This window comes from Mesoplodon mirus (genome assembly GCF_964341445.2).
Source record: "Mesoplodon mirus genome assembly, contig: HAP1_SCAFFOLD_1354, whole genome shotgun sequence".
NCBI lineage: Eukaryota > Metazoa > Chordata > Mammalia > Artiodactyla > Ziphiidae > Mesoplodon > Mesoplodon mirus.
The window spans coordinates 625-72,713 of NW_028294756.1; the positions used below are offsets into that span (position 1 = coordinate 625).

Here is a 72,089-nt window from a genome sequence, read left to right on the forward strand (position 1 = left end):
TGGCTGCTCTGTCTGCTACCGCGGCTACTGCCCGTCTTGCTCTTTCACAGAGTATTAATCATGCTCACTTTGCTAATCAATTATCTCAAAATACCAGTCTTGCTTAATCTTTACAAAGTCACATAGATTTACAGATTAATAACAAGTTAGATGAATTTAAAAACGCAATTTTGAGGATTGGAGATCAGATGGCAGCATTAAAATTGAGGATGCGTTTAGCTTGTCATGCAAAGTATACGTGGATTTGTGTTATTTCTTACAAGTACAATGACTGTGTTTGGGAATGGGAAGAAGTAAAAATGCATCTGCTGAGTGTTTGGTCAGATAATATTAGTCTTGATCTTAAGAAATTAAATGCTGAAATTCAGGATATACAAAATGCACATCTTGATGATATTTCACCAGAAGATGTAATTCAAACTTTACTGGATCATTTAAAGTGGTTAAACCCTTAGTCGTGGATTACTAGAGGGTTGTCAGGATTTATTACCCTGGCCATAATTTGCCTATTATTGATAATAATCTTCTCATGTCTGTTTCGTATCCTCATGCAACAGTATACTACTCTCGGCACTAAGGTTCATGGAATTATTTTGCAGCAAAACTTCAAAAATAAAAAAGGGGGACCTGTGGGAAGCAGTCAGCCTTGAGAGCAGGCTACAGACATGCCAGGCATGCCGCCGCTGCTCGAAGGGACTGTCCCTACTTGTTCCCCTCCTTGTTCCATTCCATGGGAGATAAATCACCAGGGCCCAGAAATCAGAAAGAATGGAAAATGAGACAAGCAAATCTGTCTCCACCCTGCACGTGCAGGTTATTTTGGATGATTCTGGGTTTATGGGTTTTCTCCCAGGGAAGTTAACCTTGAGCCGAGACAGTCATTAGATAATATAAACCACCGTCTGGCAACCTTCCCTTTTCTAGTCTATATAATCTGCAACTGTAGCATAATAAAACTTGCCTTGCAACCATCAGTTGTCTTGGTCCTTCTGACCCCATTCGTCGGTGCTACTTCAGTTCCTTACCCCGTCCCTTCTGACCCTGGGCGGTGAAATCCTCTTTCTGAGGCTGGTCCGCGGCACATATGAATATGTTTCTGTCTTGCTGTCCTGCACACATGCTGTCTAGTAACAGATATTTTGTCTGCTATTAGTGTTTTAGATTATGTCTTTCCAAAGCGCTGAGGCAGTGCACCTATTTTGAAGTTGCAGCTGATGCCTGAACGTATCCTAGCTGACAAATTATTGATTAATAAAAACATGAATTTCTGAAAGATTTGTACTGTTAACCAAAATCTGGGCAAGGAGTCTCAAATGTAATTCTTAGCCAGAATTACATGTTAATGAACCATTTAACAGTGTAAATCAAGGAACATCAATGTAGGGATTTCTTTTCATTTATTTCTTACCTGCTTGAAATAGCAGTTAAAGGTTGCCAGCTTGGTTGCAGATGAACGGACGTTTGAAGTTCCCTGAACTACTTAATGTGGAATAGGATACTAGACTTCCAACGCTCTCAAGGCTGTGACCTTGCAGCCATTTTACATAGCACATCATCCTCCTATAGGGATGAACCTTTCCCTGGCCTGAAAAGTAGCCACTCTGTTGAAGCTTTGCTTATTGTAACAGGCTTTTGTTTCCAGGTTACATGTCTGTGGAAGACTTAATTCTGAATAGAGATATAGATATTACTGGAAACTAATTGTTTTTGCTATTATACTCTGCTTATACTCTGTTTTACTCTGTAAAACATTTAAATTGTGCTACAAAAATTCAGATGTTGTCTTGCAATCTTTAAACAATAAATGAATGAATTGCCCTTAAAAAAAAAGAATTAAGCAGTTAGTTAAGCTGTTGGTCCCACATCAGACAAATTATCCTTATACCTCCTGTCAATATTGTTAACAGAGACTGTTATTTTATTAATCCTTATGATCCCGTGATTCTTTCTTTCATGTTTCGGGGCACAGGTGAGAGAGTGGGTTTGTTAAGCTGGGTGGGTTTATCCTTCTTTTATGCGTTCATTCAATTTTCTGTTCATTTACTTATTGTATACATATGGCAATAGAAGCTGCTAAGGCAATCATTGCTATTCTGCAAAACAACAAGGCACAGAAGCAGATGTCTTATTTCCGAGATTTCTCCCCCCAGGATTATTATGATTAAAGATCCTTTCCCCCCACTCCCTGGAGAGGACAAGGGGCTGCTCGCTGGAGGATTTTTAATGACTTGGGGAAAGGCTCAAATATCCCCCCATTAGGGTAATCCACCCCAGGGGCAAACCACACAAGAATATTATGAATTTATTTTATTTTTCTATCCTTGCAAAGGTAATACTCAGCTCATTAGAATATGAAAACTATACTGTCAAATTTCAGAATTACATGGATGAAGAAAACCACCAAAGTGGCATCATATCATGTGTGTTATAGTTGCATTTACTATATTGACTATATTAAATATGTTGTGTTAACAATGTATTGTATAACTATATATTGAAAAGGCAAAATGCTGTAACGTATTTCAGAGAAAATAATGTTGGCCAACCCCAAATTGTACATTGTAGACGGGTCCTAGGAAAAGAAGATTTAATTCATAGTGAACAAGAGGTTAGCTTCTGTTTTCAGCCATGTGCTATTTCAAGAATTAAACATCATGAATAATACAGGATATAAGAGGAATAGTCTAAAGATGGAAAAGCACATTTTGATTAGGAAAGAGAATTTAAGGCTTAAGTCTTTTTTTTTTAAGGAAAACTGCCTTATTACTATGAGATAAGAAAATTGTTTCCTTCTTTTCTTCCTTGCTTTCTTCTTCTTTTTTTTTTAACCTTTTTAATTTTGGATATTTGACCTCTAAGCTGAGATGACTGAAAATGCCTCCTCTGGGCATCAACCTTTTTGAAAGACTTTTTCCCCCTCCCTGAGGGCTATTTGTCTCTTGGAGGCTTTGTCTACATTACTCCTCAAGAGGCAAGCATTTGTCCTTGCACTAAATGCTGACATCTCCTGATAAGAGGGAAGCTGCAAAGTAGAAGAATTGAAGGTCAGTATGTTGATATTGGTCTCAAGCGCATTGATGCACATTTGTGTATTGGGGAACGGGAGTGAAGCTTGAGAGTGGGCCAGTGGGGAGGGGTAAATATTTTGTGATGCTGTCTACCTATGGGCTTATAAAGTTTACAGCTGCATTAGGAGGACAAGCATTACCATTAGCATGAAACCTCAGTTGCAAAAGCTTCTAGCCATACACATAGGGCAATACGTAAATGATACACCTTATTGCATTCACCCATTCACCCTCCCCTGTTCACGCTAATTGGAAATTTCCATCCATTTCAGAGAAGTAACACAACTATCAATCATTTTCCCTGGCACGAATCTTCCAGGAGGAAGAAAATGGAATACACCTAGCAACAGAGCTCACGCACTAGTAGTCCATGTGTCTTAGATTTAATATCTGATGACTAGCTGCATTGAAGCCAAGAGGTGGTTCACAAAGTTGCTGCACATTAGAATCACCTGGGGAACTCTGAGACCTCCCCGTGCCCAGGCTCCTCCCTAGACCTACTGAATCAAAATCTCTGGGGCTGGGACCCAGACACCAATGTTTTTCTTCCAAGCTCTTTAGGTAATTCAAACGAGCAGCAAAGCTTGAGAACCAGCCCAATAATGGGAACAAACTTATTTCACACAGATAAAGTGGGGCAATTCATATGTTAAAAGAACGTGAATATATGTATATATTTCTTTTTTTCGCTTTGTTCTGTTTGTATTTCAAATAGGCTTTTTTTTCCTTCTGCAAAAAACGTTACTGTTTCCATTTGGTCCAAGGCTTGGGAGAGGGCTCCAGGGCGGTTACAAAGCTGCCTAGTGGCTGCAGAGCGGGGCTTCAGGCAGAAGCTCTGACGCCAGAGGGTCTCCTCAGACGCGGCTGGACTTCAGAGACTCCTGTTTGGCTCAAGGGTGAGCCTTTCAAAGAGATACTCGCCCAGCACAGCCTGCGGACCAGCCAGCCTGCGGAGGTTGGTCAGGTGGTCGCCCATCTTCTGGATGAGTTTCACCTGCTCCTCCAGGAAGCGGCTCTCCAGGAAGTCACAGAGCTGGGAGTCTGCACGGGCAGGACCCAGGGCGCACAGATCCGATAGTGCCTGGTTCAGATTCTTCTCCCTAAGAACGGCGGCTTCCACAGCATCCTGGGTTTTACCCCACTCATCCTGAGAAGGCTTCTGCGCCTCCTGGAAGAGGGCGCGGCCGCAGCACTGGTTTTGCATTTTCAAGAGGCGCTGGGCGCCCTCACACTTCTCCTCAGCCAGTTGGCGAAAAATGTGGCCCATACTGTCCAGAGTCCCATTGTTGCTGTCGAAATAGATGCTCAGAGAGAGGTAAGTGTCCACAGATGCATGTTGAACAGGCAGTGGGCGGCGGCCTCCACCTCGGTGGAATAACTCTGACGAACCTGGGAACTCGTGGTTGATCAGTGATAAGGAGCTAAGCTCAAAAACTGGTGTTGGCCTGTCCTGGAGGCTGAGGATAGCTGAGTGTCTGATTCCAAAGGTTGCAAAAGGAAGAAAGGTTGGAGGGTGGTCGGGGGCTGGAGCAAGGAGCGTCCCTGGGTCTGTTCATTCCAAACACTGTTGAAGCAAAAGACAGATCTGCAGGACTGCCGAGTGCACTGCCTCAAATAGGCTTCGATATAAATGAACAAGAAGTCCAAGCAAGGACAAAACTTACCCTTCCTCCCACCAAAATAGCTGGTGATACTAGAATCTAGATCTGGGAAGGGATTCTTCCATTACTTTCTTAACATTCCAAGCCACTAGAGCAGTGGTTCTCAAAGTATGGTCACCTTGTAACCAAGCAGTACCCTATGGGGCCTTCCTAGGACAGACCCATCCCCCATATCCTCTATTGTAGTTTCTCTCTGAAGTACTCAGATAATAGTATCTCAGGCATATTTCTTGAGTTTTCAGATGCTAAAAACCACCACCCAATGGAAGAAATGAACTCTTTGATGATCATGAGCATGTAGCCCCCAGACCTTCTGGCACCTAAGGATGGATAATGTTACCTGCCTTGTGGCCTCAACATCAGCCAGTCAGAGGATTGTGCACGAGCTGATCACATGCCCTGGGATGTCCCTCCCTCACCTGGCCTTTAAAAATGCTTTGCTGAAATCCTTTGGAGATTTCAGGGGTTTTGGAACACGGACCACCCCTCTCCTTGCTCAATCCTGCAATAAACCTTTCTCTTCTCCAGACTCCAACCTTTAGGTTTGTTTGGCCTCACTGTGCTTCAGACACATGAACCTGCATTCGGTAACAACCTGACCAGCTTTACCAGCGTCCCCTGATAATGTGTCAGATATTCAAGTTTTAGGGCCCTATCCCAGCCCTATGGAATCAGCAACTCTAGTGGGGCTCAGTGATCTCTGTTATAACAGGCCCTCCATATGATTTTTATTCACCTTAAAGTTTGAAAATATCTGCATTGTCAGCTGGCCAAAGCGTCCACCAGCAGGTGAAGGGGAGTGGCGCCTGGAAAAGATAGGGAGTAGCCAAGGCAAGTACAGCAGCATTTGCCGTGGTAGTAATGGAGAATGCCTTTTCTCCACTGGTTGGCACAGACTAGTATCTGGGAGCAGTGGCAGGGTTATTTAGGATGCTTTACAATTCAATGTAGAGTGACCGCTGTCCTGGTTTGCCAGGGACTTCCCCTGTGTGAACACTTAAAATCTCATCCTGGCAAACCCCTTAGCCCTGGATTTGAAAAACTTAGGGAATAACATGAAATTTAGGGGAAACATGATCTAGGATTTGGACAAGTCACAAGTGCTAATTAAAGCGAAGCAAGTATGGACAACATCTAGCCTTCTTTACCCCTTTGTGGGAAGGTAAATCTGATTGGGTGAAAGGACTTATTGTTAAGAAATCTTTGTAGAAACATCCCCTTCTGCTTAGTCCACTGGTTCTCAGTTCTGGCTAGACACTGGCATCGTCTGAGCAGATTTAAAGTTATTTTATTGGTCTAGGATGACCAACAGTCAGTGTGAGGGTTTTTAAAAAGTGCTTCAGATGATTCTAATATGCAGCCAAATTTAGGTGCCACTGCTTAAGCTTTTGAACCACTGCTACATATTTTCACCTCATCTTCCTATGAGAATATCCAACTGTAGTTGAGGTTTGTTTTTTTTTCTTTTTCTTTTTTTAACTGTCTTATTATAAGATTTACTGTCTTAAATAAGATTGAATGTACAGAAAATCCTGCTAGTCCATCTGGTATAACTAGATACTTAGAATAATATCGTTAAGATATATACCATTTAAGTACTGTGACTGGCCTTTTAAAAATTAACATATGCATTGAATTAGTACAATCTCTTTTGAAGTTGTCATGTTGGGGAGCTATACCTGTAATCTGCTGCCATTGCTAAATATCTGGACAATTCTTATTAGGAATTGTTTTTAAACATCTTTAGGGATTAAAACCAAGAGTGCTGTATTATTTGTACTGGGACCACAAAAACCTCACAAAGTTTCCCCACTGTACCTTCTACCCCCATCTCTAACCCTTGGCAACTTCTAATCTGTTCTCCATCTCCACAGTTTTGTTATTTTAAGAATAATATGTAAACATAATCATGAATTACTTAATCTTCGGAGATTGGCTTTTAAAAATTTTTTCTTCAGCATCATTCCCTTGAAGTTCATTTTAATTTTTGCATATATTAATAATTTGTTCCTTTTCGTTGCTCCGTAGTATTCTATCATAAGATTTTATCACAATTTGTTTCAACATTCATCCATTGAAAGACATTTGGGTAGTTGCCAGTTTTGGGCTATTATAAATAAAACTGCTCTGAACATTTATGTGTAAGTTTCTGTGGGAACTTAATTAAGTTTTTGTTTCTTTTGGATAAATGCTCAAGAGTACAAGTACTGCGTTGTAGGGTGAATCTACTTTTAGGATTAAAAGAGACTGTCAAGCTGTTTCTCAGAGTGGCTAAACCATTTTATTTTTCCACCAGTGACGTGATATAACTTTTCTACGTACTCGCCGGCATTTGATGTTGTCACTATAATTTTAGTTATTCTCTGATATCTCATTATGGTCTTAATTTGCATTTCCCTAATGCTAATGATGTTGAGCATCTTTTCATGTGCTTCTTTGCCATGTGTATATTCTCTTCCATGAAATGTCTGTTCCTGTCTTCTGCCTATTTTCTAGTTGGATTTTTTTAAGTTGTTTGGAGAGTTCTTTGTATATTATAGATACAAGTCATCTGTCTCATATGGGATTTTCCAATATGTTTTCCCACTGTGTAATTTGAGTTTTCATCCACTTAAAAGGATCTTCTATGAAGCATTTTTAACTCATTTTGATGAGATCCAATTTATCAGTTTTTGCTTTTATTGATCATACTTTCGGTGTCAAGTCTAAGAATTATTCACCTAGTTCTAGATGCCAAAGATTTTCTCCTATTTCTTTTTCTAAAAATGTCCTGCTTTTACATTTAAGATTATGATCCACTTTGATTTAATTTTTGTGTAAGGTGTGGAGGTTTAGGTTAAGGTTCATTTTTTGTTTGTTTTTGTCGAGGGATGTCCAACTGTTTCAGTACCATGTTTTGAAATGTCTACTCTTCCTTGATAGCTTTTGCACTGCTGTCAAAAACAGGTTAAATGTATTTATGTCAGTCTATTTCTGGGTTCTCTCTTCCATTCCATTGATCTATGTATCTACCCTCCAAAATTACTGCGAAGTCTTGAAATTGGGTGGATTAATTCCTCCCATTTTAATCTTCCTTTACAAATTGTTTTAGCTATTCTTCAGCCTCTTCTTACCATACAAATCTTAGAAAAAGCTTGTCTATATCCGCAAAAACCTTGAGGGCATTTTAAGAGTAATTGTGTTAAGCCTCTTAACTTGGGGAGAATTGACATCTTTATTATGTTGTGTTTTCTAATCCATGAACAAGGTATGTCTCCCTATTTGTTTGGGACTTTAAAATTTTTCTTCATCAGCATTTTGTAATTTTCAGTATAGAGGTCCTATAAATGTCTTATTGGGCTTGTATTTAAGTATTTATTTAGGTCAGTTGTAAATGGCATCACATATTTTAATTTAAGCTTCTACACATTTGTTATTAATATATAATGTGATAAAATTGTGTTGATCTTGTACTCTAAAACATTTACAAACTAATATTATTTCTCAAGCTTTTTGTGGATTCCTTGGTATTTTCTCCATTTAGATTATCATCTCCTCTTCAGACACAGACAGTTTTACTTTTCCTTAGGCAATATAATAGGATATATTACTCTTCAACATTCAGTAGGATATATTCCTTCCTATTCAACATAGTAGGAATAGTCCTTTTATCTTTTAAATGAACTTTTTAAAACTTTAACATTTAAATTTATGTATTTATTTATTTTTGCTTATTTTCTTACTAGAACCTCCAGTAATATATTTAATAAAAGTGGTGAGAGCAGATATCCGTGCCTTGTTTCTGATCTTACAGAGAAAGCATTCAGTCTTTCACAGTTAAATATAATGTCGGTATAGGTTGTTTGTAGATCATCTTTATGAGTTTCAGTATGTTCCTTTTCTATTCCTAGTTTGCTTGGAGTTCTTTTTTCTTCTTTTCTTACAATCATGAATGGGATTGGATTTTGTCAAGTGCTTTCTCTGCCTTATTGGATAGGATCACATGACTTTTCCCTTTAATCTATTGGATATGGTGGATAACATTGTTTGATTTTCAAATATTTAACCAACTTCGCATAACTAGAATAAATACCACTTGGTCATGGTATATTATTCTTTTTATATATTTCTGGATTTAATTTTCTAATATTTGGCAGAGGATTTTTACAGCCAATTTCATAAAAAAATATTGGTCTGTAGTTTTCTTCTTTCTATCCTATCCCTGTCCGGTTTTGGTATCAAGGTAATACTGGCTTCATAAATTTAATTAGGAACTGTTCCTTCTACTTCTCTTTCTTATCAAATCATGTAAAATTGGTGTTAATTCTTTATGTCTTGGGTAAAAGTGAAACATCTAAGCCTGAATATTCCTTTTGGGAGTTTTTAAATGAAAAATCAGTGTTTCTAATGGTTACAGGAAAATTGAGATTATCTATTTCATCTTGGCTGAGTTTTGGTAGTTTTGAGTGTAGAAGCATTGGCCCATTTCATCTACATTTTTGAATTTATAGTGTAGACTTGTTCAAAGCAACTTGTCCCTTATTAACCTGCAGGATATGTCATGGTATCCCTGGTTGCATTTCTGATATCTGTGATTTGTGCCATCCATCTTTTTATCTTTATCAGTCTTGCTAGATCTTTATTGATTAGATTGTTTATTTCCAAGAACCAGCCTTTTGTTTCATTGATTTTTCCCCCCTATTTTCCTGTTTTCAGTTTCATGGATTTCTATTTCATCTTTATTATTTCCTTCTTTCTGCTTGTTTAGTGTTTTTTCCTCTTCCTTTTTTACTGTTGTAATATAGAAAATTAGATTATTGCTTTGAAATACTTTCTTTCCCAATTTAGTGCTATAAACTTCCCTTTCAGCATTGCTTTCACTTCATTCTGCAAACTTTGATCTGTTATATCTCCATTTTCTTTTATTCTATGCATTAAAAAATATTTCCTTGCTGCTGTCTTTTTTACCCATGAGTTATTTGGAATTGTGATGTTTAGTTTCCACGTGATTGAAGATTTTCCTGTTGTCTTTCTGTTATTGATTTCTAGTCTGATTCCATTATGGCTAGAGAACATACTCTATGATTTTAATTCTTTTAAATCTGCTAATTTTTTTATGAATATATAAATGAAAGAAATAAGAAAACCTCTGAGTCTTAGCATCCAACACTTAGGCACATTACAATTTAAATCTGCTAAGGTTCTTTTTATTGCCCAGTATATAGTATATGAGTGAATATTCCATGGACACTTGAATATGTATTCTGCTGTTACTGAGTGTGTTCTTTAAATGTCAGTTATATCCTATTGATTGATGATGTTTTCATTTCTTCCATATTCTTGCTGATTTTTCTCTCTGGTAGTTCTATAAATTGCTGTGCTGAAGTCTCAAATAATAATTGTGGATTTAAAATTTTCTCCTTTTACTACTTTTTCAGTGTTTGCTTCATGTATTTTGAAGTTCTGTTGTTTGGTGCACACACATTTAGTATCATTAGGTCATCTAGGTGGATTATTCCTGTTATCTTTATGTAATGACCCTCTTTGCCCCTAATAATTTCCTTTGCTCTGAAGTCTACTTTATCTGATATTAATATAGCCATTCCTACTTTTTCTGATTAACGTTCACATGATATATCATTATCTTCCTTTTACTTTGAACTACCTATATCATGATGTTTAAAGTAAACTTCTTATAGACAGTATATAGTTGGATCATGCTTGTGAATTTTTAATCTACTCTTCCAATCTCTGTCTTTGACTTGGTTATTTAGATCATGTACAGTTAAGGTAATTATTGCTATGTTAAAGATTAGGTCTACCATTTTATTTTTTGTTTTGTCTTTTACCTTAGTTTCTCAATCCTGTGTTTCTCTTATTTTGCCTGGTGGGTTACTTAAACATTTTTTAATAAGTCCATTTTAATTTAATTTATTTATAATCATTTGTGTATACTGTTTGTATAGTTTTCTTAGTGGTTGCTTTTGGCATCACAGTATACATATGTAACTTACCATAGCCTACGGGAATCAGTGTTTTATTACTTCAAGTGAAGTTTCAAAATTTTACTTCCATTTAGTCTCTTACTTTCCCCAGTTTTAAAGTATGATTTTCTGTAGTATTTCCTTTCTCTACATTGAGAACCACATCAGATGGTGTCATAATATTTGCTTTGACCATCAGATAGTATTTAAGAAACTCATGAGGCTAATGATAGTCTCTTATATATACCCCATTTGTTTTCACCCATTCCATTGTTCCCCTTTTCTTTCTGAAGTTCCCAGTCTTCTGTTATTGTTTTTTTTTTATGTTTTCATAACATTAGGTGATATCTGGGCTTTCCAGTGCCATTGGATATGAGTTTCAGGAAACACTGAGTCTGGCTCACTTAATGCTGCTGAGTTGGAGGGTTTGTATATGTTGGGTCTGTTGGTGCAGCAGGTGCTAGCAGATTAGACTAATGTTGATGGGACTAGTGCCACAGGAGGATGGGTTCCCATTCAGGCTATGCTGCTGCTACAGTAGATCGAGTCCCCCTCTACCCCAAGTGTGGGGCAGTGACCTGCTGCTGTCACTGCTTTGTATTAGGCTGCTTTTGCCTCAGGTGTGTGGTGGGATCCCTTGGAAGCTGCTGTCAATCACAAGGTTAAATTCATTTCAGAAATACTTAAGTATAAATATATAGCCTGATTCCTGTAGGACCCCTGTAATAGTTTTTTATTGCTTTCATACAAATGACCACAAATATAGTGACTCAAAACAATGTAGATTTATTACCTTACAAGTCTGACATTGGTCTCAATTGAGTAAAGTAAAAGTGTTGGCAGGATCTACAGATGAATGGATAAAGATGTGGCAGATATATACAATGGAATATTACTTAGCCATAAAAAGAAATGAAATTGATTTATTTGTAGTGAGGTGGATTGACCTAGAGACTGTCATACAGAGTGAAGTAAGTCAGAAAGAGAAAAACAAATACGGTATGCTAACACATATATATGGAATCTAAAAAAAAGAAAAAATGGTTATGAAGAACCTAGGGGGCAGGGCAGGAATAAAGACGCAGCCATAGAGAGTGGACTTGTGGACACAGGGAGGGGAAAGGGTAATCTGGGATGAAGTGAGAGAGTGTCATGGACATATATACACTACCAAATGTAAAATAGATAGCTAGTGGGAAGCAGCCGCAAAGCACAGGGAGATCAGCTCTGTGCTTTGTGTCCACCTACAGGGGTGCGATCGGGAATGGAGGGTGGTAGGGAGATGCAAGAGGGAGGAGATATGGGGATATATGTATACGTATAGCTGATTCACTTTGTTATGAAGCAGAAACTAACACACCATTGTAAATCAGTTATACTCCAATATAGATGGTTAAAAAGAAAAAAAAAGTGTTGGCAGAGCTACATTCTTTTCTGGAGGCTCTTAGGGGTGTTTCTGTTCCCTGTACTTTATCCGCTTCCAGTGGTCACTTGTAGTCCTTGACTCAGAGTCCCCTTTCTCCACCCAGAAAACCCAAAATGTTGAATCGCTCTGATTCTGCTTCTATTAGGACATGTCTCTCTTTCTCTTTCTACAGTTGGGAATGGTTTTCTACTTTTAAGGACTCATGCAATTAGATTTGTTCCATGAGGTAATCCAGGATAATCTTTCTATCTCAAGGTCTATAACTTCAGTCATATCTGCAAAGTCCTCTTCACCATGTAAGGGAACATATTAATAGGTTCTAGGGATTAGGGTGAGGGCATTTTTCGGAGCCATTATGCTCCCTACCACACCCTTAACAAGTGACCTTGAGAAAATTACTGAGATTTTTAAAGCCTTACTTTCCTCAAACATAAAATGGAAAGAAAGCTAACTAGTTAACATCATGAAAGTGAAACAGTATATATGAAATCAACTAATTCAAAAAATAAGATTTCTTCTTTTTCTTTATGATTTACATGATTCTCAGAGTTCAGTTACTTGAAGAGTTACTTTTTTTTTAAACAGAACTAAGGAATTTCAGGGTTCAGGTGCTGTAAGATTGTCTGAATTATCTGAGTAACAATTAGCTAAGCACAGGTGTAAAGCATTTGATTTACTCCCTGGTTTTCTTTATCTTCTCATCCCAGTAAATGCATATCCCTTTTCTAGCTCCAGCCAGTAGAGTCAGAGCTCGTTTTACTGTTTAACTAAAGTTGAATTTAAATTCTCTCTACGTCTCCAGATTCTCGGCCCTGGTTGCATATTATAATCACCTGGGGAGATTTCAAGGACTACTGATGCCAAATTTCTACCTATCATGGATATTTGAGGAGGGACCTGGAATGAAATGCTCTAGCTTATGGTTTTTGGAACCAAATCATAGTCTACACTGAGCCAAATTATTTGCAAGATCACCTCTAAAAAGGAATTTATCTGTGGTGACTAATGCTCTTCCTTTGTCAGTATGCTTGATTTGTCCCTCTTTGGGGGAAAAAAAGAGGGGGAAATAAACCCCAGCAGTTGTGCTCCCTGAATTATAACCTGATGCTGTGGAATTAGTGTTGGCTTAGAGCGCACATCTTCGGATACCCATTCTCTCTCCTGCTTCCTTGCATGAACTTATATCCTTGGGCAGTGTTTCATCCACCACCCTCTTTTGCTTCTAATCTTAGCAAGTAAAGTCTCCCCTTCATGAAATAGCATTTCATGAGGCTTACTGGGAGCATAGGTCTGTTCCAGACCTATCCTATGTTAGCTAAAGCAGATATAAGTGATGTATTTTTGGCATTCATCCTTGTGGGTTGGAAAGAGAAGACAGAATTTTATCTTTAGGTGTCATCTGACTGGACAAATGGGCTCTTTCCCTCTGCTGCCTACCATGTAAAAACCTGAGGGTGTTACCTCTAGAAGGTATCTTCTAGTTATCAAAATAGTTCAGATAAGTCAAATTTCTCAGTAAAAGATGACAAAACTATGGCTTAGGTGGTTAATTTTCTATGTCAATTTGTCTGGGCCACCATGCCCAGTTATTTGGTCAGATATTATTCTGGATATTTCTGTGATGGTGTTTTCGTGTTTTTTACAATTTCATTTATTTATTTATATTTTTGGCTGTGTTGGGTCTTCATTGTCACACGTGGGCTTTCTCTATTTGCAGCAAGTGAGGGCTACTCTTTGTTGTGGTGTGCAGGCTTCTCATTGCGGTGGCTTCTCTTGTTGCAGAGCATGGGCTCTAGGTGCACGGGCTCAGTAGCTGTGGTCCACGGGCTTATTTGCTCCACGGCACATGGGATCTTCCCAGACCAGGGCTCAAACCTGTGTCCCCTGCATTTGCAGGCGGATTCTTAACCACTGCGCCACCAGGGTAGTCTCTGTGATGGTGTTTTTGGATGAAATTCATATTTAAATTGGTGTTGGACTTTGAGTACAGCAGATTATCCTCCATAGTATGGGTGCGCCTCATCCAATCAGTTGAAGCTCTTAATAAAACAAAGACTGACCTCCCTGTCGCAAAAAGGAATTCTGCCAGAAGATTTACAGAAATTGAACTGCAACTCTTCCTAGAGTCTCTAGACAGCCTAACCTGCAGATTTTGAATTGACCAAGCCTCTATTATTGTGTGAACCAATTGTTTAAAATCTCTCTCTCTCTTTCTCTATCTTTATATAGATATGGATATAGATCTAGGTATCAATATTGATATCTAGATCTAGATCTATCAATATATATGGGCACATTGTATACACATGCTGTTGGTTCTGTTTTCCTGGAGAAGCTTGACTAATATAGTGGCCCATATAAATAAAAGGATGAACCCAAGTTCACCCAGGTAGAAAGTAGTACAATGAGAACTGGAACTTAAGGCCTCATGACTCATTCAGCTGTGAACACTGACCCAGAGCTGGGGTCTGCAAACTCTGGCCCACTGATCAGATCTCGCTTGACTCCTGGTTTTGTACATAACATTTTGCTTGAACACAGCCACACCCATTCATTAACGTATGGTGCATGGCTGTTTCTGTGCTACAGCAGCAGATAGGCAGTTGCAACGGAGAGGTATGGTACACAAAATCCAAAATATTTACTATCTGACCCTTTACAGAAAAGATCTGCTGACCCTTGCTCTAGGATGCCATCTGATTTCTGATAACACAGAGGAGAATAATTCATGCACATTGGGGTTGATTGTTAATCTCCTGTCCTCCTTATGTCAAAGATCTCTTAAATGCTCACCCTTGCAATAGCCAGCTTGGGGAGCATTGTCTGAGGATGCAGAAATATTTCTTGCCAGGTCTTTCCAATCCACACTGCTCCCTGACTATGGTTCTTAAAACCTATTTTTAAAAAATTTTTTATTGGAATATAGTTGATTTACAGTGTTGTGTTAATTTCACGTGTACAGCAAAGTGAATCCGTTATACATATACATATATCCACTTTTATTTTTTTTTAGAGTCACTTCCAAATAGCCCGTTACAGAGTATTGAGTGGAGTTCCCTGTGCTAATAAGAAGAGCAGGTTCTTATTAGTTATCTATTTTATGTATAGCAGTGTGTATATTTCAGCCCCAATCTCCCAATTTAGCCTCCCCACCACAATCCCCTGGTAACCCTAAGTTTGTTTTCTACATCCCTGCCTCTACTTCTAAAACCTGTCTATTTTAACCAACTACCACTCATTGCTTACTGTCTCTGGCTTCATGTACTTCATAATAAATCTACCTCTTGTTCAATCCTGGATGACATGTTCCAAGGACTGAGACAATATCTTATTCTACATAACTTGTCCTTGATATTGTCTAACTTGGGGTCTTTATCTATGTCCCAAAGAAGACAGTCACACTCTGTCTTCTAGTACTACTAATAATACCACATTTTAGGGCATGAATTTGACCCAATGCACTGAACTATCCCTTTAGAAACTGTATGCAACCTGTCACTGGGTTTTAGCATCGGGATAGAGCTCAAATTAGTGTTCATATTTAAACAAACCTACTTGACCAGAAGCTTTTTGTCTCACCATTTATTTTATTACACAAGTAACTTATCTCTTTGCATCTATGATGTAAATATTTTTAATTTCCTAAATTATCTGAAAAATTATTTAGAGCTTCCATTTCAGTAGGCATTGGAATTGCTGTGTTATGACTATTTCATTATTTTATTTCCAAATGTTAAATTAGGCTTCAAGCTTTGGCCAAGAGTAGACAGGAAAGGGTTTTAAAAGAAATGAAGAATGGGAAAGACTTCTGATGCAACGGAGACTTAATAAAGACTTGCTTTTGAATCAAGAATTTATAATAAAGGTTTGATTTTGAATCAATAAGTTATGTCATTGCAAAATAGCTCCCTGGTAAAATTCCATTCTTTTGTAATCATTAAGTACAGAAATTAACCATCAAAATATGCAGTGATCTTTTTCATTTTCTAAAAACAAACCTATATCTAGATGAGAGGAGAATTCATTTCATAACTCAGGCTCTGGACTTACGACTCCAAGTCCTGTTTTCTTTCAACCATGCCTGCTAAGTTTCTGTCTAACTTCTTGAGCATGAGGTAATGGCTTCAGCTTTCATCTCCTTACTCAGTATATAGCTTGGTGACTAAGAGTAAGGGATCTAAACCTTGAGAACTTGGGTTCCAATCTTGACTCTAAAATTTACTTGTTGAGTACTCTTGAGCATGTTATCTGTTTCTGCCTCAGTTTTCTCATCTATAATATAGAGATAACATTACTTCTCTCAGCGAGTTGCTATGAGGGTTAAAAGAGAAAATTCATACAATGCAAGAATTTATCAGTTCTTGGAACACAATAAATACTGAAAAGAAATGTTAGCCATTATCAAGGGCCCCTCATTTTATGGATAATATAGATTAGTTTATATAGGTCTAATATTTACATATACATAACTATTTTGTACCTATATGTGTGTATACGTTCTTCTTAGAAATTGAGCAGTCAACATTCACATCTAAAAGTATGTGCTCCAGGGAGATCAGCTTGGTGCTTTGTGACCGCCTGGAGGGGTGGGATGGGGGGGAGGGAGGGAGACGCAAAAGGGAGGGGATATGGGAAAATATGTATATGTATAACTGATTAAATTTGTTTTAAAGCAAATAAATAAATAAATAAATAAAAGTATGTGCTCTGTGAAATGTAGATCTCCTGTGTACAGACACAGTGCTGTAGTTATCTATTGCTACATAATAAAGAAGTCCAAACTTAGTGATGAAATAAACAAAAATTTTAATATGTGCCCAGATTCTGTGGGTCAGCAATTCAAACAGTACGCAGAGGAGATGGCTTGTCTCTACTCTGTGACTGATGTCTGAAACCTCAGCTCATGAGGATTCAAATGGCTGGGGCTGCAATCATCTAGATAATTTTAATTCACATGTCTGGCCCTTGAGATGGGATGACTTGAACACTGCGCCCAACAAGCACTGTTGCCTGGAGTGCCTATAGATGGCTGCCCATGTGGCTTGGACTTCTCATAACGTGGTAGTTAGGATTCAAGATAGAGTATCCCAAGAATGAGCGTTCAGGGTTGAAGCATTCCAGGAGAATCATGCAAAAGCTGCATGACCTTTTATGACCTAGTCTTAGATGTTACATAGCATCACTTTATACTATTGCAGGCATTGGAGACCTTTTTCCATAAAGTGTCAGGCGGTCAATATTTTAGGCTTTACACGCCATACAGTCTCTTTTGCAACTACTTAGCTCCGCTGCTGTGATGTGAAAACAGACACAAACAATACATATACTAAGGAACATGGCTGTGTTCCAATCAAGCTTCATTTATAAAAGCCGGTAGAGGCCTAGATTTGGCCCACCAGCCATAATTTACTGACCCCTGCTCTACTGTTTGAAGCCATGGAAAGCCTGCCCAAATTCAAGGGGAAAGGCCCACGTCTGGATGTGAAGAATGGCAACGAATCTGAGACCCTGTATTAAAACCACTACATATGGGATACTTAGAAGAAGATCTGTCTGCATACCTTGTTTCTCCCATGTATGGTGGATATGAGGTATTGGCACATGTTACATCTCTGTAAGCCTGGGTCAAGGTCAAAGTTGAAATCTGAACTCAATGACCTTGATTTCTGGAAGAATTGGTAACTCTACTTATGATATCCTTACACTCCTTACCCATATAAATACACCACAAAAGATAGATTTCAAGTAAACAGTTGCTTTATGGCAGATTTTTATTATGTCTCCATTGACTGAATTATTCCATTTTGGTTAGAAACATGAGTTTTGTTTCTTTCCTAAAGAGATCTGCAACTTTTCAGATGCGGCATTTCATTCTAATGAGAGGATGATGTAGGTTTTTATAAACGGAAAAAGCAGGGCAGGCTGAGTTCACTCAGATCATACCAATGCTTACAGGAATAACCGAAACTGGAACACAGGCTTCCAGGTTTTCCCGTCCTGTGCTCTTTCCGGTAGGTGCCATTGTCTGCTGGGCCTGGCAGTAATAAGTTTTGACCTTTACCTCTCTACACTCTTGTGAAGTAGTTTTGGGCTTTGTTAGCTTTCTTGTGAGTTTGTACTAAATTGTGTCCATAAAGTAGGCTGAATTCCTCAGGGAAGGATGATAGCTGTTACTGTGTTATTACTGCAAATGTTGTGTTGGTTACTTTTTTTTCTTTTCTTTTGTCCAGTTGTATCCTGAACTTAAAAGTTATATTATCTGAAATGAACGATGTGCCTCTGGTGGAAAACACTAATTTAAGGGATGAAAATTCCTGATGATTGCTTCAGTCAACCCTTAATACACACTGAGCTTCATTAGTAAATAGACAACTCTCAGACCTTTCCCTTGGAAGAGGTCGCATAATCAGGCTTTGTGTTGATTTCGCATTCTGTTCGTTAGAGACAGAACAAAGTAGAATAATTGGCTGGTACAGGGAAAGCAGAAAGAACTTTCTTCTATTTTGGTGATGCATCCCGTAATAAGGGTTGAAAATGAGACTGGAGGTAAAAATGTGAAACTCAGAAGAGCAAAGGAGAGAGGATATTGTTTCTTTGAAAATATTCTTTCAGTGTTGGCCCAGATGAAATATGAAGCTGGGGAAATTTTTTTTTAAATGATGATTTTTGTGTTAACAATGTGAGTGTGGAATTAGTAAGAATCAGAAAGCAAGCATCCTTTTCCACCAAGGACTTGGGAGCAAGTGAAACCATAAATACTCCCGGTTCTTGGAAACCCTTTTGGCGCAGTAATCAGAGAAGGGTAAAGGCAAAGCCTCAGAGCAGAGGTGTTCAGAGCAAAGGGATAGGAGGAGAACAAAAGGAGAGTGGATATTTTTAGAGCTGTCATTTTGAAATGTACCTGCTTCTGATTCAGTGCTGCTTTGCTACTGTGTTGATCCCGTGGAAATCCTCAAAGCAGGAGCAGCCCTATTTTAAAATAATAAGGTTAGAGCAAGTGACTTGAATCCAGGTCTCTTTAGCTCAAGAGCACAGAGGAGAGTGTGAGGAAAGAGTGAGGCCACAAGGAATTGTTCACTGGGTACATTTTCCCCAAACCTCACTAACTGGGAGAAACTGACCACTGGATTATGTGGCTTGAAGGAAAGCAAAAATGTTGGAAGCAAAGAGTGTGGAGCTTGTTTAGAAAGCAAGCTCTATCATTTGGTCACCTGCTGATGATAATAGCATTGGCTGAGTCCTGACTATTTACAATGAAGGCACTTCTGTAGGTCATAAGTTCCAGGAGGGCCAGAACTGAGTATGTCTGTTTCAGCATTTAGCATGGTTTAGCATCTTAGAGCCCGGTACATTATTGGCATATAGTAGACTTAAAAATGAATATTTGTGGATTGTCTGAATGAGTGGATGGATGTGTGTGATTCATATCCTATTTGCAGGTCCTATGCCCTACAGTGGATTTTCAGTGTCAGATTGGGAACGTATTTATGATGGGGATTGGCATTGTTCCCTATCTAATGGATAAAGATTACACATCAAAGGACTTTACATTGACATCCCAAAAACCTCATAGGAATTACTTAACAAAAAAATAAACTTGGATTCTGTATAATTTCTAATTTATAAGCTGGCCAGACCACTGGTATTTCTGCCAGTCCTCTGGTAGTTCCGATGATGTCCCCATGATGACCCAGGCATAATCAGAATGGCTTTAGGATTTGGGAGCCAAAATGTTCCTCCAAAATGTGGACAGTGTACTAGTCTACCTAGGTTCAAATTCTGGCTTTACCCTATGACTTCCCTGTGGCTTCCTCTGCTCACCTATTTAAAAGGAGTATAATAAGACTGCTGTGGTGAGTTATATACTAAGTGCTATTTAAGCATTTGCTATAATGATTATGTATACTCGAAGGCAAGGAACTTGCCCCTTGATTGTCTCTGTATTCCTAGTGCTTAAGAATTCCTAGTGCTTTCCTAGTGCATTGTCTTAGGATAGAGATAGCTCAGTATAGTTCTTCTCACTATAAAGTACTGTTACGTTGAAAGTCTTTGCTTGTGTACTAATAATCTATGACACATCTGCTGAGGACAAGGAAAGGAATAGTTTTAAAACTGCAATGGATAACAAAAGATTGTATGATGTAATGCCTTTATTATGTAATTATAAAACTAACAAATGATCATGGTAGAAAATTTGAAAAACTCCTAGACAAAATAGAGATCAATAAAATTTGAAGTAGCGTTCAGAGCGTAGAGTTGTCCATGAATATTAGTGCTTTCACATTTTCCAGGACTTTAAGTAGACTCTGCTTCTTAAGAGGCTATTCATGATATTTTATTTTAATGATGTTTTCATCATGGGGACACACACACACACACACACACACACAGAAATCTGTTAAAAAAAAGAAAGACATGTCAATCACTGATGTTTCAGATAGCCACATGAAATAAAGTGAGAAAGGTCAACAAGCTGAAAGAATGTGGAGTAGCATCTCCTTAATTGCTTACATAATTCTGATAATTACCTCTCTGTGGATAATGTAATTAATGGGGAATCTAATTCAAGAAAAATGTATGAACTTCAAACCTTCTCGAAGCCAAGTATTTCTTTCCACAAAAGTTTAATTTCCACGGCCGTGCTTCCTTAGTACCTGACAGGGTAAGTGTATTGTATGGCAAAGGATCTTCCCAAAGGAAGGTGCTTCCCACACTGATCGTCATAAATGACTTCGGAATTATTGTTGCTATATTACCAAAATCTTAAACTAGGGTATTTTTGACAAATGCGGTCCTTAGTTAATTTTTAGAGCTACAAACTGTCAGATGGCTCTGCAATAACAATTGTCTGGCTGTTCTTCAGGGTGATCACAATATGGTAATGACCTTGAGGTACCACTAAAAAGCAGGAAGGTGTGAGTCTTCCTTTGGTTCCAGAGTGAAATGCGGGTTGGAGTTGGAGTTGGAAAAGAGGCCGACAACCAAGTGATAGAGAAGGAAATGTGAGGTCATTAATGAAAAACCAGGTTTAAGTTAAGGTGAAGAGGCATGAGGAAATGGTCAGCTGTTACAGTATTACAAAGATCATGAAGAAGCATATCCATGAATGTGGTTTGTATTGCAATCTGCTGAAAAAGAGACAAATATCCTGGCCTGGCCTTCATGGAGATTATTTTTATTGATTCTGATAATAGATTATTGTTGAAAAGGGCCTCCTATAAATTATAACCATGCAAAGGCAGCAAGATAACTTGTTTTTTCTTTATGTATGTGTTTCTCATTCCTACTCACTTCTCTCTTAGGGGAAGAGAAAATCACAAAAAACAAAAATGTCAAATCTCAGCTATTCATTTTCAAAATAATTTTTTTTCCAAATTCCAAAGGAGGCAATAGGTTAACTGTTAAGATTTGTCAGGCTCAAAAAACTAGATTTTTACAAAGTGTAGCCAAATTTTGTTTCATAAATAGTAGCTTTGGAAAGAACATGTGATGATGCAAAGTTGGAAAAAGCTGGTTTTTCTTCCGTAAATGACTTCACCGTGTGAGAGAAGAGGCAGAGAAGAAATCAAAGTAATTAAACATGCGGTGAGTTTTTCTGATAGGGGACTCTAGTGCTTTAAAATAGACTAGATAATCCTCGGGATAATCTGAGGGTAGAACAGACCAGTGCCTCATTTCCAATCTGGTACGCTGGAAGAAAACAGTGTATTTCCTTTGAGGTCTTGAGAGGTTTTTCTTCTTCTTTGTTTTGTTTTTGGTTCATTTTGTAATCAACTTTATTAAGGTATCATTTACACACAATAAAATGCAGACATTTTTAGTCAACGGTTCAATGACTTTTAATTAATGTACACATTTGTATAACTACCACCCCCATAAGATCGATAACAATTCTAAAACCCTAGAAAGTTTCCTCCTAGGCTTTTGCAAAAGTATCCCCATCTCCCACCCCAAGGCAACCACGGATCTGATTTTTATCTTTAGAGATGAATTTTGCCCAGTTTAGAATTTCATGTAAGTTGAATAATACAGTAGGTGCCCTTTTGATCTGGCTTCACTTGCTCAGCATATGGTTTTTGAGATTCATTCATGTTGGGATGTTTTAAACCAGGACTTTAGCCTGGGTGGCTGATGTTGTCTGAAGGCACCTTATAGGTACATCTGAGTCTCTGGCATTGTCACTGTCTGTTCTTGGCTCAGTATTTTCAACTTTACTAAGAAGCACAAGGTTGAAGTAAGGAAGATCATTGTCAGTATAATGGAGGTGAAGTGGGGTCTGTTATATAATATTCTCAGCATAAATTGACCTGCTTGGAATCATTGTGTTGATAATCGACAAGGATACTCTTCCTCCAAAAACCTTGATACTATAAAACTTCTAAAGGACGCTGTCCTAGGACTCTTTTAGTTTTCATTTTTTGGGGAACATTTCTGGAAAATTGAAATGCTCACAACCTGAAAGAAGCAATTATTCACCTGAAGGCTAACTCTGCTAAAGTTGAGTTGTCCGACCTTCACATGCTGATAGAACCCAAATAGCCTTGCAAAACAATGCTCTTATTGGATATAAGCATATAGATTGTTTAAGATGGACGTGTATATGCAGTAAAGTGAAAAAACAAAGAATCTTTGAGTTTTCCTTGCTGTTTTTTTTTTTTTTTTCACTTACGCTTCTATGTCATACGCTAATAGTTTAGGGTAACCTCAGGTTAGTTTTAGGTCCAGTCTTTACGTAAATGTTGATGTACTCCATACGCAACTTTTTTCTACCTTCCTTCTTTTCTTCCATCTTTCCTTTCTAACTTCTTATAATCCATTATACTTAATCCTGCATTTGTTGAGGTGGCAATTACTGTAGGAAAATTGAAAGCAGTGTGAAATTTTGCTGTTCAGAATGCATGTTGACCAAATTCTATATTGAGAAAAGGTCTGAATTTACCCACAGTAACCGTTTCTCAGCCTCTCTGAATAAAGGCCATAGAAACTGGGCTCTATATAATATCCTGACAGGTATGTAGAATTCATAGCAATTGCCCTCAAAGAGCTTACCTAGCGTAGATGCATATGAATGCATTTAATGATTGCTTTATTGGCAGCAGTGCCAACACACACAGTCTATTTTGTTTTATATGATTATCATTACCTGCTGTTTACCACTGTATACATTGCTAATGGTGTGGTTTCTATGGCTTGTGAATTTCACGGCCCAATATTATGTAATTTATTGCACACTTTAGTGTAGAAGATGGAGACTCCATAAATTTTCGTGTGCTCTTTGCCCCTTTGGAATGTATTACACTGAGATCAGGCAAAGTAATAAATTTATTTCAAATGTGCGTGATAGCTAAACATCAATTAGGACTTGATGGGAAATATTTCTTCTTCCAGCAACATAACAGTTTTTAAAGACTAAGCCATTGAACGTGGAGTTCCTGAACATGGGACTCAGTTCACTGGGATCCCTCCTTAGAAAAATAAAGGAAAACTTGAATTGGATATGTGTGGCTTATTCAAGTAGTAACTAATCAGCTACATCTTTGTTAACTTAATTTGTCACAATGGTTTGGTATTTTATTAACTCTCTTCCCCTTCTTCTCCTGACTCTCACGAGAATGGATCATGAGTATCTTAAAACATGCTAAGTCGTCTTCCATCCCTGTTAATCTAACTACAAAAACACACTTTCCTTATCCAATGTAACATACCGTCTTTTAGAGTAGCTGTGGTTTTAATTCTCTACAAAATTAAAACCAACAAAGAGAAACATTTTCAAGGAGCCACCACATTGTAGAGCTTTAGAAAGAAGACTTTAGAATTAAGGGCAACTATATCATTTTATAGCTAAAGCACCTGAGACCTAAAGTAGGAAGGTAACCATCGAGGTCAGGGAAAGGGGTTGAAGATCAGGTTTCAAGCTGAGAAAGAGTCTACAGGGACTCAATCTGAGCAGGTCAAAAACTGAAATGAGACCACGAATGTTCTGGGAAGGGTGGCACCTGGCCTCGAGGGTGGGATTCAGACAGGGAGTGGGCCTGGGGGAACTGAGCTTCCGCAGTAGGCAGAGAAGGCCACCTCATCTGTGGAAAGTGCCACTGACATCAGGGAGTTGAGGGGAAAGAGCAGTGAATTCCAGTCCCCCTGAGAAAGCAGGCCAATCTGATTAACTCTGAATTTAGGCTTATTTCAGATACTTCTAATTTTCTTTTTTTTTCTTTTTTTTTTTTGTGGTATGCAGGCCTCTCACTGTTGTGGCCTCTCCCGTTGCAGAGCACAGGCTCGGACACGCAGGCCCAGGGCCATGGCTCATGGGTCCAGCCACTCCACGGCATGTGGGATCTTCCCGGACCGGGGCACGAACCAGTGTCCCCTGCATCGGCAGGCAGACTCTCAACCACTGCACCACCAGGGAAGCCCAGATGTGTAGTTCTTTAAAAATATTTTTAACATTTTTCCAGCTACATGTAGAATATAACTTAGCATAAAAACAGTATGGGTTTTATTTTAAGTAGTTTAACATTTTAACATCCTCATAATGAAACTGAATCCAGACGGTTTCTCTCCATGATCTCTTGAAATAGTCCTTGATCATCCACAGTATTTCCCATCATCACAAAGGTGGTACCAAGGGCAGAGAACTCCAACATTATTAAAGTTTCATAAAGCAAAGTCAATTTTAAGAATATAATGTCCCCTAACTGATAAAGGTCTTGACAGATAATTTCAAGGGAAGCATAAATTATTTTCTGTTTGTCAGAGGGCAAAATTATTTAGGTTGACTTAATGAATGATAGAGTTTTTGAGTGGAGAGTGTTCTTAAAATATTATGTAGATCTGTACTGTCAACAGATGCTAGCCACGTGGCATTATTTATATGGAAACAAATTTTAAAATAAGGTTAAAAATTCAGTTCCTCAGTTGCATTTGCCATATTTCAAAGATGTTTATTAGCTCCATGTAGCTATTGAATACTGCTTTGCATAGTACAGATACAGAATATTTTCATTATCACCAAAAATTCTATTGAGCAATACTAAAATTATACCCAGATATTCACAGAGAAGGCAACCAAGTCTCAAGGAAATGATATAACTTCCCCAAGGTCATACAGCTATGTTTTTAAAGAAAAGCAAAATGACACAAAGGAAATAGTAACAGAGGCAGTAAAGAAACCCAGTAAGTTTCTAGAGCAGTCAAAGTAGGGTTTAAAAGTGCACACTTAGCTGTTAGCAGGGTTGAAGCTCTTGATGGTTAGTAAGATCTACCTGCCTGAATTTGGACATTAGCATTTTATGCAATGAATTAAAAGCAAAAAATCATTTCAACGAATGCCTTCCAGCTCCATATTTTTAGCCACTGCCGTGCTTCCAGATTATGTTTATCACTTTCATATACAGGGCACCACTGTGAAATGTGATGGTTTATCTGACCCCAGAGAAACCAGGAAGTCTTGTGGGGGTTATGGCTCTATTTGAAAAGGTTGATTTTTCAATGCATCATGCAGACTGGCCCTGTTTTAAAAGGGATTCCTGCCATCAAATAATCAAAATGTAAACCTCTTCTCAGCTTGCAAAAGTCAAAGATAGTCCCTGCATCTTTATTATTTCCTTGAAATCCAAATATTATTTTTCCTTTCTCTAACTTGTTTTCCTCACAGTGTGATCAACTATTGCCAAGGAAGGAAAGGTTAGATTTATCAATCAAAGTTTACTAAAGGCCCCCTAGGTAATTGAACGCTCAGGAGAAACAATCCTCATGTATTCTTTTTCTGTTGTTTCAATAGCTTTGTAAAGAGTCATTTCAGTATGTTTGGCTCTGTAGCAGAGGTTCTGTGAAGTGCTTGTCATCCTCAGAGGTCCAGAAAGTCTGCGAGTCTGTGGGTAAAGATGGGTAAGGAGAGAGAGGGAAGGAGGATAGAGAGAGGCTCAGGGCTGAGATAAGGACAGTGATCTAAAGCCTCCTGGGGGTGAGGCTGGGGTGCACAGACACCCACGACTAATCTAGACAGAAACTGAGTAATCAAGGGGATGACCACTGTGAGGTCATGTGGTCACCTCTCCCTCTAGAAATAAACATTGCCCTCAGTAAGTCTCCTCCCGCCCCAGAAGAGCATTAGGAAGGTCTGGAGAGGGGGCTTATTGGCAGAAATGGAAAAAGCAGGTTGAAGGGATTAGCCTGGAGCAGAGAGACCAAGAAACCCAAGCCAGTAGGTGGAAGGCAGACTTTTCATGGAAGTCTCCAAGCCCAAGTCAAGTTCTGGGACCACCAAGTACAAGTCAAAGAGTGCACATTTAACCCCTTTGGGCCCCCATGGGAGTGGAGGAAGACTGGACAGAGAGGGAGAAGGGGCCAATGAAGGTACAGTATTTACTATGGGATTTAACTCCCGAAAGGCCTCCCAGTAGCTTCAGGTCTGCTCAAGAATCTTTCATGTCCTGCTGGTTTGCAGTGAGTGGCTCACAGCTTCAAGGCCTCCTCTGCCAGATAGAGAACTATTTCAAACATCCTGCCTCTATTTTGGACTGTAGCAATGCAGACAGGAAACCTGACCCCATTTTCAGGTTCTAAAGAGAAATTCTAAGTACCTGAAAGACTGAGGAACATGGTGGCTTTTATTTAAGATGGGGAGCTAGAGAGCACATACCTGGACTTGGGCCTGCAGCAGCACCAAACTGCACCAAGAGTTCCCTTTATTTTCTCTCGCATCTCTGTTTCTCCTTTTCTCTCTGCTGGATTAGCCACGGGGACTCCAAGTTCTTCATTGTGTGGTCCTGGTACCAAGATTCTCCTGGGAATTATAAAGCTATTCCCCTTCTACATCGAGCACTTCTTGTTTTTTCCCCAGCAAAGTTAAGTCATCCTTAAGAGGAGTCAGGGTGCTAGCTCTTAAAAATATTTCAGTCATCCCTTTGTACATTAAATGCTCTTTCTTGGAGACTGCTCCTGACGTGGCGTTCACCGTGCTCTCAGCTGGCCTCCTGAAGTTCTGCCCTGCCTTCCCCACCAGGTACAGTTCAGGAGCTGCCTACCTCAGGGTGATAGGTTATCTTCTAGTTGCTTTATTCCTTTCCCTTTTACATTTAGAAAATATAATTTGAATACATAAACTTCTCTGTGGCCACAGCTTTATTTGCAACCCACAGGTTTGGTTATGGCATATTTTCATTATCATTCAATTAATAAAATTCTAATTCCCATTGTGACTTTATCTTTGACCTACATAATGATCAGAAGTATGTTTTTAATATCCAACTATTTGGTAAAATATTGGTTATATATTTTTAAATTTCTTGCTTATTCGGAGTCTTGTTTTATAACCGGAATATAGTCAATTTTATAAATGTGCCATGTGCACCTATAATTTTCTGCATAATATATATATTCCATCATTGTTGTTGCAGTGTTTTCTGTAAATTTAGGCCAAAGTTTTTAATGTTGGTATTCAGATCTTCTCTAATCTGCTGATTTGCTGTTGTGATTCTATGTTACTGATCTAGGTAATTTAGATTTTTCTATTTCTACTTAGTTTTTTGGAATTTCCCTTCATCTATTGCATTGAAGTTTAGATTTATAATATATTCCTTGTAAAGTAACAGTGGGTTTTATTATCCTGCCTTATCGCCAGTGATACTTTTTGCTTTCAAATTTATGTTAACATTAAAAAATCTTCTTCAATTTTACTTATTGTTGTTAGGACATAATTTTTGAATCCTTTAATTTTCAATCTGACTCTTGTCTCTTGTAGGTGGCATAGAATTACGTTTTTTGTTTTAATAATCCTTGTCCTTTAATTTGAGTATTTACAGTTAAGGTATTTTCTTGTAGACCGTTTACTCCTCGTTTACTCTCTGTCCCACCTTGTTATGTTCCTTTTGCTCTTCTTTCTTCCTTTTAGATTTCTTCAAATTCCATTTTCCCTTGTATTAGCTTGTTATTTTTACATAAGTAGCAGTTACACATGTACCATGACTTATTAGCTCTTTTACTGCTTCTCAAGCAATGCTGAGATCTTAAATATCTTTTACTACTTTTTCTCTTCCATTTGTTTTAATGCATTTTAATTTTTGATATATTTTATTATTACTTTTTTGTGCTGTTAGATTTTATTTAGGTTTATCCACTTATTTATTCCTTCTGTTATACATAATTCTTTATAAAGTCCTTATTTTCGTCTATGATAATCTTCCTTCAGCCTGCGGGTCTCCCTGTATAATTTAATTCAGTCAGTTCTGATGAGAACATATTTTCTAAATTTTGTTTGTCTGCAAATTTCCTTATTTCATCTTTCCTTCCAAACAACATTTTCTCTGCCTCTAGAATTCCCAATGGGCAGTTCTTTTCTTTAGCACTTAAAAATGTTATTCCATTATTTTCTAGTATCCAGTCAGTTTCGTTGAGAAGAAAGCTGTAATCTTAATCCTATTGTTCCTTTGAAAGTAATCTCTCTCTTTTTCGTCGGGCAGCTTTTAAGATGTCATGTTTTTCTTTGCTATTCATGAATTGTACTCTGGTGATCTCAGGTGTGGTTTTCTTTGGATTTGTTCTTGTTGCATTTTTTAATGCTTATTGAATTTATGGCTCCATATATTCTTTTTAGTTTTAGAGAACTCTCAGCTGTTAATATTTCTGAAATATTGTTTTCATCCCAATGTCTCTCTCCTTTTTTCCTTGGACTCCAGTTTACACATATGATAAAAAATATTTACTGTGGCCCATGTGTCTCAAATGCGCTTTTGTCTACTTTTTATTCTTTTCGTTTCGCATGCCTTAGTCTTAATATTGTTACTACTCTATCTTCCAGTTCACTTACCTCTCTTTACCTGTGTCCAATCCAGTACCGAGTTTTAAATTTCGTATAGTTTTTAATTCTATCAGTTCAACTTCAATCAGTTTATAGTTTCTTGTCGTCAAGTTAAGTTCTCCACCTTGTCATCTATTTTCTTGAACTTGATAATATTTACCAAAATATGTATGAACTTTAATGTTTAGGTCATCTATGATTCTGATTCTGTTTTGTTTTTTATTCTAATTCTCCTTTTCTTGGTAGTCTTGGTGGCTCTTCAGCGAATACCAGACTTGGGATATGACAAGTTGTAGAGAATCTGAATGACATTACAGTTGCCCTTTGAACAACCTGGGTTTGAACTGCACAGATGCACTTATACATGGATTTTTTTTCAATAAGTAATACAGTACTACATGATGTGTGGTTGGTTGAATCCTCAGATTCAGAACCACAGATAAGAAGGGCCGACCATAAAGTTATATGTGGATTTTTGACTGCACAGGGAGTCAGTGTCTCTAACCCCTACATTGTTCAAGGGTCAACTGTATTTTCTTGAGGAGAGAATTTCCTATTCTTAGGTAGGGAGCAGAGGGGAAGATCACCTCAGTCACTGGACCAACTTCATACTCATTTTCCTTCTTTATAAGGTTCAATGTAGATGTTGCCTCAACCTTCCTAACACACACACACACACACACACACACACACACACAAACACAGACACACACACACACACGTAGAGATTTCAATGTCCTAATTCATATCATTAGTTTACCATTGGGCCACAAATCTTTCATAGGTTCTGAACCCCAATTTTGTCTCTTCAGCATTATGAACCAACTAAGTCTTTGCTTTGACTTCAGTTAGCTTTTGTTTGACTTCTTAGCATCTTGCCTTGTCTACCTATTATACATGGAAAATACTGCAAGGGAACACTGTTGCTGAATCCAGCTCCGCTCTCTGAATCTTTACTCTCTCTGTGATTTTGGTCCTTAAAGTTCTAGCTTCCTTGTTATTTCTCAATTCCAATTCTGGTTTCCTTAGTCCTATGACATTGTCCTAAGATCTACTGGCTTTTCTACCTCTTAGGAGCCACATTTGGTTTCTCAGCCTTTTGCTCTTCATCAGTAGTTTCTAAATGACTGGGCTAGAAAAGCATGTGCAGAATATTGTTCTCACTTCAGTGAGTTTCTTTCTCTATTTTACTTTTCTAGGTCATGGCTACCTCAGTAGCTTTCTAACGCTCACAGTCCAATGTTGCTTATGATTTATCTGGCCTTTCTAGTATGTTTTCCTAAGGTAAACTGATATAGTTGGAAACAGAAGTTCGTACCCACCATTTAAAAAATGCTGTTTTGTCTTTCTATGAACTCTCTTTTCGTCCCATCTTCTGTCACTTTTTCCCACCAAAAATTCCCATTCTCACAGATAGATTATTTTAAGATGAAAAATTATTATTAAGCTAATATGTTAATTTTGAAAGGAATTAATTTTGCTTTGAACAAGAACACAGATTGGTGAATGGAATATGGAAGATTCCTTAAGACCTTTTTCATCTCTAAGAGTAGTATCCAACCATCGGTACCATAATAAGTTTGTCAACAATGGAAGAAAGCAGTCTTTATAAAATCAGCATTATTCAGTACTCTCAAAAACTGCTTCACTTTCCTGCTCATGCCACCAATTTCCAAATGTTCAATAGGAGCAGAGAATCATGGGATGGGATGTGGAGAAATGGCCTGTCATAGTAACTATAAATATTGGAAGAATGGAATTATAAATAAAGAGGGTTTTCTATGAATATATTTGAAGTGTTTGTTCCTAAAGAACTTCTAGAATAAGACTCAAAAGTTTAACATAGAAACACCTCTTAATAAGTATGAAAATCACTAAAATTTATCTCATAATACGTTTTTCTTTTGTGTTATGTGATTGTCAGAGTCACACCAAACTGTTTTTACCTGGACTTCACAGATCTTCTTATTTTTACTATGGGATCAGTTACCCTACATTTTTGAAATTTGGCAAAATAGTTAAAGTTGGAACATTTCCCCAAAATCCAGGGCATATGACTTACATTTCTGTAGAAGGCAATATTATATTTCTGTCTAGTTCTGGGGTAAACATTTTCATACCTGCCAATCCAATTTGACGAATGTATCATTTTTCCAGTGCACTAGTGTAAAGTAAATGGTAAATTCAGTCAAACAGTCATTTCATACATCAAAAAGGAAAATCAGTCAACACAACTGTCTGACTGAAATGAATGAAGAAAACAAATCAAGGCAAACAACTGTCCCAGTAGACTTGTATAAATACAGTAGTGGTGTCATGTGCAGAATTAATCTTCCCTCACCCTTAACTGGAGAACACTCTGCCAGCCAATTCAGTCACTCAAATGATACTGAATTATAATATTCCGGTTTCATTTACTCTCAGTTACTGCTGACTGCCCTTCCTTCTCCTTCATCTGTCCATCAGTGGAGAATGTCAGAGCAGGAGAATAGTAATATTGGCATATTGTAATGTACTGTCGTGAATTCTACAGCTTCAGAATTCTTAGGATAACTCAATGATCTTAAAGAGTCTGGTGCAGAAAGGCTATGTGAATTAAATCGCAGACCACTGTCTGACGCTTCCAGCACTAACACCCCTTATTCCTGGTTCTAATATATCACAGAATACGCAAGAGGAAGGTTTTGAGTGGTCAGCAGAAATATGGCTCCAAAGCAGCCACATGGAAAAGAAATGTTGTCATCTCTGATCCACTTTAAAGTTGACTTGTCTTTTACTCATAAACCAGATTCAGTGTGAATTCTGTTCTGCTAAAGGTTAGAGAATCTATTGGAGGAGTGTGGCCAATTCTTTTGAATTTTTTTACTCTCTAACTTTTTGTTTTTTTAACATCTTTATTGGAGTAGAATTGCTTTACAATGCTGTGTTAGTTTCTGCTTTATAACAAAGTGAATCAGCTATACATATACATATATCCCCATATCTCCTCCCTCTTGCGTCTCCCTCCCACCCTCCCTACCCCACCCCTCTAGGTGGTCACAAAGCACCGAGCTGATCTCCCTGTGCTATGTGGCTGCCTCCCACTAGTTTGTGTTTTACATTTGGGAGTGTATATATGTCCAAGCCACTCTGTCACTTCATCCCACCTTACCCTTCCCCCTCCCCGTGTCCTCAAGTCCATTCTCTACGTCTGCGTCTTTATTCCTGTCCTGCCCCTAGGTTCTTCAGAAGAATTTTTTTTTTCAGATTCCATATATCTGTGTTAGCATACGGTATTTGTTTTTCTCTTTCTGACTTACTTCACTCTGTATGACAGTCTCTAGGTCCATCCACCTCACTGCAAATAACTCAATTTCATTTCTTTTTATGGCTGAGTAATATTCTACTGTATATATGTGCCACATCTTCTTTATCATTCATCTGTCGATGGACACTTAGGTTGTTTCCATGTCCTGGCGATTGTAAATACTGCCACAATGAACATGGTGGTACATGTCTCTTTTCGAATTATGGTTTTATTAGGGTATATGCCCAGTAGTGGGATTGCTGGGTCGTACGGTAGTTCTATTTTTAGTTTTTTAGGGAACCTCCATACTGTACTCAATAGTGGCTGTATCAATGTACATTCCCACCAACAGTGCAAGAGGGTTCCCTTTTCTCCACACCCTCTCCAGCATTTAGTGTTTGTAGATTTTTTGATGATGGCCATTCTGACTGGTCACAGAAAGAACTTTGGCATGGTGTTCATCATCTAACTTATCCTAACATGCAGACATTTATGAGAGTAAAGTCATGTCTTTGCCAGAGTGGGTTGCTTATCTGGGCAACTGGGTCAAATCAAGAAGGGCAAATGTAGGCTGCCAGAGTAAATAAGGAGAGGAAAAACAAAAGAACGAGCCATATCATTCATCAGTGATTTTCCCCCCAATATTCTTAGCCTCCACCTATCTCCATCTTACTGGTAACACAGGAACTAGACTGAACTATCAGGTAAAAGGTCTCTACAGAAACTGAGGTAATATAGAAAATTTAAAAAAACATAAAATTGTAAACTTTCTTCCTAGGGCTAATTGAGATGATACTTCAATAATAACATAAGATCAGGTGAGGTCTAAAGAAATTTTAGAAAACCTGGATACAGTAAGAAAACATCTGTTCGCCAGCATCCGAATGTTAGAGAGACACCAAGACATGTGGGCCAAGTTCTGGAGAGAAGGGAAACACAGATGCAAGCTTGACATTTGGTGCAGCTTTTCTCCTTGGGGCATTTGCTGATTCAAATGTTACAGCCTAGGAGCTGAAAAGCCAAGGAGTTCAAAAGACTGTAACCACAGAAGCCAAACGGCAAGAGCTCAAGCTAAAGGCAACAACTAATGGAATGACAAGCTACACGTATCCTTAGTCTCACAGGGCTGCGGGAACCATTACATTTAAAGCCTAACAAATACAAGGGTAGTTGGGAATAGGGAGAATCCAAACTTTCACACGGTTAAGCCCAAAGGGCAACACCCGTAGAGGAAGGACAAGACAGAAATAGAGCACCCTTCACACAGATGGAAAAAAAGGCTTTGAATGAGCTCAAACTGAGAATGGACTAAGGTTTCCAGTCCCTATAGTAACTGTCTGCCATGGGCAAAAGGAAATCTTTTCAAGAGAACAATAACAACATCCAGAATGTGGAGGTATCTTTATAGTTTCCTAAAATAAGTTAAGCCCAATTTTAATAGAAAAAATAATTGGACATACCAGGAAAAAGACTAACTGATCAAAAGCTCAAAAAAGAAAGAAAGAAAGAAAGAAAAAAGACAATATAAATAGACACAGGAGGACAAGAGTGAGTAGGCATTGGGTAAAAAACAAAAGAAAACAACTATGATTAAACAAAGAAAATAGACACATGGCAAATAAGCATATGAAAAGATGCTACACATTCCATGTCATCAGGGAATTTTAAATTAGAATAACGAGATACCACTACACACCTATTCAAATAGCTAAAATCCAAATAATGAAATACCAAAGTTGTTGATGATGCAGAACAACTGAAATTCTCATTTGCTGCTAGCAGGGTACTTGGCAGTTTCTTACAAAACTAAACATACTTTTACCATACAGTGATCTAGTAATCATGCTCTTTGGTATTTACCCATAGGAACTGAAAAGTTATGTCCGCATAAAAACCTGCACATGGATGTTTATAACAGTTTCTTTCATAATTGCCAAAACTTGACATCAACCAAGATGTTTTTCAATAGGTGAATGGATAAACAAACTATGGTATATCGGTACAAAGGAATAGCATTGAGCAATAAAGAGAAAATGCTATGAAGCCATGAAAAGACATGGAAGAAGCTTAAATGCATATTGCTAAGTGAAAAAAAAGCCAATCTGCAAAGGCTACATGCATATTATATGATTGCAGCTATATGAAATTTAGGAAAAGGCCAAAGTGTGGAGACAGTCAAAAGATCAATGGTTGCCAGAGGTTGCGGGGAGGGAGAAAAGGATGGGTGAAGCGTGGAATTTTAAAGGCAAAGAGACTTCCTGTGTATGGTTCTGTAATGGTGGATACAGGTTATTGCACATTTATCAAAAATCATATAATGTACAAAACAAAGAGTGAAGTCTAATGTAAACCATGGACATTAGTTAGTAATAATGTATCAATATGGGTTCATTAACTATCACAAACATCTTACGCTAATGTAAGATGTTAATAATAGGGGAAACTGGCTAGAGAGCTAAGGAGGTACGAGAACTCTGTCCTTTCTGCTTAATTTTTCTGTAAACCAGAAACTGCTCCGAAATAGTCTGTTAATTGAAAAAACAAATCTAGACCTGCATACATAACTTGCACGTAAATCCAACCACAGCAGCATTATTCATAAGAGCCCCAAAGTGGAAATAACCAAATGGCCATTTACTGTGAATGGATAAATGAAACATAGTAATATCCACACCATGGAATATTATTCAGCCATAAAAAGACATCAAGTACTGATGCATGCTACAACATGGATGAACCTTGAAAACATGCTAAGTAATTGTATGATTCCATTTGTATGCAATGTCCAGTCTAGACAAATCTGTAGAGACAAAGTATATTAGTGGCTGCCTAGGGTTTGGAGAAATGGGGGAGTGAGTGACCTATAATAGATTCTTTTTCTTTTGGTGGGTGGATGAAAGTTCTAAAATTGATTGTGGTGGTAGATGCATAACACATGAAATTGTACACTTTAAATAATATGGAAAGTAAATTATATCTCAATGAAACTATTATTTAAAATTATGATTAATGTATTAAAAGAAGGGCAACATGTACAATTTAAGCAAAAATTATCTGTGAAATGCCACCAAAAGAAACTTCTAGAATTAAAAAAAGTTGAAATTAAGCACTCAGAAGATTGGTTGAACAGTACCTTAGTCAAACAAAAGAAAGGAATACAAATGTCAATTAAAAAATAACTACACAAAAATTTGGAGGGAAAATGATGGAAAACAGAGAAATAAGTACTTAAGACATATAGAGTATATGTGAAACACTGTGTCTAGCCAGCCCCAAGTCACACAGCCTAGGAAGGAGACACACAGCCTACCTGAATCACAAGGACTTCTCCAAAGTAAAAATGAGGTTCTGAGGCCAGAAGTGGAAGGAATGAATTACAAAGGAAAAGAACAATGGTAAACTGTAATGTAGATATACATCAGTAAATACATAGGTTCCCTGGGGTTGTGATCTGGTACAAACAATAAAAAGAAAAGAGATAAGACTCATAGTAGAGGCTGCTAGATTCTGCTGAGGAAAATGTCCAGGGAGGGAAGAGTTGATTTATTTCATTATTTTTTTAGAGTCCACATAAAAGTGACATCATGCACTATTTGTCTTTGTCTTATTTCACTTAGCATCGTGGCCTCCAGTTTTATCCATGTTGACTTAAATGATAGGATTTTCTTCTTTTTTAAGGTTGAATAATATTCTATTCTATATATATACCATATTTCCTTTCTCCATTAATCTACTATGGACACTTGGGTGGTTTCCATACCTTGGCTCTTGTGCATAATGCTACAATAAACATGGGAGTACAGATATCTCTTCAAATTATGATGATATTTCCTTTGGATATATACTCAGAAGTGGGAGTGAGGAAGAACTTATGACACAAATCGACCATATGTAAAAGATGTTGTAGGAATGAAAAAGTCTGAACACCTAGAAAGAGTGTGGAGTATCTGGAAAGGTCATTGTTCAAGGTCATACATAGTTTAAAGTTATGACATTTCAGTGAGCCTGTGTACATGAAGGCTTGCTTATATTTGGGGATTTGAATACAGTGCAAAGAAGTGTTGCTAAATTTTTGATCAACATCAAAAAAAGGGTGGAAATGTTTTTTTCTTTGATTATGAAACTGCAGGAAAGGAAGCCTAGAATTCTAGGCCCACTAGAATTTTCCCTGATGATAGTGCTAATTTAGGAGAAGAAGAAGGATCCAAGGCTATAGAACAATTTTGAAAGCAAAATAAGTCTGCTGAGTCTTCACCCAGTGTATGAGATTAAGTTTTAATGGCATATGATGAAGTGGCCATGACACAGCCGGCAGAGCTCGTTGAGTTTTGGAAAATGGCTCTTGAAGCTACAGGAAATGGACAGTAGACATAGAAAAAGAACAAGGTAAATGCCAAAGAGTGGAAGGACAAAATTAATCAAGAGAAAAGTCAAAAATAGAGAAGAAAAGCAGTAAACGTGACAAAGAAAACCAAAAGCTTGCTCTTTACAAACACCAATAAAATAAGCCATATTTGGCAAATATGATAGAGATGGGACTAGCTATAAAACAGAGAGAATTTTTTTTTAATTACAAAAGAATACTATGGTAGCTTTATACCAACACATCTAAAAATCTGGACAAAATGGCTGATCATTATTAGTTATATGCAGCCATTATTTACTCCTGTTTTGAGTAGAGAATACAAGAAGCTTTATGAAAATAGAAAACATAATCAAAGATATACACCTTAGAAAGACATCAGTTATTTTCCAATATATATAAAAAATTAGAAGAGTCCTAATACGAAAATCAGATATGGGGCTTCCCTGGTGGCGCAGTGGTTGAGAGTCCGCCTGCCGATGCAGGGGACACAGATTCGTGCCCCGGACCGGGAAGATCCCACAGGCCGTGGAGTGGCTGGGCCCGTGAGCCATGGCCGCTGAGCCTGCGCGTCCAGAACCTCTGCTCAGCAACGGGAGAGGCCACAACAGTGAGAGGCCCGTGTACTGCAAAAAAAAAAAAAAAGAAAATGAGTGACAACTTAAATGATATATGGAATATTTTGCTGACTTACAAGAGCATGCATAATTAAATATGACCCAGTTGAAATGTTAATTTTATTTTAATGTGTATGTTGGGATGGAGTCTTCAAGGTGCCAGAAAACAAGCATTCATCCATGCTGTTTGGAACTGCAGCACACAGACACCTTCAGTTACCAGTTCTGTTCATGCCACAGAATCATCTTCAGAAAACATACTGTTTTTTATGGACCTGGTATATATCTTAATTAGTTTGAAGAATTCCCCAAATACCTGTTAATATGTAGTGCTCCAATTCCAATCTTGCCACGTCCTGTACCAGTGACACAGCACATAGGAGTTTCATTTCTCTTTCTTTCTCTGGGTTGTTCAGAACCCAACGAAAGAACAATGGAATGGCATCAAAGAGATCAGGGTTCTTGTCCCAGAGTTACCATAAAATAATAGTGTCCTCTTGGGAAAATTATAGTTATTCTAGGCCCCTTTCCTTTTCTTTACTTTGACAGAGCTGCACTAGATGACCCCAGGTAACATTGTACTCTTTGCAGTAGTAGCTTAGATGTTATTGGTTTTCTGAAACAAATGAAGACAATGACACATGAAACTGTGCCACATCTCTGTAACTATGTTTTCTTAGAGTTGCCTCCATTTCAAAGATGATAAGATGGCTGAGCACAGAAGTAGATGTCTTGACCAGAGGTTGCAGAGTAGATGGAACTGAACCACAAGTTTCCTTCTTTCCTGAAGCTCACTTAGCCAAAACATAGCCTTCTGAATATTAAGCTGTAAACCATATTATCAGTATGCTTTAAAAGAAGCGGTTCTTCTAGGATTTCCAATTAATAGCAGGAGGTTTTGAAATTCTTCAAAGATCATCTAATTTTGTGAGATTTACAGCTCTATTTTCCTGTCAAGCAAGTTGTATTAGTGCCAATCATCTGAGCTTCTGGATGCTTCTCTGAACTTTTTGAAGTTTTCTTCTTGCTCTCTGAAATTCATGCCAGATAAGCCTTTTTCTAGAGCGCATATACAGACTTGTGTATTTTTATACAGAAAAGCAATGCAGTGAGTCAGGACGGGGGTTAAGCCCTCATTCTCAGAGTGGTATTGAGCTCCTGGTGAAATATAATCATCATTTCCTCAGAATCGAAAAGCAGTTATCTCTAGTTTTTAATCCCATTAACTATTTATACATTTATGTATGATACATGTATTTATTGTACCTACTAGGTGTGTTCTCTTTGGGAAGTACAAAGCTCTTTGAGATATAGGTTGTTCATTTTTTCGTTTTCCCACAAATACTGTGACCTTTTGAGCAGGAAGGTCTATATTTTACTAACATCTAGAACCAGCAGTTAACACGGTGTCTAAGATGTAGTCAATAAATATGAAATACATAAATGAACACATTTTTAAGGAAGGGCCAGGGAATGAACAAATAGAAATTTTTCATTTTCAGTCACAAAGCAACCAGAGACATAAAAATGATACAGACAACGAGTGCTACGGTCATTCAAATAAGGCATAGAATAGATACAACAAGGATCTCCTTATTGGCACAGGGAACTCTACTCAATATTTTGTAATAACTTATAAGGGAAAAGAATGTGAAAAAGGAATCACTGTGCTGTACACCTGAAAGTAACACAACATTGTAAATCAACTATACTTAAATTAAAAAACAAACAAACAGACAACAACAACAACAAAAAAACCCGAAAGAGGTCATAGAAGTTTTTATGAGATTCCATAAGAGAAGCCAAATGAGGACGGGCGAGACGGCTTTTGAATCAATTCAGAGGAGAGGTCACAGAGAAACTTGTCTTTGACCTGAACTTGAGTTTCCATTAAGATTGCAACACAGGGATATTACAGATGAAGGTAATCACATAAACTTACTACACTGAAACTTGCAGAGCTTATGAGTGTTGTTCAAGATCCCAAAGCAAGTGCATCGTGGAATCAGAATTTTAAGTGAGACCTAATGAACTAAAAACAAACAAACAAAAAAACAAACCTTTTCTGTGATACCATGTTGCCTTTGAAGTCGTTATTTTGGTGGGTTGGTAGAAAGTGGTTCCCGTGTTTCTGGCAGCAATGACTAGTTCTGTCCCCCCCGCAGCCCCCCACACCCGAGTTGATCCTCAAAGTTTCCTTTAGAATGGACTTGCTAAAATGCAGACATGCAAGTATTCATGACGCCTGTGTCCAATCATTTCTCCTGCCATTGCCTACTTCACTTCTGGATTATATGAACAATTCACTGTCTTCATTTATGCTTTTCCCTCCTCCAAGAATTCCTTTCTCCCTATGGGGCACCTGGGAAACCCACTTCATTTTTCAAACCTCAGTTTACATATTATGTCTTTTGTGCAGGCTTCTTTTTAGTGTTGTGATCACATGCTCCTTTTTGCTACCCTTGCACTTCTGCATGCCTGATTGTTGCACTCGCTACACTGTATTGTGATTGTGTTGTTTACATATATCTGTGTTCTCCTGGGCAACATTCCTTGGGGCCAGGGACTACCGTTTTTCATCTATTGATGTTGCCTTAGCATGTTACTTGTTGCGAAGTAGTTAGTTATAAAAATGAGATTTGTTTAAATTGAAAATTGTTATGTACATATTAGTTATTATCATTTACAGATATAACAGGAAAAAATATTAATGCTGGTGCTGAAAGTTCACTTCTAGTAAATGATGGTGGTACTTGACTTCACTTATATTATTTTCCCCACTATTTTATATCTTTCTACCTGATATCTCTTCTTTATTCCCATCTCTTTCTTTATTACTAAACCAAGAAAAACAGGGATGAGGGTAGGGCTAGGCCATACTTGGCTGGAATAGTAAAGAAATTGTGTGGGGTTTTGGTGAGAAAATCCTGAAGCATACAGGTCTGCATCTTCCTTTTATTTTTATTTTTTTGCGGTACGCGGGCCTCTCACCATTGTGGCCTCTCCCGTTGTGGAGCACAGGCTCCGGAGGCGCAGGCTCAGCGGCCGTGGCTCACGGGCCCAGCCGCTCCACGGCATTTGGGATCTTCCCGGACTGGGGCACGAACCCGTGTCCCCTGCATCAGCAGGTGGACTCGCAACCACTGCGCCACCAGGGAAGCCCCTGTTTGAAGTTTTTTGATAAATTAGATTTGATAACACAGTTTTATAAAAACTTAGTTTGGACATTTCTGAACCTCTTTTTTTGTTTCCTTATGGAAGAAAGCTGCTTGTTTAGGGTTAATACTAATTCAATGGGGGTAAGATTTACACAGGACCAACCCTAACATTCATAGTGTGTGGCACAGGAAACAACTTTGAATGGCCATTTCAAGGAACAATATACTTAAGTGTATACAATGAGTAAAATGGATGAACTACACAAATTTATGAGTTGAAAACCATAGAATCATAGAATTTCCTCACTGTAAAGGCTCTTACTTTTCCAACTGCTTAACTTCAACCTCTGTTAAAGCACTTCAGTAACAGGGAGTTCTTGAGTTTAAAATGCAGTCGGTCCATTTTATAGTTGAAAGGTTCTACTTGTCAAAATATTCATCCTTTTATCAACCTAAACCTGTCTACTTGGTCTAAAATCTTCAGTGTGGGACAGTCTAAACCCTTTTTCATAGGACAACTCCTAAAATCGTTTAGAGCGACCACCTACTTCTCTCCTGGTCTTGCTTCATGTCATCTATTCCCAGTTCCTTCAATTACTTCTTATTTTAGATTCCAGACACTTTACTGAATTCATCACTTTCTTCAGTATAATAACTCATTTGCTGAATGTGATATTTTAAGCCTAAAAGGATTTGTTTACTGTTTTCTGTAAAGAATTAAAACATAAAATGTCCAATCAACCAATAATTCTTCACCTAACATGATTCATATACACCAATTGATAAGGAAAATTTAAAAACTCAAATTACTTCATTCTTGAAGAGTGATCATAGTATGTCCTTATTTATAATGTACAGGAAATATGAATTTTCTTTCTGTGCATCTATAACAGTGCCCTCTTGCAGGGTACAGAGGATCCTCCATTGATGCTGCCTAATGATGTGTATGTGATATCCTGATATTTACTAAGAAGTTAGACATTCAGGAGGATTTTTTGTTCCCAGCAGACATACACATATGAATTTTTCTTCTCTATGTTTGTGTGTTTCTAACTTTTATTATTCATCTATTGGCACTTAAGTGCATTCACCAAACTGCATCATAAACATCAAAGTAGATTACTTCACTTTTCCTTTTATGAGATTATTATACTTATCAACCAATATTTGAGCCCTTAATATGGGCAAATCATCCTAGCCTGTTAAGCACAGAGGTAAAGAGCATGGAGTTGAGAGGGCACACACCAAGATTTGAACAAATTACTTAATCTCTCTAAGTCTTCATTTTTGTATGTGAAAAATGAGAATAATTACAATGATTGAACTCATAAGGCGGATCGTAGAAAACATCTAGGTGCTACGTGCAAAGAGCTTGTTTGACTACCTGGCAAATATATCCATTCTTTATTAACATGATGGTGATGATGTTGATGGTGATGATGATGATGATGCAGCTACCAGCAGGTGTCCTTATTAGGTTGGTAAGGATGGTGAATAAGCCACAAGATCATGTCTGTGAACATTTGCATTCTAAGGCTACACTGCCTTTGCCTTCCCAACTCCGGCTCCACTCCTCATCTGTTTAAACATCTCCCAAGATAGCTCAGGTCTTCTCCTCTGTGAAGCTATTCTGAACTACTCCTCTAGAATGAACTTAAAATACATTGCTTGCACTTATATTAATTTATATCAAGTACAAACTTCTGCAGTGGAATCACTCATCCTCCGTCAACCTTATATGGACCTTTACCTCCAACCCTGATACCTAGCAAATCCTTCCACTACATTATAAATTATTAACCATAAGGTTTAGCATGTTCTCTCTTCCAAGGTATTTAGAACTTTAAAGGAGAAAGAAGCCTGCCCAAGTGGACAAAGCTAACACTTATCAAGCATGAGCTCCCAACATTTGCACCAGACAATTTCACATCATCTCATTATAAACTGACAATAATCTTTGTGAGGTTGGGGTCCTAACCTTCTTTTTACTGTGGATCCCTTTGACAATATGGAGTGGCCCATTTAAAGAGTCTTAAAATAACACTTTTAAATTCATAAAATATAATACATAGAATCTCAAAAGAAACTAGTTACTATGCTTTAAGTGCAGTCATTAGAATATTTTAAAAACCAAATTTGTGATATAGAAACGAATGGGTATTTAAACTCATTAAATAACGAGATACAACAGAGACTCTATTAACTACTATACTTAAAAATAGTGATGTTGGGGAGATGGGTTCACAACTCTGATACATGTGTACTGAAATTGAACAATTAAATAAATAGATGGTGGATGGTGGTAGCCACATTTCTCAATATTGAAGTATGAATTTACAGATAAACAAGAGGAGGAGGCTAAACTAATCTCAGCGTTAATGCATTATAGTTGCAGACATCAGTATACACTCAGCTCAATATAGATATAGATAGTTATATATAGAAATATTTACTGATATGTGTATATACATGGGTTAGTGTACATATATATTTCTTTGTTCTCTCAGTCAAGAGAGCCTAATCAAATAATAGCCCATTAGCAACAGCACATCTAGAGCCCAGATCTTGGTTTCTATTACTACTCTCCAATTAAAGGAATCAGGGCTCCTCAGAGAAATGACTGATTCTAGGACTGGGGCAGGAAATACACAAAATGAGCCTGGAGCATCTTGTGGTACCAGAAAGTCAGGAAGTGTTAAACACACACACAAACATGCATGCTAAACACAGATACACACACACACACACAAACTCACACACCCCAAAGGGAGTATGTCAAAGGAGCACAGGCGCCAAAAGCAAACGCTCCCAATGGCCAAAGCTGGAACAATTCAAACAACAAAATAAAGTAGTATTGGATTATAACCCAAAGGATAAAATAGATATCCATGAGTCTATACTGATATAAATAAATATCAATAATTGAATAAATTAATGTTTAGGGGAAAATAGACAAATCTGTGTGGAAGAATTCCAAATACTTTATGTACATACTCTGTCCTCAAGGAGGTGGATCATAACTCTCCACTCTTTGGGTTTGTGCTTCACATAGTGACTTCCTTCCAACAAGTGTAGTGTGGAAGGGGTGGAGGAGTAACTTTACAGTGGAGAAATCTGAGACACGACCTCAGCCAGGTTATCAAGGTCAACATCAACAGGCAAATCACGTTGATAGCATGGACCCTTGATAAGATGTTATAAAAAAGGCACTTTATCTGGTTGTCCTCCCAATAAACCATAATCCCAGTCTTACCATGAGAAAAGCATTGGACAGTTTACATTAGTGAGGTATGCTACAAAACACTTGATCACTGCTCCTCAAAACCGTCAAGGTTGGGGCTTCCCTGGTGGCGCAGTGGTTGAGAGTCCGCCTGCCAATGCAGGGGACACGGGTTCGAGCCCTGGCCTGGGCAGATCCCACATGCCAGGGAGCAACTAAACCCGTGCGCCACAAGTACTGAGCCTGCGCTCTAGAGACCGTGAACCACAACTACTGAGCCCATGTGCTGCAACTACGGAGGCCCACGTGCCTACAGCCCGTGCTCCACAACGAGAGAGGCCACTGAAATGAGAGGCCTGCGCACTGCAACCAAGAGTAGCCCCTGTTTTCCGCAACTAGAGAAAGCCCACGCGCAGCAACGAACACCCAACACAGCCAAAAATAAATAAATTAAATAAATACATTTAAAAAAGAAACTGTCAAGGTTATCAAAAACAAGAAAAGCCTGAGAAACTACCACAGCTCAGAGGAGCCTAAGGGGGCTTGATAACTAAATGTAATGTGGTGTCCTGGATGGAAGCCTGAAATGGAATTAAGGACACTAGGCAAAAGCCAAGGAAATCTGAATAAAGTACAGACTCTGGTTAATATTATTGTATTAATATTGGCTCGTTAATTGTAAAAAAGGTACCACACGAGTGTACGGTGTCAATAATCGAGGAAATTGGGAATGAGATATATAAGAACTCTGTATTATCCCCTTAATTTTTCTGTATATCTAAAACCATTCTAAAATAGATATAGTCTATTAGATAAAACAAAAAAAGGTAATGATGATTTGATTGTAACATCAGACTAGTGATACTTTGAGATAACTATAAAAACTGCCTTAGGAAATTGTCTGTGGTATCTGCTGGGGATATAGTCACGGGTACTCCTAATATTATTGTGGTTTATTGTCTGCATTTAGATTTAAAGGACATGCTAAATACTAAATTGCAGCTAGAGGTTAGTGAAATTAAAGATGTAATATTCCCATCCAGATTCCACATACACTTTGATACATATTAAGAATCCCCTGCTCTTTGGTGAGGTCTAATTTTATGAAAGTGAAACTCAGAGAGATGAATTAGGTTGTTCCAGCTTTTAAAAAGCCCGCATTCTAGGGTCAAGAATTCTTACTGAGCCTTGTTGAAACTGTTTGCTACACTACCTCCTAATTTTGGAACTGCTAAACAGAGAGCTGGGAACTCTTCCTAGATTAAAAGTACTGCCTTGGCCTTGTGCAATTATACTGTTTAGGTTGCTGGACAAATCCAAGGATAAAACTGGCCTGGACCTAGTGATGGGCAATTCCAAAAGCAAGCTGAATGTGAGAAGTTCACTCACAGAGAACCCTAGTGTCAAAAAGCCTCTCTACTTGGGAATGGCTGAACACCGGGAAAATAAGCCCTGGTTCAGCTGTAAAGAGAGCACATCCTTGGCCTTTTTTCCCCCTTAAGTCCGGAAACTAATGATCTGGTCAGCTTAGGAGAGGGAGGGAGGGAAGGAGGGAGGGAGGAAAATGAGAGAGAGAGAGAAACCTGTTAATAGCTGGTGCCAATTTAAAGAGAGAAGGAAAGGGTTTATTATATACGTATATGCTAATATTATTCCTAAAGCCAATTCTGATAAATCCTTCGGGAAAGAAAGAGATGCAGCCACCTGTTAATGTGGCTTCAGCTTCTTTGTTTCCAAATGTTACAGCGGTCACCAGACCAGCCATTCCACTTGGGGCGGGGCCCGGGGGTTAGAGGGGGAACATCTGTCCACTAAGGACACTACTGAACAGCAACAAAATCTTGGGGCGACCCCTCTCTCTTTCCTCGAGTGCTTTCGCTAGCCGGTCCTACTTCCCCACTCCTTTGGGAGTTTCCTGTTCCATTACGTAGGCAAGAGGGCGAGAGGTCCCAGCTTTCCTAATTGTGAGTGGTTTGGCTGGGTGTGTTCGTGCGAGTAACTGTGTGTGTGTGTGTGTGTGTGTGTGTGTGTGTGTGTTGAGGGAAAGTGGAGCTTGCTACAGGGGCTTAGAAAAACTAGTCGCCAATTTAAAATATTTTCGGAGTGTTTGAATGATATCTTCAAAGCTAATCCCACTCTCAAATTCAGCGAAATGAACAATACAGATAAGGAAGATGAAGAGGGTGGAAAACCCACACAGCGGAATGGAGCTGTCCATGCCGCGGGAGTGACAGGGGAGCGCTCAGAGGTAAGGCGCTCTGCAGAGAAAGTCACTCTGGCTCTTCTCTCTCGGTCCACCAGCCGGCGACGCTTCTTCTGTAAAAGCATTCCTAGAAAATAACCCTACAACCGGGAAGGGTAGCGATCTTTGAGCGCAGTTTCCAGGAGCCGGTCCCCGCAGCAGGGAGAGGCCCCTCTCCCCCCGCGGCTGGCGCGGAATGTGGCGATCCGGCCCGGCGCGGGGGATGACTTCCTGCGGCCGGAGCTCGGCGGCGGGAGCGGCGGGAGCAGCTGCTGCAGCTGGCAGGTGGGGTGGGGGCCGGCCGAACTGACCAAGCACAGACCCGGCGCGGCGGCACTGCGGCCCCGGGGCAGCCGGCGCGGGGACATGCGCTGATTCGATCCCTCCGGAGAAGGTAAGCAGCCCGGCTATTATTAGCCTCGGCCACACTGCGCGGTGCTTTCTGCTTGGTTAGTAATGGGGTTTGTAATACAGAGGGAAGAAGGGGAATATCCCTGCCGCCTTCTGCAATGGGAAAAGGAGCAGCAACTGGAATTGAAATATTAATCAGCCAAGTGCTTGAGATGATTGGAGGAGCGGTGTTACTGGGCAAACAAAGAAGGCGGTCAGCCTCTGTAATCTTAAGATAATCAACCATTGCTGTGCCACACTCGCTTCGATATTGAAGAGGATTCAGAATGGAAAATAATTTGAGTTTCACTTTTACGTTGCTACCTTCAACCTTCGCTTGGTTAATTTCTGGTTTGCGAGCAGCAGGTTCTTGTCAGCAGCCTAGAGAAGTAATCGGAAATCTTCCCTCTCCTTTTGCCTTCCTCAGTCTTCTCCCTTTCCAGTTATTAGAATGGGTCTGCACATTTCAACGTCAAACACCCACTTCAATACTGAATCTTTAGAAAGAATCTCAAATTAGAGGAGAAACTTACCTCCTGGAGTTCAGCTTGGGTTGAGCAGCACTTGTCCCCACTTCTCCCTTCATTTACCATCTTCTCTTGTCAATCATTTCATTGATTCCCCCACCCCCCACCCCGGGGATGCTGTGCTCATTAACAAGCCAGCTCTTGTCAGCTCCTGTCCACCACCTCTGTTCCGTGACTGATTTTTCAAGGACCCAGAAAGGACATTGCCTTATACCATGCTTGGACTATTATCTGTGTCCTTCCCCAAAATGCATGGCATGAAAAATCCTTTAAACCCAGTACCAACATGGTTTCCGATAACTCCCTTCGTTGTAGTCACTGCAGCTACCAGATGGGTTTCGAGGACAGCAGAATCTGTTGGGGTGTGAGAAAGAGGGCTATACCTACATATTTTGCTCCACGTGCATAAGACTAGGTGGAAGTAGAAATGCAAATGTCAGTCTGTCCCGTTTTTCTTGAAGCTTTTTTAGTCCAGCTAGGTTGTGAGACACCTAGCTGGGTAGGGTATGGGGCAAGTCCTCCTGCAAAAGCAAGCAGTGTGTTTGTCCTAGGATTCCCCCAATAACCTCAAAAGAGATTCCAGAGAGGCTTTTCCCACAGGCAGTCAGAAAGCCAGGGGAGGTGGCCAAGGTAAACCTCAGGTTATTTGGGCATCCTCAAGTTAGTCTCCCCTTTTGGGGGTTCTGACCTAGGATTTCCCCACAAACGCTTTGCTGCTGAGCTCAAGTGCCCATTCTTGTTGCCCACCTAGGGATGTACAATTGAATGATATTCTGTGAAATGGTGAAGATTGCTATGGTGGGGATTACAAATGTGCCACTTCACCAACAGAGAACAGTTGCAATAAGCCAGACTGTGTGGTGTCTGTGTGCCAATATTCCATTTAAAAAGAGATTTGTTATCTTTAAATCTGAAATTAAAGAGACAGTTTGACTCAAAAGGCCATGGGTTTTATTTTAACAAATTAAAATAGGAGACCAATGAAAAAGAGGTCCAGGGTTTATAGCTAACCTTCTTACCTTCTTTTATAAATATTGCTTTAGAACAAGATACTGGTTCTGAAAAATCATGTTACTTCTATTATATATCGTTATTGTTTTTCTGATTACAAATTCTCTATTTATAGATACACTTTGGAAAGAGTTGAGTTGGTTTCTTTGTCTCTATCTTCAGTATATGAGGCAGAAGGAGTGGAGGGGGGTGGGCAAATCCCACTCCAAATGGCCCCCTCAGAGAACTGTTCCCCGGACCATGCAAACCTCTGGACCGATATTGTTTTGGCTGGTTGTTATTATTATCTTTAAATGTGGTTTGGGTTTGAAATAGTAAATTTTCAATATTCTAAAATTTTGGCTCAGGCACACCGACTAGAAGAGAGAACAAAGAACAAGAATAGCAAAACTATTTTCCACCTTTCTTACCTAATTGTAAAATATTTAATTATATGAATAATTATTCTGAATAATAAGTGAAAAACATATTAAAATAATAATTCATTTTTTAGAAAGTAGCCCAAGGTTTATGAAATACAGGTTAGTGCAATTGATCTTAAGTACAGTAAAAATTTCTGTAATTTTGAAAGGTGTTTTTATGTTGAGTATTAGTACATGAAAATATGCTAATGATGGTTAGAAATTGAAATGTCTGTTACTTGGTTTCTGAAGAAACTGAGTTCTTTGGCAAGAAATGGGTCAGGATTAGGGGACTGGAGCCGCCAAAGCCGGCATCATACCTGCCAGTGATTGTATAGGTGAGATGAATGCATTAAGTTATGGATTAGGGTTGGAGAAGCCTTCTGGGGAAGAAAGAAAACAAGATAGAAAATAGAATTTGTTATTTTAGTGCAACTAAGATAATTAAATTTAAGGTATTTCTGAATTTGGACTTCGTTATATTTAAACAATTTCTGAGGAAAGTTTCTAAATTCAAAGCCCTAGGTAGAAATAGTTGTATGATTTCCTAACCGAAACTAATTTATGACTCTATTGCCTTTGTTAAAAACGTTTCCCAGAGAAAGGAAAAATTAATTGCCCCGTGTTAAGGAGGAGTAATACCAAATAGAAGGATGTATTCTATTAGTTGCTAAATGAACTGTAGGAACTTTTTTGTAGATATGACAAGATAGAATTGAAATCAATCTGTTGCTTTCCAATCACGTAAAAAAAAAACATGTAGTCTGGTGGGTGGTCAGTGTTATCAGTAATTTAAGACTTGAGTACCCACTTAGGATTCACAAAGTTGCCCTCTCTTTACAAAAGGCATTTTCTGGTGCTGCATTACTGCCATTAGCTACAATTGAAATAGACTTATCCTGAGATTTTGAAAAACAGAAAAAGAAATAGTAGGATTCATAAGGCTTTGCCTCCACTGAGAATGGGTAGAAAAAGTGCTATTTTGAAAGTTATCAATGGCCTCTTAATTGCCAGATTTCTGCGCTGTTTCAACCTGCTCTTTATGCCTTTATTTTTAAGTTCTCTTCTAAGTTCTTTTTTAAAAAATTTACTGCTTAGTGTTTTATTCACTAAAATAGCATTTTTAATTGAAGTATAGTTGATGTGTAATATTATATAAGTTACAGGTGTAAAATATAGTGACTCACAATTCTTAAAGGTTATACTCCATTTATAGTTATAAAATATTGGCTATATTTTCTGTGCTATGCAGTATATCCTTATAGCTCATTTTATAATAATAGTTTGTACCTCCTAGTCTCCTGTCCCTATATTGTTCTTTTTTTTTAAATTAAATACTTGTGTTCAAAAGTATTATTAATAAGTAATACATAAAGAGATATCTCTTTATCTAGTTTCTCACTAATCCCCTTAAATTACCTCATGACCAGCCTAGAACAAGTGCTGTTTATTTCTAGTTTGTGCCTCATGATATCACGACTATATGTCTTCATTTGTTCCTTTCACTCACCCTGCTACACGTTGAAACCTTGCTCACAGCATACACTGCCTCTTCCATGAACCCTTCCCCATACCCACCTTCCTTCTCATTTCAGATGTGTTTCTCCCTTGTCTAAATGCCTGTGGCACTTTCTATTTTGGTCTATCCTTTAGTTTGAAAATGATTTGCTGTTGTAAAATAACCCTAGGGAGCAGAGTCTTTGACTAACAACTTTTTATTACCTGAAACTCATAATACAGTGCCCAGCTATGTATATGCAAAGTAGACGTTCAGCAATTTGATTTTAGTGAAGAAATTAGCTATTATTTTCCAGGGGTGTATATCCAGCTACTCTAATATCCAAGTTAGGCTCTAAATAGTGTGTGCAGGTACATTTTAGTTTAAAATCCCTATATAATAATATAGTGAAAGTACATTCAAACAGTTATATTCAACAAAAGTTATTGTGAGCTTACATGCCCTTAAGTGGATATTGGCTCATCCGTATCAAAAAGCATAGTAAGCATTACAAAAGAAAACTTTAAAGAAGACATTGTACCAGCTTTCAGTATGCTTTCATTCTACGGAAAACAAGTAAGCAGGGGAAGATGTCTTGCATAAATAAGTACTAGTCTTAAAGCGCTCTGCTAGGTACTTTCATCTATGGTGTATAATTTCATCCTTCTACTATATGCTAATTTTACACTGAGACTCAGAGATCTTACCTAAATGGCAGAGATTCTTTCCACATTCACATGCTGTTCTTTGAAGTGTTAACGAGTGAAGGAAAACTATAAAAACATAATCAGAGTAGTTTAAAATGGTTTTGTGGTCAGGCTTTCCAGTGCTTTTTAAACTTTTGGGTCTTAACATCCCCTTTAATAATTCAATAAAGGCTATGCGTCCACTCCCCAAGTACATACACAACACACACACATAGAATTTTGCCTGTAATTGCAGGTGTTCGCGGGCCTAATAAAGCCCTCCTTTGCAAGTGCTTTAAGGACATCTACGCTGGGCTCAGTTTTTCGTTTTGCTTGTTCTATGCTTAATATTTATATTTGTACCTATTAAAATTAAACACATTGTTATCTGTTATAGTTGAGATATAAACCTAAGCAGCTTCGTACTTTACAACTTTTCTTTTTGCATTTTTGTATTCTGTCCTTCTCTCTCACACAAACACACAAATTTATATAAATGAGATCAAATAATACTTTCCTGTGAAGAGAATGCTTAGAATTTATTCTTAACGATTTTTCTATATATCACACATCAGTGTTAGCTATAGTCATCATGTTGTACATTATGTCCATAGTATGTATTTATCTTACAATTGGAAGCTTGTACCTTTGACCATCTTCCTCCAATTTCCCCTCCCCTGACCCTCTGTCTCCTGTAACCACAGGTCTGATCTCTTTTTCTATGATTGTTTTCTTTTTTTTTAGGTTCCACATATAAGTGAGATCATATAGTGTTTGCCTTTCTTTCTCTGACTTATTTAACTTAGCATAAAGCCTTCAAGGTCCATTTCTGTTGTCTCAAATGGTAGCATTTCTTTGTTTTCTTACAGATGAATAATATTTCAGTGTGTGTGTGTGTATATACATATCATACGTATATATCTATAAATATATAAAACAACCTCTTTACCCATTTGTCCATCAATGGGCACTTAGATTGTTTCCCTGTCTTGGCTATTATAAATAATGCTGCTATGAACATGGGGGTGCAGATATCTTTTTGAGTTAGTGTTTTCATTTTCTTTGGATATATTCCCAGAAGTGGAGTTGCTAGATATATGGAGTTCTAGTCTTAATTTTTGAGGATCCTCCATACTGTTTTCCATACTGGCTTTACCAATCTACAATCCCACCAACAGCACAAGGCTTCCCTTTTCTCCACATCCTCACGAGCATTTGTTATCTCTTGACATTTTTGAGGATGACTGTTCTAACAGGTGTGAGGTAATATCTCAATGTGGTTTTAATGTGCATTTCCCTAATGACTAGTGGTATTGAGCATCTTTTCATGTACCTGTTGGCTTTTCGTGTGTCTTCTTTGGAGGAATGTCTAATCGGGTCCTTTGCTCATTTTTTTTAATTGGGTAATTTTTTTTTGCTATTGATTTGTATGAATTTTTAATTTATTTTGGATATTAACCCTTATCAGATATATGGTTTACAAATATGTTTTTCGCATTCTATAGGTTGTCTTTTCAATCACTTTGTTGATTTGTTTTTGTTTTCGTTTGCTGTGCAGAAGCTTTTTAGTTTGATGTAGTTCCATTTGTTTATTTTTTATTTTGTCGTTTGTGTTTTCAGTGTCATATCCAAAAAGTCATTACCAAACCCATGTAATGAGCTTTATTCCTATGTTTTCTTCTGGCAGTTGCATAGTTTCAGGTCTTACATTTGAGTCTTTAATCCAATTCAAGTTAGTTTTGTGAGTGGTATAAGATATTGGTCCAATTTCATTCTTTTACATGTGAATATCCAATTATCCCAGGGTTCCCTTGTATGTAACTTCTCTCTTTTCTCTTGCTGGTCTTAAAATTCTTTCTTTGTTTTTGACTTTTGATGATTTAATTGCAATGTGTCTCAGAGTAGCCCTATTTGAGTTCAACCTATTTGGGCTTGTTTGGACTTCATGGATATGGATGTCCATTTCTCATCCTAGGTTTGGGAAGGTTTCATCCACTATTGCTTTAAATATACTTTTTTTTCCCTTTCTCTCTCTCTTTTCTTCTTCTGGGATTCCCATACATGAACATTGTTTACTTTATTGTGTCCCATAATTTCCATAGGCTTTCTTCACTCTTTTTATTCTTTTCCTTTTTGTTCCTTTCACTGGGTAATTTCTAAAGTCCTGTCCTCCAGTTTGCTGATTCTTTCTTCTGCATGGTCGAATCTACCTTTGAAACTTTCTATTGAATTCTTCAGTTCAGTTATTGTATTTTTAAAATCTAGTGTTCCTGTTTCTTTGATGTTGCTACTTCCTTGTCAAACTTCTTGTCTTGTTCAAGCATTGTTTTCCTAATTTCACTTAGCTGTCTGTGTTTTCTTGTAGTTCACTAAACTTCCTTAGGAGGATTATTCTGAATTCTTTGACAGTTCATAGATATTCTTTTTTTTTTTTTTTTGTGGTGTGTGGGCCTCTCACTGTTGTGGCCTCTCCCGTTGAGGAGCACAGGCTCCGGACGTGCAGGCTCAGCAGCCATGGCTCATGGGCCCAGCCCGCTCTGTGGCATGTGGGATCCTCCCGGACCGGGGCACGAACCCGCATCCCCTGCATCGGCAGGCGGACTCTCAACCACTGCGCCACCAGGGAAGCCCAGATCTTCATTTTTTTAAGGTCAGTTATTGGAGTTTTATTACTTTCCTTTGGTGGTGTCCTATTTGCCTAATTTTTGTGATCCTTGATTCCTTACATTGGTATCTGCATATCTGAATAATTGGGCTTTTCCTCCAGACTTAACTGGGTATTATATTCAGTAGTAGTAGTACATGGGGCTATGAATTAGTTTCCTGGCAGAGAATCAGAGCTTGTATAGGACCTGGCTCTGGACAGGACCCAGAGCCTGGATAGTTCATTGTTTGGGAACCCAAATCAGGCCAGAGTGTGCACTTAATTCCCTGGTCAGGTGAGGGCACTGGTTTTGCCCTGCAGAAGGGGGAGGCCACAGGCTGTGCTGTCTGTTCAAGTGCCACTGTATCTAGGGCTGTTTAATGGGCTGTACAGCTTCCCATGTTCTCTGGTTAGGTTCCCCAGTTGGACGTGCTGAAGGCTGTATTCAGCGATGAGTAGGGCTATGAATTAGATTTCCTGCCTGGGTGCAGCAGGAGAAGCAACTCTAAAGCCAGTAAAGCTCTTTGTTGTCTTAACTCAAGCTGATCCACACTCCACGTTCTGTGGCTGAACAAGGCCACTGGCTTTGCTTTGCAGACTATCAGCTCTGTCTACCCTTCTCTAGGCTTGAGCACTGCTTGGCCGCACAGTTTCTAGGAGTTGTCACCAATCCTTCTAGTCAGATGGGCCAGGAAGACACTCTCCACAGCAGATGGGATGGGGCTAGTCCCAGTTCCTTTGCCTGGGTGGGATGAGGAGGGACCACTCCAGGCGACTCTTAATTTCTCAAACAGGCTCCCCAGTTGGGAGGAGCTGGGAGCTCCTCTCAGCCTTGGATATGAATGAATCTCCCTGCCTGTGCATGGTACAGGATCCCTCCACACCTGATACTGGCTCTGCTTTGTACCAGAGCCAGTGATGAGCTCTGGCTGCCTGCCTCTTGGCTGGAGCACGACTGGGCCAAATGGCTTCCAGGATTTATTGCCAGCCCTTTTGGTCAGATGGCCAGAAGACACTCTCCACAGTGGGTGGGCTGTGACTCTGCTCTTTCCCTGGGTATGGGCAAACCAGGTTCAAGGGCCAGATGCGTATCAGGTGGATCTGTACCCTGCTGAGTTCCCCGGTTGTAGTGTCCCACCAACCTGGCTCTGTAGATAAGCAAAGGTGCCAGTTGTGATCACTACTTGGGCACTGCAGGTATGAATTCCATCGGTCGCAATCCATGTGCTGGCTGTTGCATGCCCCTTCCCCCTTCATCACAGTCCAACTTTTAGTGGTCAAACCCTGCAGATTCCCCTGCAATCCCAGTGGAGCAGGTTAGAGCAGTGGCTCCCACAAAGCAACCCCAATGCTAGTGGTGGTGCTTGCTGTCCCCCAGTTCTCTTCTCCTACTGGAGGAACCAGAGGTTCAGGGGAGACCTCACCCATGGTGCTCCACTGGCTTGGGGGAGGGGCAGTGTGGTCAACGTGTAGCTCCTTTTCTCACCCTTCTAATGCAGTCTGTCTTGGTCTCTGTGGTGCCCGGGGGTGCTTCAGCCTCACCTCCATGTTCTAGGATTCTCTCAAATAGTGTCTTGTTTCCAAATAATTGTTAGTTGTTCCTCCTGTGGGGGACGTGGAGCCAGGAATGACCTTGGTGATGTCACCCCACTCTGGGCTTACTTTGACAATATGTGTGTCCTTTATAGCCCAGACATTTCTGGTACTTGAAATGAGGTTCTCCTTTTATTGTTCTCCCTGCTTTAGGACCTAAACTGGGAGCTCTTCATTAGCACTGGCACAAAGGCTGCTGAGATGACTAGGAAGCAAGTGCCAAGGAGGATAGTGAATCAAAGAACCTTGATTCATGGAAAAGGAATCCCAGAAGGAGCTCTAAACGTTACACATTCCAAAGGATTTATTCAGGGTTTTCCAATCAAAATCAGTTTTACAAAAAAGAAACAGTTCTCAGACTTCGAGTAGTATACTGCCAAGTATGTGGAAGAACATTGCCAGCAGTTGAGTGGTGTGGTCTGCTTTGAAATATATTCAGTTTGCTTAGGATGGACATATGTCTACTTCAAAGTTACTATTTCTTTCTAGTAATGCTGTCTACAGTACTATATTTGCTTTTGGCAAGTTAAGAAAACAATGACATCCCTCCCAGGTTCTAAAACAATTACCAGCATAAAAATACATTAAACTTTTTAGCTGATACTTAAGGAAACCAGTACTAGCTAGCATTCCTACTGATGCTAGTATTCAAAGAGAGGCGTGACAAAACCATTAATCTAGAAAACACCAGGTTGGAAAGATGGAGAGAAAGAACTCAAGAGGACTACTTAAGCTGTTGCTTTCTTTACATGTCCCCAAATATGATAATAACCATATAAGCTCCTAAAATAAGTGCAATTTTATGCAAACTTCATAGTATGCCTAGTATGAGGTAAATTTGTACTTTATTTTATAGTATATTTTTATTTTTTATTTTGGTAAAATGTCCCATAATGTAAAATTTACCATTTTAACCATTTTTAAGTGTATCATTTATTGGTATTAAGTACATTCACAATGTTGAGCAACCATTACCATTATCCATTTTAAGACCTTTCTTGTTATCCCAAACAGAAACTGTACGCACTAAACAATAACCCCTTATTTCTCCCCTCCCCTTAGCCTCTGGTTAACTCTATTCTATTTTCTGGGTTTATAATTTGCCTATTCTAACTACCTCATATAAGTGGAATCATATAATAGTTGTCCTTTTGTGTCTGGCTTCTTTCACTTAACATAATGTTTTCAAAGTTTATCCATGTTATAGCATGTAGCAGCATTTCATTCCTTTTTAAAGCCATACAATGTATAGTGATTTTTAGTTGCAAAACACTTTTAGTACATTGTGTTTCTATTATATTAATGATATCTAGCATATATCACTACCATATTACCTTTAGTAGATGCCCAGTAATGTGTACTATGAGTGAGCCATAATTTCATTCAGTCAAAACCCATTGATAAACATTTATTAAGTTCCAAACAGTTTTATGATTTCAAGAAATGTGGTAATGGGCATAGAGGTTCATGTCTTTATGTCCTGGAGCTTTTACTTTTGATGGAAGAATTCTTGGAGTGGCATGGAATGGTATTGTTGGGTCAGAGATTATGCAGAAACATTTATCATTTGAATACATACATTGACTATAAAAACCATCAGCTTCTTCAACAGATAATATTCCTGTATTTTATGTAACCATTTATGACTATCCTAAAAATGAATGCAAGTAATGTAAGGGAATCCACTTAATGTGATTTGAGCAAGGAAACATTCTCACTTTTTTCATTTCTAGTTCATGGAAGAAAATTCCTATACACAAGTATTGAAATATTTCAAGTCTCTGGATCACACATTTCATCATTTCAAAAATATTGCAGAGTACATCACGGATGTCAGTCAAGTCTTGTAACAACAGTGTAGAAAACTAGTAACATTTATAGCTAGTTTGTTTTTAAGCTTCAGCAATGGATCAATTCTATCCAGCCTAATCTGTAATTTTAATTAGATTAATTTTTAAAATAAAAAAGATTAATTTTTAATTTAAAAGTATTTTTAGTTCATATTTATGTACCTGCATTATGGTAAATCTTTTATTTTGTTGTTTTTTTTCTTAGTTTCTCTTCAGAGTATCTTTGAAAATGTATTTTTAAACAGAATAATTAAAGCCCAAAGATGAGAATGTCTCATTTAAGATAAACTAAAGGACGTTGGAATAGCTGAAGTATGAACACAATTGGCACAACTTTTCACTACCCTCCTTAGAAGAAGACTGTTTTGATTTGCATGGTCCAAGAAAGGAGAAACAGATAACTTGCTGGGGATTGCATCCTGCTTTACTTAAATTAGACATTAACAGGCTAAAAGGGCAAGGATGAAGCAACCTGTTTATAACATATTTTTGAAAAGCTACTTAAAGGTGAAGGGTGGCAAGAACACAGACAGACACACCCTAGACATTTCACTACAATATTTTAAGGTATGCCTTTTCTTTGGTTGATAGGGATGGAGGAACCTATTAATAAACATTTCTCCTATTTACTTTTGTCTTTATTGCTGTCTAATCAAACCCTCATTAAAAAACAGACATAAAACAAATAAGCATTCTGACTTTTGCCTGAATAAGCAACAACAAGCTCACATCTTAAACAATGGACTGCAGTGGCTATGAGACTGAGGATCCTTGGTCATTGCAACAGTAGCAGCAACACAACCTGCTTTGTTCCTTCTGTTGTATATACTGCAGAGTCTGAGTAAACAGAGAGAAGTCAGTGATACCTTTAGTGCCATTTCTTACACTCCTCTCCATGATCTTTCACACTCAGGTTCTCTGGTCATCTCAATGTAGTGAAAAACCACCAGGATGTTAATACCCTCTATCCATTCACAAAACTTAATGCTTCTGAGACTTGCAGAAATAATGTGGAATCTGAATTGGTGGTACCCAATAGAGTCACTAAGAATAATCCGTCAGACTCACCAAATCCAAATTCAGATTTAAAGGCCATCAAATTTTAAAGATAATGAAGATTTTAAGATTTCCATATTTATTATATATGGTCATATGTAAAAATTTAGAAAAGTAAAATTACATGTATAGGTTTTTAATTATAAGCTATATTCACTGGAGAATTAATGCATTTTTAAAAGGATTCATTCTGAAAAGATTACATTAGCACTTTTTTTAAACCACTACCCTCAAAAATAAATTGTGACAAATCATTGTTCACCCAAGTTTATGTCTCATCTCAAGGAAGTGAGTTGTTCTTGGGGAAATTGCTTTCATCTAATTTGTGCTTTCCTGCAGTGGATCAAGCTGAAATGAAATGGGGCTGACATTCTTAACTATTATTACATGCCCACATTTACCGGAATTACCTAATGATCAGTACCGAAGAGTTTTATAATAAATAAATATGTATGTACTGAGAGTCTCCACTGATAAAAGTTAGTTGAGACATGGCTGGTGATCCCATAGAAGAGATATCTAGCTTATATTTCTTACATCATCTCCATAGGAGAAAGCAATCCAGGATTGCAAAGCAAGGCATGAGACAGTAGCATCTGGTGTATTTTATAAATGTTTAGATTTCTAGGGAGCTCATTGGTATTACATATTGTGGTAAGCACTCAAATGTAAACTGTTACTTTAAAATAGTAAAATATCAAGACCGTACAAATTCCTGCAACTTAAATGGTCAGTTTGGTATTTGGCTTTATGATAGGCCTCTGCAAGATATTTATTAAACAACCAAATGAACCAATACCATTTAATTTTGAAAACTGCCTTCCTAATACAAAAGAATTGGTATTCTACACAAGTTCCTTGTGATTATTTTTGTAGGTGTGGTGGGAATGAATTACGGATGGCACTACCCTTTCTCCTGTTTCTTGTCTGAGGTTTTGGTAAGGTGGAAATTAGAGATGATGGACCTTAAAGTTTGAGCAGTTCAAGACACTCAACCAGTAAGTCAGAAAGAGAAAGACAAATACCGTATGCTAACACATATACATGGAATCTAAGAAAAAAAAAAAAGGTCATGGAGAACCTAGGGGTAAGATGGGAATAAAGACACAGACCTACTAGAGAATGGACTTGAGGATATGGGGAGGGGGAAGAGGAAGCTGTGACAAACTGAGAGAGTGGCATGGACATATATACACTACCAAACGTAAAATAGATAGCTAGTGGGAAGCAGCCACATAGCACAGGGAGATCAGCTCGGTGCTTTGTGACCACCTAGAGGGGTGGGAAAAGGAGAGTGGGAGGGAGGTAGACACAAGAGGGAAGAGATATGGGAACATATGTATATGTATAACTGATTGACTTTGTTATAAAGCAGAAGCTAACACACCATTGTAAAGCAATTGTATTCCAATAAAGATGAAAAAACAAAAAACAGTGAGTAGAATTCAAATAAGTAATAGTAGATATAAAAATAATAAAAAAGAAATTTTGGCAAAACAAAAAAAAGACACTCAACCAAGCACAATCCATTTACCCAGGACAAGAAAACATATGACATTACTCTTCTTTTTTCAACCACCATGGATTTGAACTTTTAGAAAATTGAAAATGCAAGATACAGATTTTATTTATTTTCTTAAGTAATTTATTTATTTCTGGCGGCGTTGGTTCTTTGTTGCCGTGCCTGGGCTTTGTCTAGTTGCTGGGAGTGGGGACTACTCTTCGTTGTGGCGCACGGGCCTCTCATTGCGGTGGCTTCTCTTGTTGCACAGCACGGGCTCTAGGGCACGCCGGCTTCAGTAGTTGCAGCGCATGGGCTCAGTAGTTGTGGCTCGCGGGCTCTAGAGCGCAGGCTCAGTTGTTGTGGCCCATGGCCTTAGTTGCTTTGTGGCATGTGGGATCTTCCCAGACCAGGGTTCGAACCTGTGTCTCCTGCATTGGCAGGCGGATTCTTAACTGCTGCACCACCAGGGAAGCCCAAGATACACATTTTAATAAGAAAATATGAGTCAACAGTTCTCTTATCTCTGTGTCTTTTTCTATCTCATTGATTGTGAAGAATACAATCATAGAGAAAGCAAAATCTACATCAGTTGAAAATTTTTTCCACCTGCATGCATGTTATAGTGGTTGTGTAACATCTTCACAGGGTTTGTGAAATCACTATTTCACCACAGAAATTAAATATGACACTAAAATGATCTGACACTAATTAGTCCATTGAATAAGGGGAGGAGGATCGGCATCTTGGTCATCGTTTAGAAGAAAAAAAATCATTAACCTGTTAGGCAAAATACTTGTCTTTAAATTATCCCTTAATAAATATAATAGAAAATGAAATAAAATGGCAGTACAGTGTTATGAAAGGAAAGCAATTGGGTGATCTCAAAGTGAGTGAGTATAAAAATCAATATTTTTTGTTTAGTTTGTTAATAATTTTATTCTTAGAGCTCTCAGGCAGCTAGCTTTTGGTCATTTTTAAGATCAATCAAAAAGTTCTAAACATTATTTTTAAGGTATGCAGATCACTAGGCCCTCCTCCCCTCCTTTCTCTCTTTCTTTTAATTTTTTAATTTATTTTGGGGAGTTTTGGCTACCATTTATGTTCTAATCATGTTTTTCAGGAAGTGAATTTGAACTTTGAACCTCAGCTAGTTTGAATCCTACCTCTATTGTTTTCTATCTCTATGACTTAGGGTAAGTTACTTAACCACTGTGAATTGTTTCTGGATATTTAAAACAGGAAAATCACAGGGTTGTTGCGAAGATTAAAGAAGATAACATGAAAGGGAACTTATTGCAGTGTTTGAGACATAGTAAGCGTTAGTAAATATTTCCAGTTTTTATCTTTCTAATTCTCGAGAGCAGTTTACAATGAGATCTCATTACCACAGATTTTCCCTAAAATTATGAACCTTTTCCTACCCCTCTCCGTTTTAAAGCAAACCTTGAAATGACTGAACCTCATAGGAAGACGTCTCAATGCAGGTAATCCCAGTAGCAGGAGAGGTTGAAGCTACCACAATGCAAAGTTGTCAGGCTCTGATCTGGCAGTAGCTGTGGGAATTAGTCTTAGCTTCTATTTTTAACTCTGCAAGGAGTTGATTGGATGACCTGGGAAAACTCAGTTGGCATCTTATTTTCTTTCTGAATTTCTTTCTGCATCTTATTTTCTTTCTGAATTGTACCATTTGTCTAATCACTCTTTTCACTGACTCATTATCAGAAATGATATCAAGGGTGTTGATTTCAGAAGTAATGTTATAGAAAATGGGAATTGTTCCCTTTCTTAAAAGCAATAGTTGACAATTTTATTTTATTTTTTTCTGGTACAGTATTGAAGTTCCTGGGAGAGGGCAACTTTAATTTATAAAGAGTTGTTAACATTCACTTCCTCTAACAAAAGCCTTTAAAGGTAATACTACTAATTATCTGCCTTGTACCCCAGTCTTTTTTTTTAATATGTAACTGTTGAAGTTTTTTAATGTTAATCAACATCATTAAGTTGTCCAGAAAGGAAAATTAATCTGTTACTCCATTGTACATCATATACAAAGGAATCTTCTTGGTATATGATATCTTTCTATTTGACTGAATCTCAATGAATTGAGAGAGTACATGTAAGAATTTTAATATTCAGAGTCTTATTCATAAAAGTGCACTACTGAGTAGATTCAATCACTAGCAACACCTTTAAACTGAAATCAAAAGTAGAGCCTCAATTAATGTGAAAACTTTAGTAGCAGAAACACCTGCCTATAAAAACTACACTGTTAGTACACAGGCGAGCTTTAGCATGATAACAGTTTTGTTGAGCTTGAAAAGCACATAATTTTACATTTTTTTCTTATTTGACTTTTTATCATTATGTGGACCATTTAGGTCTAAGGAAACAAGTACAAAAACTGCCTAAAGCCTTCCATTTAATATGTAAGCCATAGTTGTCCGCAAGAGAGAATTTTGTGGTGATCAACAGCTCTAGCCAAATCGGCAATAATTTATTTTAGTTGGTAGAGTCTAATCATGTGTACCTAACTATGTTCTTTTAAGTAAAAAGTGTAAAACATTTTTAGTAGTAAGTTTGTCCTGAATTTCCAAGTCAATATTTTTAATCCCTGTTTGAATACTGAATTCATTAGCTATTCACCAAAGGCTTGAGGCATAGATTTTGGGCCTAGTCTGCTTCTAAGATGGGATGTAGCAAACAGTCTAAATTCCAGTTTTAAATATACACGTGCAAACACATATACACGTATATTATACAAAAATTTATATACAGACATTCCCCGAATTACAATGGTTCGACTTACCGATTTTTCAACTTTACCATGGTGCGAAAGCGATACTCGTTTAGTAGAAACTATAGTTTGAATTTTTTCATTTTTTCAAAGTATACTTTGAATTTAGAGTAGAAACTATACTTTTCCCAGACTCCTGATATGCAGCATGATGCTCTCTTGTGATGCTGGGCAGCAGCAGCAGCAAGCCACTCCTCCCACTCAGCGACTCGATCACAACTGACACACTTACAACCGTTCTGGTTTTCACCTTCAGTACAGTATTCAATAAAACAAATGAGATATTCAACAGATTATTATAAAATAGGCTTTGTGTTAGATGATTTTGCCCAACTTTAGGCTAATGTGAGTGTTCTGAGCACATTTAAGATAGACTAGGCTAAACTATGACGGTTGGTAGATTGGGTGTAGTATAAGCATTTACAATTTATGATATTTTCAATTGATGATGGGTTTATCAGGATGCAATGCCATAGTAAGTTAAGGAAGATCTGTATTTTATGTGTATTATATATATTCATTATATTATCCAATTATGTGTATATATGCATATATATGCATGTATATATGTCTGCTTTCATGAACATTTGCCTTCTATTTCAAATATTTGATTATATTTATTTATTTTTATTTTTTTTCTTTGGTTATATTTAAAATAAACAGACAAGTTCTTGGAGAAGCATTTGAAGAATCTTTGTTTCCAGAGTCAAGTTTTGCAAAGAAAACTTATTTTTTCACTAGCTGTTTATTTTTCAATAGTTAAAAAAATATTTTTAAATTTTAAAGTGATTCTTTAATATATGAATATGAATATGTATTTACTTCAGGTGCTATATATGTTATTTATACATATGTGTATTTATATATATTTAAATGTTTTTAAACCTGATCTTACTGGGTTATGTCTACTATCCAATTATGTGAGAATAGTGAGATTGTTGCCTTTCAGCTTGGAACATGCTTCTGTTTCATTTGATTATATTTTATCCATTAAGTGCTCTGGCCTTCCATTAGCTCTTTTGCTTTGAGGAATACATTTTATAGTGCATTAGAAATATTCTTCAATTTTTCATGCCATAATTTTCCAGTGTCTCACAAAATCATAATTTGGAATGTTCTGACTTGAATAGTGTTTCAGAATAGAGACTTGTCCCTTTTGGAATCATCAGATCTGTTGGTTAGGTACAGTATTTCTTATTTTTTCTGTTGGGGAAAGGGAGGAAGGAAACTGCAGTATGGAACGTTCCAGTTTTTTTTTTTTTTTCCTTACGCTTATACCAAAAAAATGCACTCTTCTAGTAAAACTAGAAACATGAGAGTGGCAGTTACATAGTTCCAAATTAGGACAACCTAATATACTGTAATTTTTTCAAGTAAAAGAATAACCCAGGTAGTATATACTATTAACTAGATTTTTTAAAACAGCCATTTGTTGCTTAATAATTCTATTCTTTTTCCATTCTTAGTTTCATAACATTTTTACACAAAGGTTTATATTAACAAATGCCATCGGTTGTATTGTTGGTTTCCTCCTGCTTTCTGATGAGTTCTATAATTTAAAAATGCTTAAAGTCCAGACTTCTCAACTAGAATACATAAGCACAGTAAAAGCAGTGTTTTTAAAATTAATTCTAGAATATATTTCTCTTGATGGTAAAGACATATAAGATTACAGATGTGTATGTTTGGATGCTTTATAAATAAAAGTAATATGATTAATCATGTATTAATTTATACTACCAGAAATTCCCTCTAAATCCTTTCTAGGACACAAACATTTATGACATTTCTATATTGTTCTCATTTTATTATTTTAATGAAATATTATACAGGTAGTATTTCATAAAAACATTGCATCAATTGTAATACAAGTTTAGGAATCTTCATTTGGTATGTAAATATACTAACTTCTGTTGAAATTGCTATAGCTTAGGGTCAAAATTAATTTGAAGGTTATTAGTGTTATTATTCTGGTTTTTATTAGCTGCTGTCTCAAATTAATTATAAAGACAAAAATATCCCTGGCTTAGAGTTTCTGCACTATTAATGACATACCGAGATGTCTCTTGGGTATCGGTAAATGATACATTTTAGAGCATAACTTACGAAATGACTTGCCGGTTGGCAGACCACCTTTGACAATGAAATACATTTGATAGTCTACCTTTGCAAATTCATTGTACCACACAAATGTGATCTTGGTAATTGACATATGACTATTAAGCTTCAATCATTCTCCATAATATTCCTATTAGCAATTATTAACAGAATAAAGGGGAGATAACAATTCTATAGTATTTATTCAGATTTTTATTTAAAGTCAAGTATAATCTATATTTCTATAGTGCTTTTTTAATCTAACACCTCACTTAAGTAGAAGGACGTGTTCTAGAGGTTTGTTATCAGCTTTTAAATGAAGTCATCTTTATCTTTTATTTAAAAATACTAAAAACAAGTTTCATGGTCTTTAATTAAATATAAATAGTGGAATTGTCTATGAAACTTTTGAAATGGTCAATCACATAAAAACATAGGGCTATCCTTTAAAGCAGGGGTCCCCAACCCCCTGGCTGTGTGAGGAAATGGGCCGCCCAGCAGGAGGTGGGCGGCCAGCAAGCGAGCGAGCGAAGTTTCATCTGCTGCTCCCCATGGCTCGCCATCGCTCGCATTACAGCCTGAACCAACTATCCTCCCCCCACCCACCCTGTTGGTGGAAAAATTGTCTTCCACGAAACCGGTCCCTAGCTCCAAAACAGTTGGGGACCACTGCTTTAAAGCATATGAATTTCTAATACATTTATTTAGGTTATAGATGCTGAACTTTTTTTTACATAATAGCTCATAGGTAACCTTCACTATTAAGTATTTTATGATGCTTAGAATCGGAAACAATACAGAAATTAACCAATTAAAATTGTTTTTTGTAAAATGTCAAGTGAGAAGAGAAGAATGTTAAATAATAAATACAGCATATTCACCACTTGGTTTTGAATATCACGCACATAGAGAAAAAAGACCCAAAGAAAATGTAAAAATTATTTATCAATGGTTAACTCAAGAAATAAGAGAGTCAGGGTGACCTTTACTTCCTCCCGTTCTCATTCTGTAGTTCCAAATTCATTGCACTATGTATGTATTACTTTTAGAACTGTTTAAGAAGAAATGTGCCAGTTTGGATAATTTTATTTTAACATCTAAACATTGCCGAGTATTGTTAAAATGTTCAGTTTTTATGTAGCTTTCTGGAAGATCTAGGTGGCCATAAAAAGCTGAATATATTAGCGGAGGGGGAGTTTTCCCTCATCTTGAAATAATAATGATAAATAATATTTTTAAAGCATTAAATAATTTTCAAAGCATTTTTATGTACATTTTCTCCTCAGACCATCCTAACTCTCTAGAGTTGCTAGAAAAAAGATTCTACTCATTCTGCCCAGGGTGGGGGTTGGAGAGTGGGAATTGAAATTCATGAAGTTTAGCAAATTGCCTATTTAAGCCGTACACAGTTATTAAGTGGCAGGGCCAGAATCCTAACCTGGCCATTCATGCCATGGCCAATCTAGTGCTTTCCTCTATGCTGTAGGAACTGGACATATTTAAGAGGTAAGCACAAACATGGAAATAGGTCTGAATCTTGCTCTAGTTGCAAATTTGCCTATAGACCTCACTGGAGCCTGAACCAGGAAGATCTATATGAATTTCTTTCTTCAACCCAAAGAAATGGCCATGTTAAATAATTCCTAGGTTTAATTTTAAAAAATCGATACTGTCTGTTTTTGCACCATATTCCAGTTTGTGTATCTTGTGTCTCTCAACTTCTCCAAAGAACCATGCTTCCTACCTAAAGGATTGCATTGCTTAAGAAACAAACATTGACAATTCTGATGCTAACCTGAATTAAATAATATACCAATCATTTATGAGATCCGCCTTAGTATTTTTACACTCCTGAAATATCATCTCTATGACCTGCTTTTTAAAATAGTCTGACACCTACCGAGTACTCTTTCACTTCCTACAAGAAATCAAGAAAAAGAAAGCATTTGTGTTTTTAATTTTAGTGAAGGGTTCTTGATTTAAGAATTAGTCATTTAATGTCATTTGAATTTCAAGTGTGCCTCAAGTACTTGAGGTTCTTTCTGTATGACTTCTCCAGAGTTTTCACATATATATCATCATTAATTTCATCTTTCACTTGGGATTAGTACAAGAAAAGTTTTATTTACTACTATTTCTTAGTTTTCTTCATTTCAAATATTCAGTGCCATGTCAAAAATAATATTACAGTCTTATACTGTTCATTGATAACAGATAATACCAAGAAATTGTGATTCTGGTTTTCATTTAAAAAAACAAAATGAGAAACTAAAGAAATAATTACTATAACAATGTTTTTCTCCATTTAGCCAATCAGATATTCACATCAGTGAGTGTTAGATTTTGAGACTATGAATCCCAATACTAAATGTTTTATATATTCAGAGAAGTGAAAAATAATAATTATTATGCTTCCTCTGTGCTAAATACTATTTTAAAACCAGTTGGAATCCCCCCTGACAACAATCCTAAGAGGTAGGTACTGTTTGCACCTATTTTACAGCCGGACAAACTGAGGCACAGAATGATTAAATTATTCATGGCCACACAGCTAGTAAGGCACAGATACAGTATTTAAAATCAAGTCTGTTTTTGTGAGAGTCCACATTCCCAACCCCTGTAATGAAAGCGTGTGACCCCTACTATTTTCTATGTACCCATTTACTTGCTTTGTGGAAAGAAAGGGAGTGAGGGAAGAGGAGGGAAAGGGAGGGAGGGAAAGAGGAAAAGAAGGCGGAATGGAGGGAGGCAGGAGAATTGTCAAAATTCTGCCAGCTTGTTGCTACTGTGTGTTATTTCTTATAATAAGGTGGAAAATAAGGACTTGTAGAGATTTACATAGAAGAAATAATTTTAAATTTCCTTAAGGGAAGTCTCTGGTAATATTATCAGATGGTGACAGCAAGTGAATTTCTGTTTAATTCTATTCATAATTAAAATGCTATAGCAGGCTCATATTTGGAACAAACACAGTTCTGTTAATTCTCATAGTAATAATTCTACATTTCCTTAAATTTGTTATCATGTTTTTCACCCTCAACACTCTCAGCTTATTTAATTTTAGTACCTACTCTTTTTCAAAAGTCCATAAATTTTAGTTAGGCTTAAATCATAGGAAACTTGAAGAAAGTTTAGAGCTTGTGACAGAAGGAAACCACCCCCTTCCCACCCCGAGCCCAGCTCTGTCCATCTCTATCAGAGCTACTCTACCAAGAATGGAGGAATTATTCTAATTGGTCAGATTTATGACACATTCTATTGCATAGGGTGACTGTATTTGTTTAGAGGTACACAGCAACAGTTCCACATTTCTTCTTGTCCGTTGCCTGGTCCTGTGAAAGCAGGTAAGTGGAGTGAAGATCCTCAAAACCTAGACCTCAGTCTCTTGTTTCTGTTCCATTCCGTTCCACCAGGGTGAGCTTAATCCAGCAGAAGAGTGAGCTCTTCTGTGTTTCGCTGGATGGTTCCATGCAGATGAGTCAAGTTCCATTTTGAGCCTGGAAAATCTTGCATGCTGTCTCATCAACTTCTTCCTCTTCTGAGTGTGTCCTCAGAAAATGGTACCATGCCCCCAGTAAGCCTTTACCACAGCTCTGACTCAGGGTTATTAGGAAGGAATTCCAAATCTCAGACATGTTCTGTATTTTAATCAACAGATAATTTGTACTTATAGTTAACATTTACTCTGGATTAGTCACGTGTTCTTATGTAGTTGGAACCTATTTCTGTCTTCATGTGCTTAAAGCTAGGATGAGTATGGATTTTAATCAAGATAATTTAGAAATTTTATTAAGTGTTTCTTATGTGGCAGGCACTGTTCTAGGTACTGGTGATAGAGTTTTAAACAGAGTGGTTACAATCCACACTCTAAGAAAGGGTACCTAACATGAAAATTCATATAGGAAAGATGTACAGAAATCATACGCAAAAAACAAGAGTCCGTTTAATATGCATGGTTGGCATCTTGGGGATAGAAGAAATCTAACACAAGGAGTTTTACAAGACTGATGATATTATAGTCACTTCAGTTGAACTTTGTTCTATTTAAAACAAGCAACCTTTTTTCAAACCAAGTAAAAAAATTATTGACAGTAATTGTACAACTTTGTAGCTCCTTATTTAGTAAAGAGAGGGTGCTTTGACTTATGATATGAGGCAGTTTCAGTATTTTGATAAACTAACCTTCAGCATTTTAGAAATTAAGCTTTTTCATTGATGGAAATTCTAACATTTGCCCATCAGTTTTATTTCATGCCTCCGAAATTAGATTAACTTTTCCAATTTTAAGTGAAAACCTGGCATATTATCTATTGACACTACAGTTCCAAGTTTTATCATAAGAAAAGGTGGGTGAGAGGAATCCCCAGCTCAAAATCCTATCCAAATTTGAATTCTGAAAGTCTTTTTTTGATTGATTAGTAGATGTTGGTATCACATTATTTGCAATGACAGAGGACATTGTCAAGTTGTTATTAGCATTCATTGCCACACTGGCTTCTGAGAATTTAGTGGTTTTTTTTAAACCACGTTTTCTCCTCTTGACCCATGACTCCAACTCTCAAAATATCTTGACTCATTCATACATCATACATTCAAGAAATAATTACTGATCGCATATACTATTCCAGATACCAAGCTGGTCACTAGGGAGTCAAAATGACTAAGGCACAGGCTTGGCTGTCAAGGAGACCCCAATGTAGTGAACCTTTGCTTCTTACTCTTCAAGTGGCATTGATCCTGTGTAACCAGAAGTAATAGGGAATTAAGTAGCATTCATATTGTAATTAAATGTAGATTGAGCCAGATGATTTTCCAAAATCAGGTTTAATCAGAGATAGGGCAAGAGTGTTCTTTGGGATTTTTCCTTGATGAGCATTGTTAACTATCCTTGAGATGCAATAATAGAAGTCAGTGAGTGATTTATCAATTTGGTTTCCTATGGGAACCAAGATGAAGGACGTTTCCTCCTTTAGTCATTGACTTTCTACAGAGATAGCAAAGGCGCTTCAACTTTCCCAGAAAAGCAATCACCAGTAAACAGCAGTGATGGTAGATGTGGGTTATTTACTACCATGGGGTTGAGAATATTAGTGAGCTGCATTTTGACCACTTGTCAAACATTTTGACATCTTGGAACAGAAAGTGTTATTTAAATATAAAAAGCATTTCCTGTTGAATTGCTGTTAGTCATCCGTATGAGGAAATGACCTATTAAGTAATAGATCGGGAATAAGATTGATTTCTGCTAAAGAGTCCTTAAAGTAGCTACATGTTTCAATTTGTGGGTGTTTTCCAACCATTTGTAAGTTACCACAGTAAAAACCCCATATAAAAAGCTCTCTGAATTTACTTTCCAGCATTCTTTCCTGGGCTTTCTGTCTCTTTCCCCCCCTCCCTCTCTCTCAGATCAGAAGAAGAGCAATGGGTCTCAAGCTTTAGCTAGAATCAGAAGGCTTGTCAAAACAATGATTTCCGGAGCCTCAGCTGGGAATTTGCATTTCTAACAAGTTTCTAGGAGAAGCTTCTGCTGCTGTTACATATTTGATGAACCACTGCTCAAGTAAAAGGAATGGGAATTTAGGAAGTAGAAAGATGGAGAGCTATGAAAAGCTGAAGTCAGCTTCTGATCTTCTTCACCAAGCTGCCCAAGCTATTGGGAAGATAATCACTACTGCCCCAGGGAAGCGTATTGAAAGTCACACCGATTAGAATGGGCATCATCAGAAAATCTACAAGCAACCAATGCTGGAGAGGGTGTGGAGAAAAGGGAACCCTCTTGCACTGTTGGTGGGAATGTAAATTGATACAACCACTATGGAGAACAGTATGGAGGTTCCTTAGAAAACTAAAAATAGAATTACCATATGACCCAGCAATCCCACTACTGGCACATACCCAGAGAAAACCAGAATTCAAAAAGACACATGCACCCCAATGTTCATTGCAGCACTATTTACAATAGCCAGGTCATGGAAGCAACCTAAATGCCCACTGACAGACAAATGGATAAAAAAGACGTAGTACGTATATAAAATGGAATGAACTTGGGTCATTTGTAGAGACGTGGATGGACCTAGAGACTGTCATACAGAGTGAAGTAAGTCAGAAAGAGAAAAACAAATATCGTATATTAACACACATATGTAGAATCTAGAAAAATGGTACAGATGAACCGGTTTGCAAGGCAGAAATAGAGACGTAGATGTAGAGAAGAAACGTATGGACACCACGGGGGGAAAGCGGGGCAAGGGTGGTGGTGGTGGGTTGAATTGGGAGATTGGGATTGACATGTATACACTAATATGTATAAAATAGATAACTAATAAGAACTTGCTGTATAAATAAATTAATTAATTTAATTTAATTTAAAAAGTAATTGGCCCTCCTCTGAGTAAGTGATTGCCCGAGGGCATCATGTTGAACACTCTTGACTGTCCTCTTAAGCCCAGGTTTGCAGTGAATGAGCCATTTAACCTCTCTTTACCCCAGTCTTTCTAGATTAAAGATAGTAACGGTAATTTCCCTTCCCTCTTGTTAAAAAACAAGACAAAACAAAAAATACGCAAATCCTGATGGTGCTTTCCCTTTGTGGAAAATTCTTTGGATTTATCCATCTATTACTCTGATGTAGTAAACAAGAAATTTAGCAAAATTTCTCTCTGTCCATAAAGACTTTAGGCTTTTAAGCTTAACTCTTCAGCAAAAACTATCAAATGCCTATTCTCCACTGCCTGGGGCTAGACAGTTCCTTGATTCTGTCTAAGAGGTGAGGAGCCACAAGGGAACAAGTACTTAAAGAGACTCTAAAAAGACCCATCTTTTCTGCACCCCCTTCGCCACCACCAGCTCTCCAGTTTATCCACTGCTCTTCTCACTCTTTCCACACCAGGAACACCAGCCTCTTAGTTTGTACTTTCAACACTCAACGTTCTCCCATCCAAAGGCCCTTGCGTTTACGATTTCATCCTCTGGAAATGTTCTAGAAAAGTAATCCATACACATATAAATAGAATATGATACTAGAGGTTATGATAATAGATAGGATATGACTACCTTCAAGTCTCTGGTCAAATGTCACCACATCAGTGAGACCTTGATCATCCTATAAAAAACAGCTGTTGTGCATCCCCATGCAGGTGCACACATTAACCTACACATGCCCCATTCCATCTCTGATATAGTTTTCTCCATATGTTTGTTCCCGTCTGCCAAACAATATATCAATATTTGGGTATTGGTTTATTTTCGGTCTCTTCCCTAGGTAGAATGCAAATTCCGTGCAGGTAGAGTCATGATTTTTTCACTGCAGAACCTACAACAATCATTGGCACATAAGAGTCACTCAGTAAATATTTCTAGGGTGAAAAAAAGAAAGGTGATATATCCTTACCTTAGATTATCCACTGCACATTTTGGTATCCTTTGCATTACTTGCTCAAATGATCTTACACTCCAGTCATACGTACCTATTGGCAGTTCTTTAGGACCACCATTGCTCTGTATGCCCTCGTGTCTTTTTTAAAATTTAATTTTATTTTTTTAACATCTTTATTGGAGTATAATTGCTTTACAATGGTGTGTTAGTTTCTGCTTTATAACAAAGTGAATCAGCTATACATGTACATATATGCCCATATCTCGTCCCTCTTGCGTCTCCCTCCCACCCTCCCTATCCCACGCCTCTAGGTGGTCACAGGACATATATACACTCACTACCAAATGTGAAATAGATAGCTAGTGGGAAGCAGCCACGTAGCACAGGGAGATCAGCTCTGTGGTTTGTGCCCTCTTGCTTTTTAAATCTTGCTGTAGCCTCTGCCTAGAATGTTCACGTCTGAAACTTTTTTGTTGTCTTTCACACTTCTACATTTCCTTCAAAACACAAATCAGGTGTCCTGTTCTTCAAAAATATTTCATGATGAACTCATTCTTTCTCTGTGTCCTCCTTCCCACCCTGGCACCCTGTCCTGGCACTTATCTACTCATTATGTTATACGATTCTGTCCAGTTGAAACTCCTCCCAGCTTTACCAGAGACCACGTGAAAGCAGGGACTGCTTCGGACGTCAAAAGCACAATGCCCCAATGCCTGGCATATGACAGCTACTCATAAATGATCAATAAATGAACAACAACCCACCTTATTCTTTTTTCTTATCGTAAGAAGCTGCTCTTCATTGCTTTAAACTTCTAAAATTGCCCTGAGGGATATAATAGTAATGAGTGTTCCTGAAAAT

The 72,089-nt window shown here is 37.9% G+C and overlaps 1 protein-coding gene across 1 annotated transcript; it reads right to left on the reverse strand.

Moving 5' to 3' along the window:
* Window positions 1-3,939: 3,939 nt before the first annotated feature.
* Window positions 3,940-46,170, reverse strand: LOC309797999 (ferritin light chain-like; the record flags this gene model as incomplete). Its single annotated transcript, XM_082646355.1, has 2 exons — window positions 3,940-4,457; window positions 45,987-46,170. The coding sequence occupies 2 exons, from the start codon at window positions 46,168-46,170 to the stop codon at window positions 3,940-3,942; spliced, it is 702 nt and encodes a 233-aa protein (XP_082502481.1).
* Window positions 46,171-72,089: the final 25,919 nt, after the last annotated feature.